At 46.1% G+C, this 68,435-nt stretch overlaps 2 protein-coding genes and 1 pseudogene across 5 annotated transcripts in view; all 3 read right to left on the bottom strand.

The window, feature by feature from the left end:
• CELA1 (chymotrypsin like elastase 1) overlaps window positions 1-275 on the bottom strand; it is a 16,628-nt gene extending 16,353 nt beyond the window's left edge. The window contains exon 1 of the mRNA XM_070410209.1: window positions 184-275. Within this exon, the coding sequence (XP_070266310.1) occupies window positions 184-223 (40 nt within the window). The 5' untranslated portion in view covers window positions 224-275. The remainder of the gene's footprint in view (window positions 1-183) is intronic.
• A 70-nt stretch (window positions 276-345) lies between these two features.
• LOC139007124 (small ribosomal subunit protein eS24 pseudogene) lies at window positions 346-5,938 on the bottom strand (annotated as a pseudogene).
• Window positions 5,939-7,796: 1,858 nt separating this feature from the next.
• Window positions 7,797-40,434, bottom strand: GALNT6 (polypeptide N-acetylgalactosaminyltransferase 6). 4 transcript variants are annotated; one of them, XM_070410207.1, is made up of 13 exons: window positions 39,550-39,562; window positions 39,221-39,286; window positions 32,376-32,498; window positions 28,335-28,926; window positions 26,280-26,452; window positions 19,640-19,789; window positions 18,338-18,572; window positions 14,854-14,971; window positions 13,163-13,363; window positions 12,513-12,644; window positions 11,814-11,915; window positions 10,387-10,539; window positions 7,797-9,490 (listed from the first exon to the last, which is right to left on the bottom strand). In XM_070410207.1, the coding sequence occupies exons 4-13, from the start codon at window positions 28,823-28,825 to the stop codon at window positions 9,377-9,379; spliced, it is 1,869 nt and encodes a 622-aa protein (XP_070266308.1). In that variant the 5' UTR covers window positions 28,826-28,926; window positions 32,376-32,498; window positions 39,221-39,286; window positions 39,550-39,562; the 3' UTR covers window positions 7,797-9,376. The 4 variants fall into 4 exon arrangements, 3 of the variants coding, with proteins under 3 accessions (XP_070266308.1, XP_070266307.1, XP_070266309.1); XM_070410206.1 differs by lacking the exon at window positions 39,221-39,286 and having other exon boundaries at window positions 39,550-40,431; XR_011470830.1 differs by lacking the exons at window positions 7,797-9,490; window positions 39,221-39,286 and adding an exon at window positions 11,236-11,432 and having other exon boundaries at window positions 10,450-10,539; window positions 39,550-40,434.
• Between the last annotated feature and the right edge of the window lie 28,001 nt (window positions 40,435-68,435).

Here is a 68,435-nt window from a genome sequence, read left to right as displayed (position 1 = left end):
GCCTGCACAAGAGTGGCCCCACACTTTTCTATCATGGGCTCCAGGAGAGTAAAATTTTTGCTAGACTTACAGGCAGTGTGTCCTACCTGCTCTGGAGTAGAGAGCAGGTCTAGGCTTAGGGATAGCTTTCTGACCCTCCTGCTCAAATCCCCTCCTAGAACTCAGGCCACATGACCCACTCACCATAAAGGACCAGGGTGGCAAAGACGAGGAAGCTCAGCATGTTGCCAGCGGAGTAGACCACAAGTGGCCCCTTACCACGACCCAAGCCTTTTTATACTCCTCTTATCAGCAGCTTTGCTAACCTTCCTGCCAGTTGGCAGGGCTGCGGGTGGAAGGCAGGGAAAATCACAGGTGACATGGAAATACAAATGAAAAGATTTCTTTTCAAGTAAACTAATTTATCTGTTATTCAAAGACAGAACAAGGCCAGGGCTAAATTAATTATCTACTTTTAGTTGAAAAGCATCCAACAAAGTCTTTTCCAGAAGTAAGATGGAGAACCTGGACTGGTTTTCCCTTCAGGGTGCTCCCCTAGTAGCGTGTCACTGCCTCACTGTCCTCAGTGGCACTGCCAGCAGAGACCTATCCCGTGCACTAGGAGGTGGGGGCAAAAGAGGATTGGAGGAGGGAAGAGTGACTAGCAAGAGGAAGGAAGGGTCAGCAACATCTCAGTGCACAGAGGGAGATGGGACGTGTGCGTATGTCTGTATACCTGCAGACACAGGTGTAATGCAGGGATGCAAAAGCAAAGTAGGTGCATGAGAGAACTCTGTGGAAGAGGGTGCTAGGAAACAGGTTTGGGGAGACTCAGAGAGCTGAAAAGAGAGCTCCCAGAGGACAATGTGGGGGAGTTAGAAGAGGGAGCCCTTGGGATAGCGAGATAATTTGAGGGTTATAAAGGTAGACGCCAGGGGGAGCAGAGTGGAGGAGTGGGCATGTCCTGCAGGAGGTGAAAGGCTCTGCCCATCAGTCAGTAGAAGAGGAAAGAGGGAGATGCAGTATGCCTTGAGGTAGGCAGAGGACTTTGGGTTGGGAGGCCCTAGAGCAGAGGACTATGGGTGTAGTGGTTTTTTAGGCAGAGGGAAGCCAGGAAGCTTGGAAGTCTAGAGAGAAGCAGCGAAGTCACCAGATCCCTAGAACTGCAGAATTCAACTTTTCATGTCTGCAGATACAGGAGAGGCCTGGAAAAGCTGTTAGAAGGAGTCCTATACAAACAGTCACCTTTTTAGGTCCTTGAGCTAGTCAGGGGAATGTACACTATGATGCTCAGGTAACCTGGAGGGCTCCCTCTCCAGTCTAACCCCCAGCATTCTAACACAGAGTAGAGCTTGGGGAGGAGGGCTGAGCTGGGCTGGGGACCAGGGTCTCTTTTGTCATTCTCCCACCTCCTACCTCCTTTGGAGAGTAAGGAGACAGCTCTAGCCTTCGGATGAGGAGTTTAAGAGGAGGCTTTAGGGCCTCCTAAAAGTTACCCTTCAACATCACATACTCTAAAGCAGTGGTTCTCAACCTTCTGGCCCTTTAAATACAGTTCCTCATGTTGTGACCCAACCATAAAATTATTTTCGTTGCTACTTCATAACTGTAATGTTGCTACTGTGGTGAATCGTCATGTAAATATCTGATATGCGGGATGGTCTTGGGCGACCCCTGTGAAAGGGTGGTTCGACCGCCAAAGGGGTCGCGACCCACAGGTTGAGAACCGCTGCTCTAAAGTGTACCTTTAAGCGCAGGGCCAATATCACATCCATCTCTGTATCCGTGGCCTAGCTCAGAGAAGCCCAATCTGTATTTGCTTAAAAACCAAAATCTTTAGGTCCTGACCAGATGGCTCAGTTGGTTGGAGTGTTGTCCCATACACCAAAAAGATTGTGGGTCAGGGCACATATCTGAGTTGTGGGTTGGGTTGCATAGAGGAGGCAACGGATAGATGTTTCTCTTTTTCTCTCTCTCTCAAATCAATAAAAACATATCCTCAGGTGAGGATTATAAAAAAAAAAAAGAAAAGAAAAACTAAACTCTTTAGGACTACATTTAAGACTCTCACAACTAGTGTCAAATCTACATGCCCCGCATCATCTCCTAATGGTAGGCATAGATGGTGACTTTGGCCGCACTTTTTATTTATTTATTTAAAAAATTTGGGGGGGGCGGGGGATTTCTCTTCCTTTTTAAAAAATATATTTTTATTATTGATTTCAGAGAGGAAGGGAGCGGGAGAGAGAGAGATAGAAACATCAATGATGAGAAAGAATCATTCATCAGCTGTCTCCTGCACACCCCACACTGGGGATCAAGCCCACAACCCAGGTATGTGCCCTGACTGGGAATCGAACTGTGACCTCCTGGATCATAGGTCGATGCTCAACCACTGAGCCATGCCAGCCGGGCTTTCTTCTTTTTAATGATGCTGATTGCTTGAGGGCAGAGAGAAAGAGCAGAGGCATCATAAATGCTGAGTCTAAATTCTCAATGTGTGTTCTTCTGCATCACACTGACAAGAAGACGACCCTGGAAATGTCCAGAGGGAGTGACACATTGTTGACAAATCTTATGCACCAACATTGGCCTTCGCAGTCCCCCTGATTTTCTTCATTCTATTCTTGTGTTCCTTTGCTTTCTTGAGGTCTTCTTCTTCTCATATAGGTCATGTCTTGCAAGTCCATGTTTGGGTTCATTTTCCTTTGCACAATCCAGGGAATCATAAATCATGCCAAAGTCAGTTGTCTTGCCATCACCAAAATGGGTTCTGAATCCAAACACAAAGATGACATCGGGTGTGGTCTTATACATTTTGGCTAGTTTTTCCCGAATTTCTGTCTTGGGTACTGTTGCCTTCCCTGGGTGAAGGACGTCAATGATGATTTGTTTCTTCTGAAGTAGTCTGTTGGTCATGAACTTCCTGGTTCAGATAGTTACTGTGTTAGTTATGATAGAAGTTGATCTTCAAGCAACCAGAGAGGAAAGGAGGACCATTCTCCCCTGGCCAATTATATCAACAGAAGGACCCTGGGCAGTGCTGGTGTGCGGGTGTGGCCAGATCAGGAGGCCTACCACACCAATCTCTTCTTCTTTATAAAGAAGACCTTTTAACATTTCTTGTAATACTTCTTCAGCATTTTCTTTTCTGGGAAGCTCTTTATCTATCATTTGATTCTGAATGATAGCTTTGCTGGATAGAGTAATCTTGGTTGCTTTTCATCACTTTTTGTGCCGATATTTTGTGCCAATCCCTTCTGGCCTACAAAATTTCTGTTGAGAAATCAGCTGTCAATCTTATGGGAGCTCCCTTGTAGGTAACTAACTGTTATTTTCTTGCTGTTTTTAAGATTCTCTCTTTGTCTTTAACCTTGGGCATTTTATTGTTATTATTTTTAAAAGACACATTTGCCTGGCCAGTGTGGCTCAGGGGTTGAGGGTCAACCTATAAACCAGGGGATCTCAGTTTGATTCCTGGTCAGGGCACATGCCTGGGTTTCGGGTTTGATCTCCAGGAGGCAGCCGATCAATGATTCTCTCTCATCATTGATGTTTCAATATCTTTCCCTCTCCCTTCCTCTCTGAAATCAATAAAAAGATATTTATTCAGCATCATGATCTAACTATTACATTTAGCAATCAACAGCATGGGTGCAAAAAAATCTATATTAAAATCCTTTGTTAGAATGCTTTACAATTTCCACAGAACATAAACTAAAATAACCTGTTATACAATTAGTCACAAATACAGTCCTTGAGTTTTGTTTATTTTTTAGAACTAATATATACACCGAGTGGCCAGATTATTATGACCACCTGACGTTTGTAGGCAAATTAGCTATAATTTCGCGCTGAAGTTGCTAGAGGGCCAGACCATTATAAATAGGGAAGCAGGTTGTTTACCACGACAGTAGAAGTGATTTTTTTTCGGAAGATATGGGTAAACAATGCGATTTAACAGCCTTTGAACGTGGGATGATTGTTGGCGCTCGGAGCCATGGAGCGAGAATCAGCAAAACAGCCGAAGGCCTGTTCGAACACCTTTGCTGTCTGCAGTTACCAAGATAAAACGTCTCCAATTCGCACAGGAACACAAGGATTGGACAGTCGAGCGTTGGAAAAAAGTCATGTGGCCCGATGAATCACGTTTCCAGTTGCATCATGCAGATGGCAGAGTGAGAATTTGGCGGAAACAGCATGAAAGCATGCACCCCACATGCATGAGTACAACCCTTCAAGCTGGTGGGGGCAGTGTTATGGTTTGGGGCATGTTTTCCTGGCATGATTTGGGCCCTTTAATTCGTGTGGAACAATGCCTGAATGGCACAACATACCTAAGTATCATTGCTGATCAAGTTCATCCTATCATGTTGATGGCGTATCCCAATGGAGATGGCTTCTTCCAACAAGACAATGCACCATGCCACGGTGCTCGTATTGTGCAGGAGTGGTTTCAAGAACATGAGGGAGACTTTACCTTGCTTAGGTGGCCCCCACAATCAGCAGATCTCAATCCAATTGAGCATTTGTGGGATGAAGTTAAAAGAGCCATCAAGCAGCTGGTTCCACAACCATCAAATCTCACAGAACTGGACAGTGGTATTCATCAGGCATGGTGTCAGATTCCTCGCATCACCTTTCAACATCTCGTGGAGTCAATGCCAAGAAGAATCGCCGCAGTATTGAAGGCAAAAGGTGGCCCAACGAAGTACTGATGGGGTGGTCATAATAATCTGGCCACTCAGTGTGTGTGTGTGTGTGTGTGTGTGTGTGTGTGTGTATTTTTTTTTTCTCAGTCCTCACCTGAGGATATTTTTCCATTGATTTTCAGAGAAAGTGGAAGGGAGGGGGAGAGACGGAGAGAGAAACATCGATATGAGAGATATACACACTTCAATTGGTTGCCTCCTACACAAGGCCCTGGGATCAAGCCTGCAACCAAGGTATGTGTCCTTGACTTGAATCAAACCCAGGACCCTTCGGTCCTTGGACCGAGGCTCTATGCACTGAGCCAAACTGGCTAGGGAATCCTCAATGTTTTTGCTCATTCACATGAGTATTGTTTAAAACATATCTTCCTTGTAGCAGCTAGGCCCTGTCACTACTGTGCTTGGCTGAGTTCACAAATCTGTTGTAACCTGTAGCTTTCCTATTACTTTTCTGGCTCTCCTCTTCTGCTAAGCTTTGTTTCCTGGCAATAATTAAAACCTTCTGTCCCTGCCATAACTACTGCTGCTGCTGGAACCATCATAGCTATCTTGGTTTCATGGTTTGGCAAAGTATTGGTTTCCACCATCATAGGGGCCTTCTACCTCCAAAGTTTCTTCCTTTCATAGATTCAGAATTTGAAGATTGATTGTTGTAATTGCCAAAATCAGTGTAGCTTTCACCACCTCCAAAATTGTTTCCATCATTACCAAATCCATTAGAGCCACCCCCACTGCCGCCATATCCACCACCACCACCACCACAGCTGCCACCAAAGCCATCTCGATCACTTAAGTTTTCTCCACAACCAACATTGTCATTCCCACCAAAACTACCTCCACAACCACCTCCAAAGTTTCCAGAAACACTGGAAGGCATACACAGACACAATTTGAAAAGCAAAACTTTGAAGACAGTTAACTACACTGGAGTTTAACATTCACAATTGGACATGGTGGTTCCCATTGAAACACAATTTTTCTAGGATTACCCTCATTTTCAAAGAGACTGCATTAAGTCCAGTTTTAGTTTGGCCTGATTATTTGCACATACACAACAAGAATAGTAATTGATCAAATTGATCACATAGGCTCTTTCAAATCTGCTTTGATGGAAATTTTGCAAGGAATCTTAATAAACTTTCTCTTATAATTTGGAAAAATAAGTAAAAAAAAAAGAATGAATTAGACTTAAATAAACTGACATGAAAAAATGTCGTTCATATAGTAAAGAAATCAAGTTGCAAACAATATGGTACTGTGTATATGTGCATTTATAGATTTACAAAAAAGCAGTTTTAAAGGGCTTTTACCAAGCAATAAAGTTATTATATCTAGAGAATGAATTACTAGGTATAAGAGCATTGTGAGGATAAATTTCACTTTTTAAACTCACATTTTCTGTATTATTTGACTTTTGTACTGAATTACTTTGTAATTAATATATAAGTAGATAATAAATTCTGGGACACTTAGCTCTTCTTGGCAATGGCACCATTACTTTTCAAGTGGGAAATAAATCCCCAAAGGGGACCAGCCATTCAATGCTAAGGTAAGAGGCACAGGGCTGACAGCAAGCTTTTAAGGTTTTAGGTGAGCCCTGAGAGTGGTTAAAGGGGTGGACTTTAAGGAAGAAGGCAGGTATCAGGTTAGGGCAAGACCCACCTTGGCTAAAGAGAGGCAATGAAGCTGGTTTCTTGAGCCTTTCTACCACCCATGTCGGTGCTCTCTCCCTCTTGACTACCGCCCTTCCCTAGTCCCCTCCTCACCCCCAAACCTGGGCCTACTCTATAGGTATGTCATGTGGTCTTTTCTCTCTTGTGCTGCATCTCTCACTTCCTGTTACTCTTATGATTGCCCCTGGGAGAGGCTATGCTGTTTTTGGGTAGGGACAAGGAATCACCTTAGGGCACCTTGGTTGAGCATATATCATAAGATTGGGCTGGAGAGCTGTTAGGTGATGTTATAGACTGTATGAGGGATTTTGGGATAAGTGGCAAATAAGGCCTGATAAATGATTAGATGTTTAATGCAACCAGAGTAGGGCTAGAGTTAGGGACCATGGCTCCCTATGGCTTACCTGACTTATTAGCATGACATCCAAAGCCTTCTCAATTGGGCCCCAACCCCCTGTTCTACAGGGCTGACTTACCCAGTAGGCATAGTAGGCACAGTGCCCAAGGCCCACAATACTTTTAGAGGCTCAAAGAATGTTTAATTTAATTTATTTATTAAATTAAAAAAATACATTTTTATTGATTTCAGAGAGGAAGAGAGAGGGAGAGAGAAACATCAATGATGAGAGAGAATCACTGATTGGCTGCCTCCTGCATGCCCCCTAATGGAGATCAAGCCCACAACCTAGGAATGTGCCCTGACTGGAAATCGAACCATGACTTCCTGGTTCATAAGTTGATGCTCAACCACTGAGCCAGGCTGGCTGGGCTGTTTTTCTTTTAAAACCATAATAAAATGAATACCATCAGCCTGGGTTATATTCATTTTTATACCTAAGCAGTTATAAAACATAATTTTACATATCTTTTTATGAAGGCAAAAGTGCCCATGAAAGTTATGTGGCCCTGATCTTCTAGCTTCTACATCTACTGCTCCCTCACCCTGATGTCCTCTTGGTTTCCCAGATCCACTTGTGCCTTTGTCCCTCTGTATCTCTTCTCATGTAGATCATTTCTTGTATGAGGTCTTTGTTTATTAAGTCCTTCCCACCTGAGGACTCATCCTTTGAGGTCTAAAGTAAAATGTTACCATCTCTGTGAGGCCCTCCCTAATCCCCCTAAAATTTAGGGCCTAAATAGAAGGAATTGTTCTAACTCACCCTGCACATATCTGAACACTCCATGACTTGCTTGCATCTCTGTTTCTTCAGCTAGAGTGTGAGTTCCACAGGGGAAGAGCCTCATCTTATAACTCCTCATGTCTACTTAATGCTTGACACACAGTACGTAGGCCAGAGGATGTTTGGGAACAAGAGCAAGTTGCTGTGATGGACTTTTCAGATGTGTGTAGTTCTTCACAGCCTGAATCAATAGATTCTTCAAAGGGATCAGCGAAGGAACCATGCAGGGGGAGGAGGAATCCAATGCAAACTTCCTTCACCAAAGCCACAAAACCTTTATTTCTACAGGGATCTCATGTCCAATTCTCTTCTCTTTCTAGAAAAGACCTTTCCCACTCAGGCCACATCATGGGAGAGGCTATGCTCTGCCTTCTCCCTTTGGCTGGGCTATCCCAGAATGTTTCCTCTACACTGTAGCGTCCACAGGATCCTGAAGGCTCTTCAGGGACCTAGGAGACCTGCAGTACTGAGTTGCAGGGAAGGAGAGGCAGCTGTGGTCCCTTGGCACCCTCACGTGGTGATGCCTAAGATGACAACCTGCTACTGAAAGTCATAAGGAATTCTGAGTCCAAGTGTGTAGGGTCTGACTTACTCAGGAAAGAGCTGATATGCATGCCAGGTCTGCTCCACATGAGGGCTTCAGCAGGCCAGGCCAGTCATGCAGTCATGTTTGACTATACACTGTCCTTAATTCTTCAGCCTTCCTACGGCTCTTGTTAGCCTTATCTGGGTCCTAGCTTCAGGGTTGCCAGTGCCTTGCTGTGTGGCCTTGGGCAAATTACCTCACTTATTTGCCCTCGGTTTCATAATAGGAAAATGATAAGGTTGGACTAAAATGATGGTTTTCAAATTGTCTTACAGAATTTTAGAAGTTCAGGGGCTAGTGGACATTGCCCCCGTCTATCCTCAATTTCATCCATGGCTACTTTGCCTTTTATTACATTACATATGGGGCACTGAAAAAAAAAAGGGGGTTCTGGGACTTAAACCTGAGAATCGCTGGCTCCATGAACTGTGTGGTTTCCCTCATGGCTACCTGGCTCCATTGTTCTGGGCTTTATAGAGACCAGCCAGCCAGAAATTATCAGAATGCAGGGAAGAGAGAATGGGAATGGCAGTGGCTAGTTGTTTAGTGTTTTTGTGGTGAAGGCGCCCTGGTTCAGTATTCAAGATCAAGCTTCAGTCTTGGCTCCCGCCATCCACTAGCTGTGGGACTACAGACAACCTCCTTTACCCTTCCCTGCCTCAGCTTTCTTATCTGTAAAATGGGCATGCCAGTCCCTGTCCTGTCTTTCTTACAGAGTCATTGTGCAGATGAAGTAAATAAAGGATTCCTGTCAGGGTGTTTTCTGTAAACCATAAACGGCTCTATAAACTCGGCATACTATTTAGCAAGGGAGTTGCTCTCAGACCGCTAACAGAGGGATCTCTGCTAGAATATATTATGTCACTAGATTCTGTATGCCCAGCTCTAGATGATCAGGTAGTCAGGACATGGATGCAGAGGTACTTTTCTTGAATTCAGCATTGCTGCCTTGGTCCCTATCCCAGGAGCTTTCTCTGCTTTGGAAGTCTGTTTCTAGGACAGAGGAAAGCTCTGGGTCAAGTACTATGTGCTCTTACAGTCTCTTCCATCAATGTGGAGAAAGGAAAATGGGCCCAATGTTGTTGCAAGGAGTAGGAAGGTCCTGCCTTGACATCCAAAATTAGGTTTAAACTCCATCTTTAAGGCCTACAGAGAAGCTGATGCTCAGGTTCCCAAACATCAGGTTCCCTAAAATACTGTTTCCTGAGAGGCTTGTGGGAACTTCCACAGGTGATGATCTGGGGCCTAGATGAAGAGCCAGTGCTGGTGGGGGTCGCTGGGATTGCAGGAGGCCATGGCTGGCTTTTTGTCCTCAGACGTCAGGCAGGTACCAGATCCTGAGTTCCTGATGAGGTGATCCTAAAAGATGACATAGCAAAGGGTCAACCTGGGCCTCAGTCCTGTAACAGTGCTATTAGGGGGCAATAAATAGCACTGTTAAAGGTCTGGCAATATGCCAGACACTCTTAGGGGATGCATTCCTGAGTTTCCTCTTGTGTCAATTACCCACCCCAAGCTTTAGCCTGAATGGCTGGAATAGAGGAAGGACCATGGGCTAACTGAAAAAGGCTAGGGCCTGCCTCCTCCAGATGGCCTGGGCCGCTGCTGCCTACCTCCACTTTCTGCCTTGGATCATATTTAGACTCTCCCCTTCCCTGCAGCCCCAAGGTTAGCCTCCTCTTTCCCTAACCCAGGGACAGGACTGGGGTAGAACAGAGTGAGCTAGTTTGTGCTCAGTACTGTAGAAGTTACATTATAGACCCCGAGGCAGTGTGGTCTAATGGAAAGAGCCTGTGCTTTCGAGTCAGACTTATTTGGGTCTGAATCTCAGGCCTGCCATTTACTAGCGATGAATCTTGGGCCAGCCACAAACTTGCCGAGCTTCTTGGGAAGAACCTCTGAAATATTAATCAAACCAATGTATGTGAGTGCATAGTTTTGTGCCTGACACATGGAGGGCAGGCAGGAACCATGAGAGACTCTTCACTTTCATCTACTTAGGTTCAGTCAAAAAATACTTGAGCCATGACACACCTGACCCTATCTTTCTATCAGCCAGACCAACCATCACCAAACATTACTTAAGCCCTGGGAACTCTGCCTGGGACCAAGCGCTCACCCTCCATACTTTCTAGTACTGATCTACTCCATGGTATCTCAGGCATAAGATACAGAAAATAAGGAGTCGGGGGGGGGGGGGGGGGGAGCAGTGGTGGCCTTGGGTTCTTGATGCTGAACTTTCTGGGCTGACTTACCTGGGTCAATTCCCATTCCTCGTCCTTGGGGACTTGGCTGTTTTTGCCAGTGAAGTGACAGCTCCTAAGGCCCAGAGTGCCAGCACTGGCGTGTAGACACAGCTGCTTTGCGATGTTGTGGCGAAGGTCCCTCTGGGTTGTGTACTCAAAGTACTAGAAGTCAAGACAAGAGGAGGTCTGAGAGACGGGCGGAGAGTTTGCCCACCACCTTCCCAAGCCATCTGCCCTAAGATGCCAACCACAGATGGCCTCTTGGGGAGGCAAGTGAGTGAGCAACAAGACTTGAGTAATTCAAGTGTCACCTTCAGGAATTTTTAACCATATCTGGGTTATACTGGAATAATAGTTAATTCATATTTTTTATTTAATTAAAATATTAACCTCGCTTCATGTTAAGCATTATCTGTGAAGTCATGTGTCTGATATTCTAGTTCTTCTTTTGTTAATAGATTACTAGTAAAATAAAAAAGTTCACCAATGGCCGAACCGGTTTGGCTCAGTGGATAGAGCGTCGGCCTGCGGACTCAAGGGTCCCAGGTTCGATTCCGGGCAAGGGCATGTACCTTGGTTTCGGGCACCTTCCCACTGGGGGCGTGCAGGAGGCAGCTGATCGATGTTTCTCTCTCATGGATGTTTCTAACTCTCTATCCCTCTCCCTTCTTCTCTGTAAAAAATCAATAAAATATATTTAAAAAAAAAAAGTTCACCAATGTACCACCTAAAATCATCATGCAGGCCAGTGGTACGGGGAATTGTTTCAGAATGACTATCTTCATATAGACAGTCTGTTCAGTGTCCCAAGCCACTCCTTCCCTTGCTTCAATTATGGTTCAAGTACTTCTTTCTTACCAAACGCTGGGCATTCAGGGTAGATTGAGGAACTCAGGCCAAGAAGGTTACTTGTTATTCCTCAGGAAAGAGCTGGGCCATTGTGGGGCATGGAGTAAATTTTCAGGATGCTAGGTGACTAAGATGTCAGGAGGTGGTTGTTTTGGGGTCATTTTGGGGTGGTAGGATCACAGTGTTTTTTCTGGGCTGAAGAGGCACTGAAGATAGAAGTTGTATGTAGGTGAGGGAAAGTGCTCAGAAATTTCCCACGCTTACCCTAAAACATCACTTAGCAGCTGGCATCCTCCAGCAAGCCTTCTCTGATGAACAATCCTCCCCTCCCCCATCCCTTCCTAGCACCCAGCACTGATGTATGTCCCTAATTCAGACTTCAGACCTTGTCTGTCTCTGTCATGCTTTCTTCCTCAGACTGGGAGTTTTCTGAGGGCAGGGATGGGATCTCCTCATCTCTCTGGATATCCCTCATCCTCGTCCTTCGGAAAGGACTATTTTGAGTGGAGGAAGGGGACCCCTTACGAAAGGAGATGCTCAGAGACAGGCTTCTCTTGGGCCTGCCCCAGAAGGGTTGGGCTACACACCTGGTTGCCACCAAGGCCGTGGCAGGCATACATGATGAGGGGCTTCCCTCCATGGTTCTTCTCACCCACATCCAGGCACTGATTGATACCAAGATTCTTTATCTGCAGAATGGGGAGTAGAGAGGGAAACCGGGACAGCATAGTCAGGAGATTTTTAGTTTGTGGTGTCAGGCCCAATTGGAATAAATTTGCATGACTGGATTTCTCCTCTGCTCATTAACCCAGATGCCTGAAGTTAACAGCAAAGTGAGGTGCACAGCCCAGAGGCGGGGCCAGGGCATGCTGGGCCACCTCTTAGGCTGCTAGGTCTGTGGAGAAGTCCTTAGCACATGGGAATTTCCTCATGAGCAATGGCTCTCAAAGTGTGATTCCCCAGACCATCAGCATCACCCACAAATTTGTTAGAAATGCATATTTTCAGGCTCCACCCCAGTCCCACTGAATCAGCAGTCTGTGTTTTAATACTCCTTCCTGATGATTCTGATGCAGGTGAGCGTTTGAGAGCAAGTCACTGCTTATAGGCTATTTTCCTCATAAGGACTTTAGCTATCTCTAGAAGCTCCAAAGTCCTCCTTCTGGATAAAGAAGTGGAGAATAAAATTCAGTTCTCGATTGTCATCTGTCTGTGGGGAAAGTGGTCTTGAACTTCTCTAGGGGGTTCTGTGATGATGGGCAGGCAAGTTGGTTCTCAGGACTCACAGCTCCATAGAAGGTGGGCTTCAGGTCAGGAATAAACAACTCTGGGTAGATGTTGTGCAGGAACCAGGAAAAGTTACGACAGTGTAGTTGTTCCCTCAGCTGCAGTCGTTCCGAAATGTCACCAAAGGATTTCTGTCAACAAGACAACCCCCTAAGGATCAGTACCACCAGCCTTGACCTTCTTGCCTGGCTTGAAGTAGTCCAGAGTTCTTGGGGTCACTTTTGCCCAGAATGGGTCTCAGGCTCACTCCTGCTCAGGACCTGTCGGAGCTACTGACCCAGCCTCACATCCAATCCCAAACCCCATCTTGGCTTTGGGAACTCCACCCGGATCCCCCTTACTCCCTCATCTCCTGTCACTTCCCAGTTAGTTTCCTCCCAGCCCCATTCTGAGTCTCTCAGAGCAAAGCCAGTCCTCCTGGAAGAGGTTCTTTCTCCAAATCTCTTTGCTCTCCCCTCCTAAAAGACACTGGGGCTCTCTAGGCAGGGACAACAAAGACGCCTCTCCTCATTCTCTAGCTTCCCTGGGCTAGCTCACAGGGTCTAAGGTGGTAGAAATGGGTGGGCCTCTATCATTAAGCTCTTGACAGGGTCTGGGATTCTGTACTTTTCTTCATCCAGGCCCTCCCCGGAGGACCATTTCATCTCACCTCTTGGGCCATCTTTGCTGCCTCCATATTTCTCCGGTAGAAAATCTCCTTGTAGCTATCCATCCAGACCTCAGCCAGGCGCACTTGGTTGCGGGCAATGACATTGGTGCCCTTGGGAAAGGTGTGGGGGCTTTTGGTACGGAACACGTGGCCTACCACAGAGCAGGGGATGATCTCCAGCTGGCCCCCACACTGCCACACCTGCCGTAAGAGGATACAAAATGGGGCCTTTAGGAGCTGGGTGGGGCAATCTCTCCCCAAAGCAGCTCTGTTCCATTCCCAGAGAACCAGACCCCAGGTCCAGGAAGCTCAAGGAAATGCTACTTTCTCTCCTGGAAATAAGGACAATGACTAGGCTTCTTCTTAGGCCATGACCACACACACACAATCCCTAGCTCTCTGATATTGGTTCACTCTGATTTAAGCACATTTGCATGTCTGAATGGGCCTCAGGACCCATTTTAGAGAAAAGACAGTTTGGCTAACTTTGGCTTTTTGAATTGAAAATATGATTTTATCAGCTCACAGAGGTATTACAGTGGGGCCTTGACTTACAAGTGTCCCGACTAAGGAGTATTTTGAGATACCAGCTGTCTCTTTGGCGGATTTTTTGCATTGAGTTGATAGAGTAATTTGAGTTAACGAGCTCCTTAACGGGCTCCTTAACGAGCTCGGTCTCGGAACGAATTAAACTCGTAAGTCAAGGCCCCACTGTACTGGAAACTCAAACTTCCTCAAATCAAGATAGACTTGTGATCCAATCAGAGCATCAGTGCAAGGATAGTCAATGCCAGGTGGCCTGTGGTCGTCACCTGGACCTGTAGCACACTAGTTCCCTAGGACAGAGACTGAAGAGAGGTCAGAAGCTCATGGATGAACCTAGAATCAGAACTCTGGGAGTTATGGGGAATGAGCTGGTGACCCTTCTGTTTAAGCCTTCCCACTTGTATCTCCTCTTTTTAGGTTTTAAATTAGGAGATATGTTGTTCATTTTAGTACAGCAGAAACAGAAATACATAATAACAGCAGGTATTATAGGTGTGCTTAATACGTGCCAGGCACTGTGAGAGGTGACTTTCACAAATGAGCTCATTTACTTACTAATTACCTCTCCACTGGCATGAGGATTTGTATAGATTTCACGAAGAGGCAATCCTTTGTTCCTAACCTAATCCTGATTGCCTTATTCCTGGAACCCCTCAGAGTTCTGGGGTCCACCGAAATTTGGGCACCATCTTCTACAGTATGAAGAGCTTTCTGAACATAGGGCAGGGAAACTCTAAGACTACCAGGGCACATGTCCTCTGACCTGGAAAGGGGAACCTGATTTTTCTAGAAAAAAGTTAGTGACTGCTTACTAACCTTTCCAGGGTCCTCTACCATGATCAGGGTCTAATCCTTTTCTACAGACACCATGAAAAATGTCTGTAGACGTCCAATGCCTATACCACTGTTATCCCTTCTTTCTGAGGAGTTCTGCTCAGTAATTTGTTTCAAGTTGTCTAATCTGATTCCCAAAGTCCCATTGCCAGAGGCAGGGAGGGGAGCGGAGGAAAAGCAGAATCATGCCAGGAAACAGCCACCTTTTAAGTTCAGTTCCAGATGTTATATTTCTGCTGCCTAAGAGACAGGTTCTCAGGCTGTCCCTTGGGATGTTGTTGTTCCCCCCTCGAAGCCCTCTTCGCTCTCACCCGGAAGGACATTTCCACGTTCTCCCCTCCCCAGATCTCCATCTGATTATCATAGGTACCGATGTGCTCAAAGTAGGACTTGGAGATGGAGAAGAGGCCACCAGCAAACGTCGGGGATCTGGAGAGACAGAGGGAGAAGCATGTGCATCTTCTGGGGAGGAAGTGGGAGGAGTGGAAAGCTGGGACTCACCGCTAATGCTTCCTACCCTATTCCCACCCCCTTTCCTGGGATAGACAGCCCCTCTTCCACTAAGTAGTTCATTTAGCAAATGTTTATTGAGCTTTTATTATGTCTCTTTACCTTCTAGGAACTAGGTCAAGGAGAAGTGTAATTATCATTACTCTCTTCTAAAAGGCACCCATTCATCTATTCAACCAAAGATGTATTAAATACCAGCCACCAGGACCTGTGCTACATGTTAGTTAAGAAAGACAGATCTTATTCACTGAGAGCTCAGTCTAGTAGCAGAGGGTAAAGCTACCATTGTTTTTTACTTTTTGGCAGCTAAGTTCCTGGAGCATAGTAGATAGTTGGTTATTAGAAGCAATGTGAAATTGTTTTTGGACATAGGATTCAAACCATGAATGAATGAATATTATGAGTTGAACTGACCCCATTGTCTTTCAGAGTCCCTGGCCCTTGAGGGACTAGAAAGCCACAGTTTTAGTAGGAGTCCAGCCCTGGTACTTAATACTGCATGAGCAACTAGCTTTGGGGAAAATCTGCCAGCTGCTCTGGACAGAGGAAACTCCTGGAAACAGAATAGGAAATGAGATGACATCAAGCTCAACTTACACCGAAAGGAGCATTTGGAGGCTACAAAAAGATTCTGGCTTTCAGACAAAAGCAGGGAGGCACAGACCCATAAGAAGACAAATTAACAAAAACATCTCATTCCTAGAATATAGATACCGAGTGGCTCAGAAGGGGAGCTGGGCTAAGGGTTGAAGGTGGGGGTAGGGGCCAGGGGAGACTAGGATTGACTATCAGATACTTAATCAGGAGGTGTTGGTAGCTGTGCCTGGCCAGGCTCTCTTGGACGTGGCTTTGCTGCCCCCTTCTGTTGCTTCTTCATGTAGCCGAGAACCAATCAAGGTGCTTCACACACAGCAGGGGCTCAATCAGTGTTCATTGGACTGATCTGTTAAGGTGACTACACAAGAGCCTGACCTTGAGTTAACCTTGTGGCTGCTCTTGTTGCCCTGAAGTTGGCTCCTGCAGCTGTTTTCTGGAAGAAATTTTAATTGGGAAACCCACATGCTCATGCAGGCTTTCTGTCACTGGTTCTGACCCAGGAGTTGTAAGCCAGCCCAAGTAAGGCCCAGAAAGGTTCAGAGAGTCCTGGGATTCCAGATTAGCACTTTGGAACTCCTCCCTCCTTTGTTCCCTCCCTTCTTCCTTCCTTCCTTCGTTGCTTCTTGTATGTGCTCTGACCGGGGATCGAACCCACAACCTTGGTGAATCGGGGCAATGCTCTAACCAGCTGAGCTACCTGGCCAGGGCTTAACCTACTTCTTCTTGAGGTTCTTCCTGCCTTGGGCCTGTCCCTTGGCTTTGAAAGGTCTCTGACCCAGAAGCCACTGACAAATAACCTCTGAGGATAAACTCTACACAGGGAAACTCACTGCAGACCCACAGCCTACAGGCAACAGCCTGTGTTTCCTGGCCTACTTCTTAGGATCCTCTGGGTCCCTTATCTCTCCTCTCAGCCTCCTGTTAGCTTTCAGAGTAAAGGGTACTGCCTGCAGGCCTCCTGGTGGGGTACTATGCATAGTGCTGAGGGCAAGCCATGCACACCAGCAGGCAGCAATTTCATTCCTCCAACACTGGAGCTTTATCTTCCAGCTGTATGGTCCTCAGACACTGGAGCCAGGGACATCAGTGATGGGTGGAGGCCAGGTGCCCTGTCCCTGACTGTGTCACTGTGTGCCTGGCCCCCAGCTTGGGGGAGGAGGGCTTTGTTGGTGTGCGCAACAAACAAAAGACATCTATGAAGCAGTCAATAGGGAGTTCTCATTTCTTTTCTCCCTCTTGCCTTCTCTTTTCCCCTCTCTTCTTTCTGTTGTTGCTTCTCCTTCTAATGGAGACAGAGAAGCTGGCTGTTCAGAATCCACGGGATTACTTCCTGTGGCACCCATCTGATCCCTCTCCACTGAGATTCTGGGCAGCATGTGTTAGGACTTGGGCATGTGGAGGGGGAGGAACTCCAACACTCTCTTCCTTTCAAGCCTTCCCTCTTATCTCTACTTATTGTATCTCCTACCTCTGCTTCCCTCCATCCCAGATATATATTCAGTTGACCTTGGAGTTTCCTGGCCAGTATGGGAAAACAATGGCAGATAATCACAGGATACTCTAAAAGCCACTCCCCAACTCAGTTTGGCTAAAGTATCTGTTAAAATAAACTTGTGGTTGCCCTGGTTGGGTGGCTCAGTCAGTTGGAGCATCATCCCTACTCCAAAAGGTTGCCGGTTCGATTCCCGGTCAGGGCACATACCTAGGTTGTGGGTTTGATCCTTGGTCAGGGCATGCACAGGAGGCAACTAATCGATGTTTCTCGTTCTTTCTCTCCCTGCCTCTCTAAAAGTCAATAAAAATATATCCTCGGGTGAGGGTTAAATAAAATAAGCTTGTGGTCTCTAACAACACCAACAGGCAATTGGAGAGGGAAGGACAGGGTAGAGGTATGAGGGGAAGGTAATGGGTAAACTTTCATGCATCCATCCTACAGCTCAGGGGTTGGCAAACTATGGCCTGGGGACCAAACCTGGCCTGGCTTTATATAAGGCTCTGGGTTTATATAAGGATGGTTTTTACATTTTTAAAGGATTGTTTAAAAAGAAACACAAACAAGGAATATTATGCAACAGACTATATGTAACTGACAAACCTGAAATATTTACTATTTGGCTCTTTACCAAAAAGTTCAGGGCAACTGCAACAAACTGCAAACTGCAGAACACTTGCACTATTCTTTTACTACGTTTCCAGTCTTTTCAAAGAGAATGACCTGGGAGCACATGCCACCCGCTCTTATTACAATGGCTACTCAACAATGGCCACTCCCCACTATCTCTCCGCACCTCTGCAAACACCAGTCATGGTCTCCTACAAATAGGGAGGAATAGATGACACAAAGTGTGTAGAGCCCTTAGTCCAGTGCCAGGCACACAGTAAGTGGCAGATAAGAGCAGTCTAGTGCCATGGTTAGGAGGGTAGGCCTGGGTCAGACAGGCCCGGATGGGTATCCCTGTTCCACCTTTTGTTAGCTGTGTAATCTGAGGCCAACTGTTTATCTCTAAGAAACTCAATGTTCTCACTTATTGTACAGGCTAATCATAGGGGATGAGAATTAGGTAAAATATGTCAGGTGCTTGCTTGAGCACTAATAAATGCTGACCTGAGATGGCCCAGGTCCCTAGGACTGGGTGAGTCTGGGACCATGTAGGCCGGGTTCGGGGCTCACCAGGCTGTGGTCCTTACTTGATTGGGTAAGTCTCGTCCTTGCGCCTCTGCTTTTCATGTGGAGGTAGAGTCTCCCAGCCGAAGGTCAGGCTCCAGTCAAAGTTGCCACGGCTATGGACTCTGCCCTTCGGAACGGGCTTGGAGAACTCAAAAGTGTTAAGGTCAATAGTGACGATGTCTGGGCTCACCACCGCTGTCTCATCCTCGGTGATGCGAGCCAGGAGGGGCTCCAGCCAGCCATGGAAGCACTCACCTGCAAGCCCAGACCGGGAGACAACTGTCAGGGTCCTGATCACACCTGAGCCCATGCCCCAGGCCGGCGGGGAGACCCAGGAGGACAAGAGAATTCTCCATCCACTTCCTAGCTATAGGCTGAGAAACACAGGCAAGCTCGCTCACAGCAGTTCAGAACAGAGAGATCTGAGAACCTCCTCCTCTCCCCTCCCCCAAGCTAATGATGCAGGCAGCTTTGGAGGGGAGAGTGGATCTCTCAGGGGACTAACATGGACTCAACTGATCCCAAAGCACAGGAAAGGCCCTGGATGGGTGTCTTCCGATTCCCAGCCTACCCACTGAATCAGCCCTCCCTCCCCAAGCGTGGATTGCAGAAGCAGGTGTCCCCTCTACTGGGAATATCTGCATCTCAAGCTGCAGCTCCAGTTGTAGAATAACAATCTCTTTCATTTGTCTAGCCCTTTGAGATTTTCAGTGAACTATGTATATTACGTTATTTGGCCCTCAGAGTAATAATTCTGTTGGTGAGTAAGGTTGGTATCCTCTTCCCATCTTACAAATGAGGAACCTGAGGCTTTGCTAGAATGCAAACCCGGTCCTCTGGCTTTCTAGGCTTTCCCCAATATGTATCACTGCTTTTAGGAGTTATTTTTCCTGAGAATGGTGGGAGGTGTTTTGGTTTGGGGTGAGAGGGAGGCTTTCCTGGCTCCAGGTGGCCCTACAGGAAAGCTCCACACAGATCAGTTCCCAGCGGTAACAGGAGGCCTCTCTGAGGGGTTGAGTTCAGAACGAGGTACAGATCTGGGGAGAGAGGAATGCCTGGGGCTCCGGAGCACACTCCCAGCAATTGTGGGGTGACCAATTGTTTTAGGGTTGTGTGTGTCTCTTGATAAAACACCCTTGGGATTGGGGTGAGAAAGGAGTAGAAGAAGCTGGAGAGAGTCCCAAGCCTCCTTTGCTCCTAGAACAGAGCAGGAAGGGGCCTGTTGATGCTGTGGTCACAGCTCCTCATTCTGCCAGGGAGGGGTGGGGGATGGGCCAGACTACACCCAGGCCTCCTGGGTGCCAGGCCAGCACTCTACTCACAGTGGGCGTCCAGGAAGGTGAGCACCTCTGCCTGTGCCACGCTGGCTCCCAGCAGCCGGGCAGTGATCAACCCCTTCCGCTTCTCCTGCCGCACCACCCGCACGATCTGCAGCTGCTTCACGTACTGTTCCAGCTGCTCCTTTAAATACTCTGGAAGGGACAGTGTCCTTGAAGTCAGCTCACCGCTTTGTTGAAAACCTAATCCCCTGCGGGCACAGCGCTGGCGCTCTTGGGCCTCCAGCAGGCCCGAGTTTTTAATCCTCCCACACCTACTGCACTAAGCAAGTCCATGGAAGCAGATGGTGGGGAAGGGGGTGGAAGGAGGAAGTCCTGTGTGTGGCCCAGCACCCCTGCCACCCAAGCCCACCTGGCCAGGACGCTGGTTCTGCAGTGTCAGTCCTTTGCCCGTTTACCTAGGCACCTCCTCTGATGTCTGAGACAGGACCTCAGAGTTGTGTTTCTTTGGTCTAAATCAAGTATAAACTTCCAACAAGGGCTTCAGATGCCCCTCTTGGTCTCTGCAGCCTTCCAGCTGCCATCTTTCAGAGCCGTAATTCCATCCTCCTCTCGTTTCTACCCCTAGTGACTGTGACAGTTTTCAGTGTCGGCTTCCCTGTCTTCCAGGCTCCTCAGAATAAGTTTGCCAGGTAGAATATACAGATGTTGATTTCTTACTTGCTGGACCAGCAGCAAGAAGCCTTACTCTAATCTCCTTTATTACCTGCTTTGCCTGTGGAATATTTTAGGAAATGAGAAGGTGAAGAGCCTCTTTTTAATTAAATTAAAAACATGCATCAAGTGCCTGCCATTGGTCAGGCACAGTGGTGAGCCCAGCTACCTAGGGTGATCAGTAACCTGTCAGAGGAAGTACAGGGTTGAGAGCCTGCAGGGGAAAGGGGAGGGGAAGGGGAGAGCAACCATCCTGAATTTGGGGATGAGGAAAGCTTTTTGAAGGGAGGGGTATCTCTGCTTAGATCTTTCATTTTTTTTTCTGAGTGGAGGCTTACTTCATAATCCTGTTATTCAGTCTGGAATCCTTAGAGCATTAAAAATAGCTCTACTCTGAAGCAATCCATCTTGAAACATATTTCAAATCTTTATGTTTTACTAACTGTGATTTTGGTTTCCCATGCTCTTGTTCTGTTCCTGATTGTGCAATGGAGTTTCAGAAGTGGAAGTGGAGGGGAAGGTGTAAGCGATGATTGTGTCCTTTGTGTCCTTTCTCTTTCAAGCTGTGGGAGCAGCCCAGTGCTCAGACCTTGCTCACACAGCGTCCAAATACTTGTACCTACTATGTGCTTTAAAAAAAAAATTGATTTCAGAGAGGAAAGCAAAGATAGAAACATCAATGATGAAAGAGAATCATTGACTGGTGCACACCCCACACTGGGGATTAAGCCTGCAACCCAGGCATGTGCCCTGACCGGGAATCAAACCCTGACCTCCTGGTTCATAGGTTGATGCTCAACCACGGAGCCACGCCAGCCAGGCTGAACTAGGTGCTTTTATGTTGACTTTCTTAATTAATATTCTCTATGAAGATTAAAACACTATGAAATAGGGAGTATTGTCCCCAATGGTTATGAGTCAAAATTAGCCTCATTTGGCAGCTTTGGCCCAGCATTCACTTAGTAAACATCTGCTAATTCACTTTCTAGGTGCCTGACACTACCCTGGTCAGGGAGGGGCCTGGTCTGGGTCCTGCCTTCATGGATCTCCCAGACTCATAATCCAATTACAGCCCCAACTGCTAGTTCTAACAGGAAGCAGGGAGGAACCCCAACCAAGAGCCTCGCCTTCTCACAGGAAATTCATGGTGATGGAGATAACTCAGGGACAGAACATCACAGGAAGTGGGTTTTGTGGTAAGAAACTGCAAAGCACTGAGCTGTGAACCTCAGGGGGCCTGAGCTCTACAAGGCCTTTCTCCCATACCTTCCCCCCGGGCTCAGGTGGCTGGACTGGACCTGTGGATTCTGAGCATGAGTGCAGGCCCTTCTAGGGGAGTGAGTCAACCTCTGACAGTCTTCCGGTCACACCCCTGAACCCACTGGACATGTGCTCCAGAGCATGGAGACACAGACAAGCCTATCCATACTTTCTTATGCCCCCTAGACAATAGCCTCCTAATTTAAGTTTAATACCCCACCACCCCAACCCAGCTTCATGACTCATGACAGAGGCTGTAAGACTCCTGTGACCTCCGGCACACATGCCTTATTCAGTCTCATCAATATGCAGATGGCTCCTAAGTCTTCTTTCCTGGCCTTGCCATCTTCACATGGATGTATAACAGAACCACAAACCAAACACTACCAAAATGGAACTCCAGATTTCCTCCCAAGCTGCACCCCAGGCTCCCCCTTGTCAGTATATGGTACCTGCATCCCTTCAGCTGCTCTAACCTAGGCGTCGTGCTGGATTCTACCCTTTCCTCATCCTTGACAATGAGTCCATCAGCAAGTACTGCCAGTTCTTTCTCTTGGTCCTCACTGTCACCTCAGGAATAATGTCTTTTTTAAAAATATATTTTTTAAATTGATGTCAAAGAGGAAAGGAGAAGGGAGATAGAAACATCAATGATGAGAGATAATCATTGGCTGCCTCTTGCATGTCCCCCACTGGTGATCGAGCCCACAACCCGGGCATGTGCCCTGACTGGGAATTGAACCGTGACCTCTTGATTCATGGCTCAACCACTGAGCCATGCCGGGCAGCAGCAATAATGTCTTAACTGGTTTCCTGGCCTCTATTCTTCACAATCTATTCTTGACATAGCAGCCACAGTGGACATCAGTTATCTTACAAAACTAAATCAGATCATGTCAGTACAGTGGTTTGAAACTGCACTTAAAAACAAAATCCAGTCCTGGCTGGGTGGATCAGTTGCTTGGTATGTCCTTTGTACACCAAAAGGTTGTGGGGTTGATCCCCAGGGGCGTATGTACAGGAGGCAACCGATCGGTGTTTCTCTCTCTCTAAAATAAAGAAAAATATATCCTCAGGTGAGGATTTTAAAAAACAAACAAACAAAAAACAACAAGAAAAAAATCCAAATCCAAACAGTAATGGTGGCTCCTCAAAAAATTAAACATACAATTACCACATGGTCAAGCGATTCCACTTCTGGGTATATACCCCAAAGAAATGAAAGCAGGGATTCAAACAAATATTTGTACACTGATGTTGATGGCAGCATTATTCACAATAGCCCAAATGTGGAAATAACCCCAATGTCTATGGATAGATGAATGAATGAATAAACAAATCCAGTTTATACAAACAATAAAATACTCAGCTAACCCAAAGTGCTCCCCAAGTGTCTCCTCCCCCGAGTTTCACACAGTGCATTTCCAGACTTCAGGGCTGCCCCTTCTTTCCTTTCCTTCACCTGCTGATCCCTCTACCTTCCCTTCCTACAGCGCCTCTTCCTGGCCAACCCAACCTCCGTGCTCCTCCCCTCTCCATGAGGAACTGACTCACTGAGGGGCTGTTCACTTCCCAACTCTCCAGGTCCTGGGTCTGTGTCTGATTTCCTCCCATCCATCTAGCAAATTCCCGCAGGAGGGAGGCTTAGGCTCAGTCTTCCCCAGGGGCAGGGCAGGGCTTTGACATGGGAATGACCTGTGTGGGGCACAACAGACTGATGAGCCCGAGGGGCCAGTTTTCATAAGCCTGTGAGTGTGCCAGACCAGGAGCACATCTGGCATCTGACCTGGCCACACAAGAATAAAATCTGTGCCCAGGGTTTAGACTCTGAGGTAGGTAAGAAAAAGTTCCCCAGCCTGCCACCGGGCCTCCTTCCCCTGCTCCAGCATCAAACGTCTTGTGTACTTGTGGTCACAGAGCACTGCCAAGAACCAGGATAGGAGGACAGAGAGCATGGACATTGTATTTCAGCAGAGACACAGCTCTTCTCTGTGTGTGTGTAATGAGAGCCAGTTAATCTGATCAAATGGTCAAATGTGTGGAAAATTTTATCCTGCTGTGGACAGCAGAGACTTCTGACCATGGATTCGTTTGTCCTCTCCCCCAGCCCACTCAGCTGAACATTTCTGAGAGCATCTCAAGAGTCCGAAAGCCCTCACGGTGGGGGTATTTTTCCTAGGGTCCACAAACTCCCTGGAATTACATGCAGAACTGGGGGTGTGTGCACAGTGTTGTAGCAATTCTGCACTATTCTAGGGAGTGGGGTAAAGCTTTTTACAGATTCTCAAAGGAGCCAGGACCCAGAAAGCTAAGAATGACGCGTTTAGGATTTTCAGGCAGATGATTCTCAGATGCTGGCATTGGCCCTAAGAGAGAGTCCAGGAGACAACCAGAGAGAATGCCCTCTAGGAGCAGGCACTTTGGAGGGGCTATAGTGGCCATTGTAAAGTCCACCCTACTAGGCACAGGCTACTGTGCCCTTTAGATGCTGCCTGTGCCAGCCTGGCATTGTCACTTTTCTAGCCTGGTCAGAAGAGTTGTACCTTATGGACTAAAAGGATTCTGGGTGACAAGTACAGTTTAGAACTTCCACCCTCTGTGAGTCAAGGGAAGAAGCATCTGAGGGATGGCTAGCATACGTATCGGGGAGAAGGGTTACCAGAGAGCCCAGTTTGAGAGGAAAGGCAGCTGGATTGATACACTCGCTCCCCATTCCATACAGCCATTCTATGGCTGCTAAGGGGCCACTCCCATCTCTGCCAAACTCTTTGCCCCTCCCTTTCCAGAAGCCTAATCTGATGCTTCTTGCCCACCAGACTCTCTCACTGCATCCCTGATACTTGCTTGCCTTTGCTTTTTTTAAAAAATATTTTTTATTGATTTCAGCGAGGAAGGGAAAGGGAAAGAGAGATAGAAACATCAGTGATGAGAGAGAATCACTGATGGGCTGCTTCCTGCACACCCCTTACTGGTGATCAAGCCTGCCACTCAGGCATGAACCCTTGACTGGAATTGAACCTGGGACCCTTCAGTCCACAGGCTGATGCTCTATCCACTGAGCCAAACAGGCTAGGGCTGCCTTTGCTCTGTAAGTGCTGCTAGGTGTCTGTCCTCCAATGAAATGGACTTACCAGTACTCACTTCAGCTTCTCCTCCCACTGCCTTCCCCCGCCTTATTCCACGTTTTAGCATCACCTCTAATCTAGAAGGCAGGCGGGAGGCTGGAGCGGTCAGGAGGAGCCACAGCTCTACTGAGTGGCCCCAGGATACTCTGGGAAGTGTGGTGTCCGTTTCTGCACTCGATATAGGAGCATGGGCACAGGAGGCCAACCTGAGAGCCTTAGACACCATGTGCCACCCAGGAGGAGGGCTCAGCTCCTGGAGACGCGTAGCCTAACGATGTATCAGTTCCTCAGCCCCTTTCCGAGGTCTGGTCCTATCATCAGCTCTCAGGTGGTTGTAAGAATTTCCTCTCCTGACTTGGGGTCCTCTGCCTCTCTTTACCCTCCCCCAAACTGAGGCAAGGCCACTGTCCACCTTAAACACCTTCAATGACTCCTAATTATTTTTCTAAATACTTTCATCTTGGCACAAATTTCAATTCAACATCGTTTTAGTGTCATTTCCTAAAACAAACCTAAGTTTCAGCCACATCAAATCTCTCAATGTTTCACAAATACACCTATGCCTCTAGGACTATGTGTATGCCATTTTCTCTTCTGGGAATGCCCTTCAATGCCTCTTCTTTCCCTAGACACTCATGCTTTAAGGCTCCAATCTGGCCTCCAGTGTGGACGGCCCCAACCATGCCACGCAGAAATAACGTCTCCTGACTACACACTCCCAGAGTGCACTGTTCCCATACAAAGACTAAACTGAAATCAATGGAGCACCTTACTCCATCTAACTACTCTGTCACATGAATTATCTCATTTAGCATCGATCTCTGATCCCTCGTTTACCCTGTGAGGGAGCCAAGTGTCTTCATTTTTAGCAGAGGCAACTGAGGTTCAGAGAGGTTAAGTATCTTGCCCAAGGTCACAGTTAGGAAGAGGCACAATTGGGATTTGAATTCCTGGATGTTGGCCTCTAAGGTCCACATCCTTTCACTTCTATTAAGGGTGTGTTACAGGCCACACTGCTGTGGTTGGTGGTGTAAGGGGCCACCTGACCCATGAGGTTTGTTAGCTTTCTCAGGGCAAGATCCATCTCATTTGCTATTTGTCACGGTATCCCCCTTGCCTAGTTCGGTGTCAGACACAGAATACTCTGCAGATGTGTGTGGAGTTACTTTAAAAGGTGTGGGTGGAAGTTTGGTGAGCAACGTCACTTGCCTATTACCAACTACAGCAGAGGGCTTTTGAGGTGGAATCTTTGAGGTAGAGGGAAGGCCCATCCCCACCCTCTGCCCTGCCCACGCCCAGCATTTCTGACTTGGGTTGGACTTGGCAGCTCTAAGGGAGCCTGAAAAGCAAAAACTTCTAAGCTTTTGGAGCTCTTTGGGTGAAGTGGGAATGAAGTCCAGGCTCAAGGAACGTGGTCTCCCTGCCTGCTGTCCCCTACCTCCTATTCCTCACGTGCCTTCTCCCTGCTCTTGGCCCTTAGGATGAGCTGTGAAGCCAGGCAGCTGGCAGTGAGGGTGCCTGCTCCCCTGAGAGAACCTGCCCTCCTCCTCGGGATACCCGCTCCTCGGGGCCACCGCTAGCCTCACCCTCAGTGCTGGCATCATCCACCAGTATGATCTCCTTCAGCAGGATGGCAGGGCTGGTGTGCAGGACACTGTACACTGTTCGCAACAGCGTGGACCAGGCCTCGTTGTGAAACACAATGATGACGCTGGTAGTGGGCAGTGGCGGGCAGCGCCGAAACTTCTGGTCGACACATCTGGAAGGATGAAAGTGGACATATAGCTCTCCAGGTCCCTCAGAGATCCGGGGTAAGGAGGGCTCTGTGCACAGATTACCATAACCACCCACTGCTCTTTGGAACCACCAGCCTGCATTCTCTGTCACAGCTGGGAATAGCTGCTCCCCGTTCCCAGCTTAGGCTGTATTTGCCTCCTACTCTGAGCCTCTGCACAGGTCCTAGCCAACTTACTCCAAAACCCGTTTTCCCCGGAGCTGGCTCAGTGCCACAGCTGTGGTGCCGAGGGCTCCTCCCTGCTCCCCTCCTCACTTCTCTCATCTGCTCTCGGAGTTCCCAGGGCTGACTCTCTTCCGCAGTCACATGTGTGCTGCATAAAGTGTAATCCAATCCAGAGGCCCCAAAGGGGAAGTAGTAAAGGGCAAATGTGACATCTGAGAAAAGCAACTACAATTTTCATACTCTTCTTGTTACACTTCACAGTTCTTCACTAATCCATTTCCTCATTAATTCCCTGTCATCTGACACTACTATCACAGTCAATTTCCTGTGACCTTTTCTCTATCCTCATCCACTCCAACCACTCTGCGGCACTTGGTCATGCTGCTACCCTCTTGACATTCCATCTCAGGTGGGAGTGGGAATGTGTGAACCCTGCATCTCAAGGAATCATGTGGCTCAACATCCTTTTGTTTTCCTTTTTTTTTTTTAATTGTTAATCCTCACCTGAGGGTATTTTTCCATTGATTTTTTTAGAGAGTATGGAGGGGGTGGCAGGGGCAGGGGAGAGACATCCATGTGAGAGAGATAATCAATTGGTTGCCTCCCGCTCCTGCCCCAACCAGGGCTGGGGATAGAACCTGCAACCTAGGTACATGCCCTTGACCAGGAATTGAACACTCAACTCTTCAGTCCATGGGCGAACAATCTAACCACTGAGAGACACCTGCCGGGGCTAACACCCTTTCTTATCCCCTCTGCTGGTCAGAAAGATTTTAAACTTCCTCTTCTGGCTTCCCTTACGGCCCAATACGCTTCCCTGCTGAGAAGCTCATGACAATTCCAAGTGGCTCCAACTTCTAGGACTAGAGTACTTGGTCAATTCTGAGGAACCCCAGCTTCACAGCCCTAGAGAATCATGAATGTGGGGATGGGGGCTGCCACGTGACAAAAGGCCAAAAAGGGTATAACTCTTGAGTCAGTAAAGACAAGTCTAAATGAGAAAGACACAAAATCTTTGACTTGAGGTCAGTGTAAATTACAGCCACGATCACATAAGAGTGAGGTGGCTTAAGGCTCAAAGATCTAAGTGCTGGTTCATTGCCCAGGATTAAAATTATAAACGGCTTCAAATAAAGGTTGGAATGGATTCATGGTCCCGTGCGCCTTCACTGGAAGAAGGAAATCAGGAGGTGGGGATAGTCCTGACACTAGGGCCGCTGTCAGGAAACGTCCCTCTCCTGCAGCTCAGCAGCAGTGTCCCATCATTTCTGGGGCAGGCTGTTCCCAGGAGGGCTTTAGCTCAGCTCAGGTATAGAACCCAGGGTGGCAGAGGGCAAGGCCACCAAATCAGTGGCCTGGAATCAGTCCCTCTCAGTCACCCCTAGGCCAGGTCCTGGTCCCAGACCTTGAGTTCTTTTTTCTGTACACTGTCACCTTCATAATTGTGTTTTACTCTCATAGGAACTCCCTAGGCCTCTGGCCTGACCAGAATATTCTTGAACCCCAACCCCTGGGATAAGGGCAACTGGTCAGGAAAAGGGGTGAGGGAGTAGAGGCAATCCCTGTCCATATTCTAAAATCCCCATCAGCTCTTTACCGGGCACTTGGCCCAAGGCCACGGCCATACCAGCCACACCTGTGGCAGAGCCCTGGCCTCACCCAATGACTCTGGGCTACTTACTCAGGGGGTCGAGTGTCTGGCCCCAGGGCCCTCTGCAGGGAGATCCGGTCACTGGCAAAGGCATTGAAGCAGTGCTTCTTATAGCCCTCTTCCTTTTCCTGGGTCTCCAGGGGAGTCCACTTGTCCTTCTGAAAAGCTTTCCCATCTGCCCCAGGGCCGTTGGGGTCCTGTGGTGGCCGTTCCCAGAAGGGCTTCAGCTCAGCTGGGGTATAGAACCCAGGGGGGCAGAACTTGTTCGTGGAGACCAGTGTCTCCTGGGGCTCTGGAGCCCTGATCTGGAGCTTGGGCATCGAGTCCTTCAGGTTGTTCATGGCCCCCATCATGAGGTCCAGGACATGATCCTTCTGGCTGACCAGGGACTTCAGCCATGGCTTCTCTGTGGCCTGTTCCCTGCTGCTGACATCCCTCTGCAGGATGAAGAGGAAGAGCACAAAGGCGCTGCCCACGATGGCCAGGCGCAAGGGCATGTGACGTCTGCGGAGGAGCCTCATCCTCTGGAACCAAAGGGGACCCCGGCTGAGTCAGCTCCAGTGCTGGGCCGATCCTGAAAATAGCTTGATATGTCCGGGTGGCCACACCTTGGGGCCTCAGCCTGGGAAGGGAAAGAAATAAGACAAGGCAGGGGTGGAGAGGGAGTCAGGGGGTTGGGGCTCCAATCTAGGCTCTGTTGCTGAATAGTGACATCACCTTATCCAATCACTTAACTTGCTTCTAAATTTCCTCCACCCATAAAATGAGGAGAACCAGAATCAGCATTCTTTTTTTCCTGCCCTAAGAATCTGACATTAGTGGATCTAGAATAATCAGAACACTAAAACTCTAAATGCAGAGATTTAACAGAAATAACCACTTTGGGAGACAATCTGGCATTATAAAGTAAAATTTAAAACGTACACACCCTATGATGCCGCAGTTCCACTCCTAGTTTTATATTCCATTCAAACTCCAGTACACATGAGCCAGGAGGCATGTACCAGAATGTTTCTAGTAGCACTAAATAAAATGGCAAAAATAGCAACCACCCAATTGTCCATCAGCAGTAGAATGTGAATAGAGTATGAAATATATCCATATTACGGAGTACTCTACAGCAGTGACAAAGAATGAACTATTTCTACATGCAACATCACAGATATAACATTGATTGAAAACAAGTTTCAGAAGAATAAGTATAATATGATTCCATTTATAGAAAACTGTAAAGCATGTGAAACTAAACAATGTATTATTTGTGGAAACAAAAATGAGTACATAATATTGTTCATGAATACAAAATGAATATGTGGTAAAGCTATAAAGAAAACTAAAGGAACGATGAAACAAGTTTCTGAAGAAGGACGAAAGATATGAGAAGAGAGGCACATGGGGACTTCAAAGTAAAGTGTTTTTTCTTAAAGTGGATGGTGGCCATTACTGGTACTGTTATTCCTTATACCAGTGATGGCGAACCTGACACGCGAGTCAGAGGTGACACGCGAACTCATTTTTTTGATTGGTTTTTCTTTGTTAAATGGCATTTAAATATATAAAATAAATATCAAAAATATAAGTCTTTGTTTTACTATGGTTGCAAATATCAAAAAATTTCTATATGTGACACGGCACCAGAGTTAAGTTAGGGTTTTTCAAAATGCTGACACGCCAAGCTCAAAAGGTTCACCATCACTGCCTAAACATATTTTATAAATATTCCTCTGTATCTACTCATGTTTAATAAAAAATATCTAAGATTCCAGGCAGGATTGAGCTTCGGTGTTCATCAGCTTACACCCTGGGGCACAGACATGATCCCACGGCTCAGAGGATGAATGTTTGCAACACCTTCTGTGGAAAGCTCTGAAAACACCAGGGTCCCTTGTAAAGCACCAGATGTCCATGGCACAGACCTGTGCGCAAAGCCCAGTTCTGCCCCTTCTAGTAATAATAGCACCTACCTCCTAGGGTTGTTAGAAGGATTAACAAGTTCAATAAATAATCATGGCAAACGCTTAGTAGTCGCTGCACACAGTAAATTCTGAAAAAGTATTAGTTTTTATCATTGGTGGCTGTGTGACCCTTGGGCAAATTACTTAATCTCTCTAAGCCTCAATCTCCTCATCTAGAAAGTGGGGGGTAACTAATACCCAACTCACAGGGATGTGAGGATTAAATCAGAGATAATGTATGTAAAATCCTCGGCAGAGTACCTGGCAAATAATAAGCCCTCAATAAATGGTTATCAATTATTTCCACTATTATAATTAATAAATCCTTACTCAGCTTTCCAGCAATTTTCCTCAAGCACCTGGTCCTCGGCCAACGCCACACTCATTGCCCCATGGCATGCCATGCTACTTAATGCTGTTACTTAAACACTCAAGTTCCTGCCTGTGGAGAAGCCTGGCATCTGGAGTCACTTGGATCCGGGGAATATGATCTCAGCGGGAGCATGGGTCACTCTGGGCTGGGGGAGACGGGTGGTTTTCTTTTATAACATCAGACTCAGCAGCAGCATCAAAAATCAAGTAAAATGAAGTCTCTGTCTATTTTGTGTTAGATGTCTACGAAATGGGAGAGGAGATTGGTTCATTCTGCCAGTATTGATGGAGTATCTGCTATATGCCAGATGTGGGAGATACAGAGATGAGCAAGCCCAACCTTCAAGGAACGTACAGTTAACTGGGGGAGTCAGATTTTAAACAGAGATCATCCAGTGAGAAGATGGCATAAGAGAGGAACCTTGGGCCCTAGCCGGTTTGGCTCACTGGATAGAGTGTCGGCCTGGGGACCATAGGGTCCCAGGTTCGATTTTGGTCAAGGGCATGTACCTTGGTTGCGGGCACATCCCCACTGGGGGGCGTGCAGAAGGCAGCTGGTCAATGCTTCTCTCTCAACGATGTTTCTAACTCTCTATCCCTCTCCCTTCCTCTCTGTAAAAAATCAATAAAATATATTTTTTTAAAAAAAGAGAGGACCCTTGGGTCCTGAGGAAGAGAGGATACAGGAAACTCAGCAAGTGGGAGAAGGTGACATTTGTGAAGCGGTTCCGAGGGGGAGGAGTTTGGGCTGAGCACTAACCCACCCGTAGGAGTTGGCCAGATAAAGTGAGCACACAGGCCTAGAGGCAGGAGACAGCATAGCCAATCAGAGAACAGCAATTAAATTGGGATAGTGGGAGTATGAAGTCTGATCCAAGTAGTAGAGGATGGGCCTGGAGAGGCAGGGGCCACCAAGTCATCATGCCAAGGAGTTTGCTGTTGACCTGAGACATGAGGAGCAATACAGGATTACTGGGGAGCCCAGTACTATAGGAAGAACAATATGATAGCTGGTGGAGGGTATCTAGGAGACGGACCTGATTGGCAGCTGGATGGCCAATTAAAAGGGGTTGGGGATCTGATCCAAGATAGTATCGGCGCTGATGGAGGAGGGAGAATGTGGTGCTAGAAAATCCTTGAGTGACCAATGGGCCAGTTCACTCCAGCTGGGGCACACACGTATGAGACAACTGCTTTCCCCATGAGATTTTGGAATCTAGTTGGAGAATAAGAACTGGTACCGTTGGGTGCAGCTAACACCTGTCTAGGGAGGGGACAGGAGCAGAGAAAAGATCTTTCACTGAATACCTGTTTGTACTTTGAACCTGACTATATTACCTATTCGAAAATTAATAAAATGAAAACAATAGTCCAGGCAGTAAGTGCCAAGTTGAAAAGGTAGAGTTGTCTGTGGGCTTGAAGAAGGCGTCAAGGAGGAAATGGGGATTCGGTGTAGAGGCAGCTTCCTGCACTCAGCTGGGGTTGAGCTATGTCTGCTGGGCCAGCATAAGGAGTTCTGCTTGAGCTAGACACCTCATAAATCCTAGAACTGCCCCTGCTAAGCATAGAGTCCCACAGAATGCAGAAGTGTTTGCCATGACAGTGTTAAACTATGCTACAGGTCGAATTTCCCTGATATTTTCTGTCTACCTACCCACAACAGCAAGAAAAGAGGGGGCACAATTAGAAACAAAGGTGTGGTAATAGGTTAGTTACCAGCTGCTGCCAAGTGCTCAAGACTCACCTTCTCCAGGAAGACCTCCCTGACCGACTCCCTCAGAATCACGCAGGTCACTTCAGCTCCCTCTTCCTGGCATTGCGTTGTGGTCCCTTGAAGTGGGGTTGGCCTTTATTACTTTTATTCCCCCTGAAGAAAGAGACCTAGGGTTAAATTGAGCCCTTCCCAGGCATCTCTTCTCTCAATCCAACCCGGCAGTTTACGGCTTTCTCCCTGGAGCCTGCAATTGCCCCAGGTACTACCCACATCCTGAAGTGAAAGGAGACACCTGTGATTAACCCTGGCAGTAAGGGACTCAACCTCTAGTTTGTTTGCTCAGCATGCAGGCAACAGGAAAGAATCACTTGGAAGAGACACACACTAGTCATCTGATGGAAGGCAGAAGACTGGGATTAAGGATTCCTGCTCACTGCGTAGATGACTCCCGAAGTGCGGTTAGCAAGGTCAGGTCACCGTTTTACCAGCTTTGGAAAGGAATAGCTCCCTCCTGCATGCAGTACTGTACTTTGTCAAGTGCAGAGCCTCACAGGATCCTCCCCCAGTGTCTTGTGTAGCTCCCTCACCTTTGGGTTCCCACAGTATGGCCACCAGACCAGGTGCATTGGCAAGTGTGCCTACAGTCGTCATCCACTCATTCCCCTTCTGCTGCTGCTGAGCGTTCATTCCCAATCCTTTTTCCTCCAGCCACTCTTGGGATCTCAACACGTGGGACCATCTTGGTTTCAGTACTGAGATGATGCCAGAACACAAATTCGCCTTCTCTCACTGGTCTAAGGGAACTGAGCCTTCACCCAGCTCAGTGTCTATCACACTGCTGACTACAACCCACTATAGGATTGTGAAATAAACTTAAACTGTTGCAAACCAGCATAAAAAAATTCTTTAAAAAAGATTAGAATGGAATAGAACTAAAAAGTACCAAAGTATGTCACATGTAATATAGGCATTGCTTTATTAAAATTTCATTGCAGTTATTATACACTAGAGGCCCGGTGCACGGATTCGTGCACCAGTGGGGTCCCTCGGCCTGGCCTGCGCCCTCTCGCAATCCGGGACCCCTCGGGGGATGCTGGACTGCCGGTTTTGGCCCAATCCCGCAGGCCAGGCTGAGGGACTTTAGTATGCATATAAGATCTTTGGTTAATCTCTTCCTGCTCTCCCCCCCCCCCCCTTCCCTCTGAGATTCATCAGTCTGTTCCATGTTCCCATGCCTGTGCATCGAGCGTCTGCCCCCTGGTGGTCATTGTGCGTCATAGCTACCAGTCAAAAGGTCGAATGGTCGCTTAGGCTTTTACATACTAGTATATAGATATGTATAGAGTGTTTCAAAAGTCTTAGAGCAGTTTTAAGCTTTAATAACTTCAGAAACAGAAATGCTACAGACTTTTAAAGAACATCATTTGAAAGTTTTTATTTAAATTTATTTTATCTTTTTCAGTTTTATGAATTTTGAATAAGTTTTTATTTTGATGTTTGTCTCAATCCACTGATGATAGACACTTCCCAATACAAACTTAAATTGAAAATTTGGTATTAAAAATTCATAAAGGTAAAAAAATGGAAACTATTACATTTTCAAGTTGTGTTTTTTTGGTTAGTTTGTAGAGTTCGTATCTCTGATGTGATTTAAGTGTAAAATTGCCCCTAAGACTTTTGAGATACCCTATCACATGTTAAGTGGGTATGAAGTTTTGTTGTAAAATGTTTTTCTTATGTTGGTCCAGTCATAGAAATCTGAAAGCCACTGACACCATCCAATTACAGCCTAGGCTCCCCCACGAGGCCTTTTTAGATCTCTCCCATCGTGCCCCTCAGCACCCCGCCCCATCACAGCCTTCCCTGTGTGGGAGGAGCCTGTTCTCTCTCACACCTCTGTGAACTCCTGGACGAGATGCCAGGTTGTTTTCACCTCTTTATCACTTGCAAAATCCCACACCAGTTTAGTATGTAGGAAATAGTCCATAAACTCCTGTTAAATGAGATGAGGACAGACAGGTTAAAGCTACACGGGTAAGCACTGTCTTCACCAAGTGATGTTTTGGATGCACTTATTCTAACAAGCATGGAGTTACATGATATTCTGTTGTTAAGCCTTAGTGTGCCACATTGACTAGATCTGTCTGTGAGTCTAGCACCCTCATTTCACAGGGGAGGACTTCTCTTATGGTGTCACACGGCCTGTGGCTCCCAGAAGCACATGGCAATCTCCTAACTCCCAGGCCACGGCTCTGTTCCCACATCTTACTTACCCCTTGGAGGTCCCCTGGGAAGTTTGGGGGCTGGGTTTGGCTCTCCTGAGCCTGGGGCAGGGCTGTTGTCATGAGCATCCCAATTTCACTCTCTCAGAACCACCACCTCCCCGACCCCCACCCCCACCTCCCACTCCAGGCTACAAAGATGCCAAAACTGGAAGTCCCAAGCAAACTTTCAGCTTTTATGAAAGCCAGGGTAAACAAGGCAGAACACACCCTTGCTGGCCAGGTGGCCTCTTTGTAACAAAGTTTCTTTCTGTTTATCAGCGGAGCTGCTCACCTCCGGGAGACGTGGCAGCCAGGAAGTAAGACACCACCACAGGGATGTTTGTTCAAGTTAGTCAGACTAAGGCCCGATTACAGGGTTTCTTCGAAAAGAGATGACTGCCGCCACTCTCACCCAGGGCACAGGTGTGTGGAGCTGGACATCGTGTTGGGAGAGGGGACAGGTCAATTTCAAGCTACTGGCGGGGGAGGGGGGGGGGGGGGGGAGGGGGCCCAGAGGCTGCTTTGGTTACATGACCATCCCTTTCTTCCTTGCCATCAAACACAGCACTCATTTCACTTCCTCTGTTCTCAGGCTGTGCACAAAGTAGCAAATGATCCCCTTCAAGCCCCTCCTCCCAGCGCTGACCCTTCTGATTACAGAATGCGGGGAGGTTTTCACTTTTCTCCATAATTACACCTTTAAGACACTCCAGCTGCTGTGGCTTATTTTCCCAGAGAGACACGCTGGAAGTTATTTCTGTAGCTCGTCTATCAAGTTCTTCCCCCACCATATCTAGGTTCATTTTATGTTTGCATAACATTTTAAGCTTATAATCCAAACACAGATTTTTCAATTGAAATAACCTACCCAACTTTGCTCACACTATATACCTAGAACAGTGCTTGACACTCAGCAAATATTTGTTGATTTTTATTACAAATTTGTAAAAGCCCTTGAAAAATCAAACGAATATGTAATCCAAGAGGAAGTTTAAGAGCTAGCTCACAACATCTCACTGGAGTTGCTTCCAGGCCCTGACAGGTGGGGCAGGGATGTGCAACTGTACTCAAACTGAGCGCTGAGACTGTTGGCTCCTAGGAATCCAGGGATGAAAAGAGGAACCTTCAGGTGGGTGTGAGGTGGGATTTTTCTAAACTCTGGTAACAGGCTGGGTTTGAGAGAAGGCAAAAAAAAAAAAAAAAGGAACTTGAATTGAATTTTAACATCTGTCAGCTGGGGCAGTGGAGAGAGGGAGTGTTAAGAGAGGTATTTCTGAAGGCTTAGACTGGCCTCCAGATTGGGGTGGGGGTTATAGGAGAGGACAGGACTGAAGTTTTTCCTTCTCTCCTCACCCCACAGTCTGCTCCTGGCTGTAGGCCTTTTCCTCAGGTCCACCAGATACTCAACATGCCAGACCCTGAACTCGGGGTCTGTGCCCTACCCCCTAACCTAGCCAGCGTTCCCAGTTTCCCCACTGCCGCCAGTAGCATCGAAATCCTACGAACAGCCTCTGCTCCTGCCCCACTCCCAGGTGTGTAGTTTGAATCCCTTCCCAATTTCAGGTTTACCCCGCGCCCACTGCCGAATTCTGCTGATTCATTCCCTGCCTCCTGGATTCTCCTCTTCCTCTCTACTCAAAACTCATCTGAGAATGGCCCTTATCACCCAGCATCTGTAGGATAAGCAGAAGCTGCTTGCCCTCCGCCTTCGCCTCAGGCCTCTCTCCCTTTCACAACCCGAACAGCCATACGTATATTTCTTTGGCCCCATCTGATTGCATGTTTCTACATGGCCTGGGCAATCTACTTCCTGTTTGCTACTCACCCTCACTGGTTATCTTTTCCTCCTCAGAGACTCCCCCTTGTGTTTTCGCTAAGCAAGCCGCTTTTCTTTTTCAAATTCCTACTTGAAACTGCCCTCCTCCAAGAAGGCTTCTTAGGCTAAGGTGCATCTCACTGCCCCCGTATCAAGGTGTATTTGTTTCCAAGTTTCACTACCCACGTTTCTCCATGTGGGACTTCCCCACAAGATTTATGGGGACAACCAACAGGCTTAGACACTAGGCCACTTAGATCCTATTTTCTTTCTCCTTCCCAGTCCTTAAATCCTGGTCCCAATCTTCTGCCTCTGGCATGCGATCCACCTAGCCTTCCAGCCCCTGTGGTAGCCCTCTGCCCCGAGGTTTTTGGTTATGCTCTTCCACTGCTCTCATCTGCCCGCCTTTTGTTCTCTGTTATAGTCAGATGGAGAGCTGAGAGTGAGGTTTGGGTTTCTTCCTTCTTCCAATCTCTCTGTAGGGCTCAGGACCAGATTGCACAGAGTACAGGAGAATAATCTGACCCCACAGAACTTGTAGGTGCCACAAAGGAGTCTTCTAACAGTCCTTTTCCTCCCCAGACTGAACCCATCCTTGTTCACTGTGCAAGCCGTTTACATGGCACAATTACAGCATTGAGCTCCACACAGAGACAGTCACTGCCCTGTACTTGACCTCTCCTTTATTCAAACCCTCAGTCTCATTCCCATCAAATGAGAACGGACATTCTGGGCTTTCCCAGAGAGGAGCAGAGGGCCGTATGAAGAGCTAAGTTCACCCACGTCTTCGGCACAGCCATTCACTGGGCCCTCTGGTGTGCGGACACCTACTCTGGTCCTCAGCTTCACTTCTAGGGCTGGAGATGTCAGAATATGTCTGACAACCAGAGTTAGTTTAAATTACTACTTACCACGTCAAGTCGGGTAACAGTTACCTTCTCCATTTTTACACAGAAGGAAACTGAAGCACAGGGAGATAAAGTAACTTGATCAAAGCCACACAACGAGGAAGTAGCAGAGGCAGGATTTGCACCCAGACCCCACGTGTCTCCAAAGCCCACTCACTGCCTTAGCCGTGACACCACACCGCCTTGCATTAGGCTGGTGCTTGGAGCTTTGCCAAAGCACTTTCCCTCCACCTTCTCATTTGCTCTCCACCCAGGGAGTGTTTATGTGCTTTGGCCAAGATTAGACAGCGAAATTAGCGACAGGGCTGAAACAGCTGCCTGCCTCCTTATGCCACTGCCTTCTCAAACTGAGAGGCCTTGGGAGTCAGGGTTAACTGCTCCTCTTGACTTCTGTGCTAGGCGATGGCTACCTGGACTAAGCCCAAGGTCCTATTTCCTGTCCAGCTTTCTCCCTCCTGAGCGTGGGCTGAGATGTTTCTGATCTCACAGGGCATCTGACAGGTACCAGGACCTCCCTTCACATGCCTGAGTGCTTCTATGCTGCTACCGGTGGGAGTCAGCTGTCCCGCCAACTGTGGGCAATGACTACCCAGGATGAGGCCATCTTGGGCAGTCCAGTATCCTTCATGGTTCCTTCCTACCAGCTCCAGACCACCTCTTCCATTTGACAGTCCTGCCCTGTGCCCCTTAAAGTGTTACCTCTGGGTACCTAGAGTGAATGGCATTCCTGAGGAACAGGAGCTAGGGTAGTACTTGCAATGATACTGACTTCTGCTGGATAATGTGAAGCAAAGTATATTTTAAACCCCTCCCCTTAGAGCAGCGGTTCTCAACCTGGGGGTCGAACGACCCTTTCATAGGGGTCGCCTAAGACCATCGGGAAACACATATATAATTACATATTGTTTTTGTGATTAATCACTATGCTTTAATTATGTTCAATTTGTAACAATGAAAATACATCCTGCATATCAGATATTTACATGACGATTCATAACAGTAGCAAAATTACAGTTATGAAGTAGCAACGAAAATAATTTTATGGTTGGGGGTCACCACAGCATGAGGAACTGTATTAAAGGGTCGCTGTATTAGGAAGGTTGAGAACCACTGCCTTAAGAATGTATTACTCATCACATGAATTTGCCCGGCTCATCCTTTTTACCCTTCCTGTGACGGGCAGGGATACCGCTGATCTCTCTGAGAGAACAGGGCCTGGGTAGTGTACACACATCTCTGGTTAAATGAACACAGCCCCAGGGTCTTTGGTGTGTCGAGTTGTTAGCCAACCTCTGTGGGTCTGGGGTGTGCTGAGAGCATAGCATCAAAACCCTCCCTGGGACTGTTGCTACGAGTTGTTGGCCAATAGAGAGGGTCTGTTCTAAGCTTTGATGGCAAACTGAACCCACTCCTGGTCCCCCCCCCCCCCCCCCCCCCACACACACACACACAGGAGAGCTCTGTCCTACCCTCTGCTGAGGTCGGGGTCTAGGACAACTGGCTCTGGGAGTAAATCACAGTTTCTCCTTGGGGTTAGCCCCGGCTTGGAACACATGACGGGGAAATGGGGAAGTTGGTGACAGTCACAGTCATGAACGCACATCAGACTCCCTCCCACAATACCACACGGCTCCCGTCTGCACAAGGGGGAGGCCCTCCCGGATGGCCCACCAGGAGGCTTCTCTCGCTGGCTTCTCCTGCTCAGGGGGACTGGCCCTGGGGAGGGAGCCTGTCTGAGAGACTCTCTGTAGCGGGGCACATAGGGTAGCGCAGCCTGACAGCCGGCACACAGGAGTGGGGCGGCAGCATGGGTGGGTGCAGGGAAGAGGTGCAGAGCCCTGGAGGGAGTGCTATGGCTTGTCCCTCCCGCACCCCACCCTCCCTTACCAGCCACAGAGGTCCGAGCGTTCCTTCCATCCATCCTTTCAGGAAGGCACACAGGTGGAGGGGGTCCTACCGAGGGAGAAGCTAGAGGCCACCACGACGGATGAGGGCCAGTCTGGCCCACCCTCTTCCTTTTATTGTGGGGGAAGGGGGGGGGGGGGGAGAGGAGGAGGAGAAGGTCGGCAGAGAGCAAAGACTAAGCAGAAGCCAGAGACTAGAGGGAAGTCCCGAGAAGGGGGACAGCTCTGGGTTCCGGGTCAGGGGGAGGGTCGCAGGGCTGGGAGAGGGTCACGGGGGGCCTGTGAGGGTCGTGGGCAGCTTCTGCCGCTTACCTGTCGCGCCGAGGCAGAGCCGCAGCCGCGCCGCCGTGCAGTTCACGGGTTTTCCGACGGGACGTCCTCGAGGGCGGGGCCGGGGCAGGGCCTGCGAGCTACCCGGGCGCGTTCTACACGCCCCTTCCAGGCCAGGTGCCGGCGGCCACCCGCGGGGCCCCGGATCGCCGCCGCTGGCCGCGCCACTCCCGGCGGCTCCCAGGGACAGAACATTCTCCCTCCTCCTCCTGGCCGCTGCTCGGAGCCCGGCTTCCCCAGATCTCAGCCCAGCCCAGGGTGCAGTCTCCACATTCCCTCTTCCGTTTGACAGCCCTGGCTCTCCGCGCCGAAGAAGATCAGAGGGTCCTCGCCACCCCAGAGACGACGGGCAGCAGCGGCGCAGCCCGTGGCGCGGACGGCGAGCGCGGGGAACCGCCTGCTGGTGGCGGCGAGGCTGGAGCGCGGAGCCCGGGGCAGCGGGGCAGCGCTGGAGAGTGCAAACGCCGCCAGGCAGAGAGGAGCCAGGGGCGCCGTCCCAGGTTTGCTTCTCCTTGTCCGGGTGTCTTGGGCAAAGGACTCCTTCCTTCCATGGAACAGCGAGAGCAGCTATTCACGTGCGCCACGCACAATGCTGAGGGCTCCCTATGCCAGGTCGTAGGGAAACCCCAGCCCTGACAAATACCTGCAATGATTGTCCAGAAATCCTGGGCAGGTGGCTGGTCACACAGCCACGGTGATGCTCAAAGTGTGGTGTCCTGGGCCAGCAGCATCAGCAGCACCAGACAATTTGTGAGAAATGTAGATTCTTAGGTCCCACCCCAGCCAGACCTAAATAATTCGAATCTCTGGGGATGTGGCCCAGAGATGTGTGTTTTTAAAAGCCTCCCAGGTGATTCTGGTGTACACTCCGTTCTGAGAACCATGGAACATATACTGGCAGGGCTGGTTTTAGAATCCAGGTCAATTCAATTCCTAAACTCATGCTCTGAATCACCCATCCCTCCAGGGCTGCTCACTGGTCTTGTCCAGCTCTAAGGTTCTGGGATATTATCTTTGGGTCCTTATCTCAGGAATAGAGAAGTAGCATAGCTGACTCCAAATAGCTAATAATGTGGAAATTTTCTATGGTAGAATCGTAGACTACCAATTTTGTCTTTCTTTTGTTTTGATATTTAGATGATTTGTATTTCTTTTTTAAAGTATGTTTTTGTTGATTTCAGAGAAGAAGGGAGAGAGAGAGAGAGAGAGAAACATCAATGATGAGAGAGAATCATCGGTGGGCTGCCTCCTTCATGCCCCTGACCAGGAACTGAGCCCACAACCCAGGCAGGTGCCCTGACCTGGAATTGGATCATGACCTTCTGGTTCATAGGTCGACGCTCAATCACTGAACCACACCAGCTGGGCTAAATGATTTGTATTTCTAAGTCCATAGGACCTGTGAGCAGGGGTCTGGGTGAGAAGATCTGAGCAAGAAGACAGTCCTGACATGAACTGGGACAGGCAGGGAAGCCCCTTGGGGATTAACAGCTGGAAGAAGAAGTAATCTTGTTTTCTAATCTGGGACCCCGTGGGAGGAGGCCAGCGGTTTTCCAGTGATGGAGTCTGGAGAGATCGGATCAGTGGAGCAGGGAGATCTTGCCTGGCTACACTAGGTCAGGGGAATGGTGAAAGATGGACATTCCCAAAGGAGTAGAAAAGGAGGTGTCCGCACTCTCTCAGCATGGTCATCTAGCTCCCCTGACTAATCCTCTAACCCCCAACTCCCTTTCTTTCACACGAGAGACTTTCTGGGGTTTAAATTCCTAAATAAAGACTTTCTGTAGCATTTACCTTGATCATCCATTTTAGCCCTTTTACAGACACTCAGGGCTCATTTTCACTCCCATTGCTCCCCTTGCTACCATTCTTGTCATTGGCCTTATTTGACACCTATCTTTCTCCGAATAAGGACATTCTCTATCAAAGATTGTGGGACGCTGCCCCGCATTTCTCTCTCTGTGGGGACTGGACACTTCTGTGTGGGTCTGGCCCTACTATCTTTGCTCTAGCCTTCCCCTAACTCTGCTCTTTGACCCCATGGGCCACGTGGTTCTGACCTGGCCCTGGAGCCTTAGTCAGGACCCAGCCTGACCTGAGGGTGTTGGGCTAGGCTGGATTCACAGCCTCTGTTCTCCCCAGGACAGTCATGACCGCCAACCGCATCCCGGCGTCCAGGTTCCCAAGGAGTGCTCCACTTTCCAGAAGCAGATTACTCATCCAATGTTGCTTCAGCTGACTCTGATTTTAAACGTGACTTTGAGTCGTCAGAATCATTAGTCGTCTAATTTGCAGGCACATGCAGTCTACAGGATGTGGGACCCACCCCTCATGTGTCATGCACTGGGCTGTTCTCTCCTAGCAGGGAGGACGGTTAGCGCTCCCAGGCCTCTGCTCCAGGAAGGTCTGGAGATGAGCCACCGCAGAATAATGACTGTGATCTCAGCCTGCCACTGGTGGCAGGCCACTTTTAGAAAGTGTTTTGTGTTTTTTTGTTTGTTTTTTTAATTGAAAAACTTATATAGGCACATAGTTACAAAAAAAAATCAAGCACTATAAAAAGGTATACAATGAAAGATACAGTTCCTGCCTCCCTAGACCTTCGGTCCTTCTCGCCAGAAATCATCTATGCACGTTTATGACAAACTCTTCCTATCATCAAGCATTTCTGCAGGACATGTCTGAATTCCCTGCTCCTCAGGAAGTCCTGTGAATTTCATTTTTTTCCTCACCATCTTATTTTTATTTCTGGGCCATTTTAGGATTTGTTTTTGGGTGTTCTGAGTTTCGTTTTTCACATCAGTGTGCTTCAGGGGGTTCCCCCACCATGCAGCAGGAAATGTGGTAGGGAGCAGATCAGTGGGAGCAAGTGAGACAAGAGTAACGCTGAGGCTCCTGACATCAGCTTTGGCCCTTATCTTCCTTCTACATGCAGTTCTTGGTAAGGAGACACCCACCTCCGTGTGGGCAGAATGAAGGAGATTGGCCCCTCAGGTGGAGTGCTGCCGGCTTCACTTAGCCGGGAAAGTTTGTAGAGAAGCTGACCCGAGCTTGCCTGGGAGGTTAGGAGGTGGGCAGCCGGCCTGCTGACAACCTGTCCACCCTGCTCATGACTTACTCCCCCACTCCGGAGGCTGGCTAACCACACACGGAACCAAGCAAGTCCCTTTATCTTTCTTGCATCTCAGTTTGTTATTTGTCAAGTGGGGTTAATGATGCCTAGGGTTGTTAGGAAACTCAGGCAGATCACTGAGGTGAAAGTGTGACCGTTTAGTTCTCCTACTACATCTGTTCCCCCTTCCTTCTCATCTCATTCCCATGCCCAGAAGAGAAACCATCAAAGCGAAAAACCTAAGCAGAGCTGTTTCAAGTTCTGTCATCATCATTTATGCATACAGTTCACTCACCTCTGTTTGCCTCAATTTCCTCATCTGTAAAATAAGTATAATATTAATTTTATTATTGAGTTGTCAGATTAAAATAAATGAAATGTTTAACCCACTGCCTAGTATACAATAAGCATTCAGTAAAGGTCAGAATGTTAGTCATTATCATTAGCTGTTTTCCTTCTTCCTTTCTTTTTTTTTATATATATATTTTTATTGATTTCAGAGAGGGAGAGGGAGAGAGAGAAAAACATCAGTGATGAGAGAGAATCATTGATTGGCTGCCTCCTGCCTGCCCCGCACTGGAGATCAAGCCCACAGCACGGGCAGGTGCCCTGACCGAGAATCAAACAGTGACCTCCTGGTTCATAGGTCGATGCTCAACCACTGAGCCATGCCAGGTGGGTCCTTCTTCCTTTTCTACCTCCAACAAAATGATGTTGAAGCCCACCGTGGGTAGCTTCTGTGCTAGGCATTGGGTAGGACACAGAGATACAAAGGTAAATAAACCACATCTTTTTTCACAGGACATCTGTAGTCTAGGAAAGGAAGTTGATAAATGTAAAAAGGAGTATGACTGGTGTAGAGCTAGGACTATGCTAAGGTGAGTGAGGCACTTGCTTTGGATGCAAAATTGAAGGGGGCACCCCAAAACTCAATGATCAAGTAATATTTAATGAAATGTTTTTTAAAAATCAAAATTAATGCAAAAAAACTCGTGACAAAGAAAATATCAACAATCTACACTAATAAAAGAGAAACATGGTAATTAGCATATGACCGCTACCCTTTTCATTGGCTAATCAGTGAGTATATGCAAATTAACTGTCAGCCAAGATGGCGGCCGGCAGCCAGGCAGCTGGAAGCGAACATGAGGCTTGCTTGCTCCAGTGACTGCGGACTCCAACGTTCCCCGCCGGCCTTGCCAGCCTCTGAGTTGCAACTCTAAGCAGCTGTGTACTATGTTGCAAATAAGAAGCTAAACAAAACACCAGAAACCGGCTTTCATCCAGCCGGGCTTTAGCAACATTGTATCGATGTTTTCAGCGGCGAGGCCTCAGAGCTAAAGCTGGCCCAGAATAAAAAAAAAAAAAAAAGAAAAGGAGCGGTTGGAAGCTTCAGTCATTCGCTTCCGGAAAACAGCCCTCGGCCCCTCACCCAGACTGGCCAGGCACCCCAGTGGGGACCCCCACCCTGATCCAGGACACCCTTCAGGGCAAACCAGCCAGCCCCCACCCATGCACCAGGCCTCTATTCTATATAGTAAAAGGGTAATATGCCTCCTGGCACTGGGATCAGCGGAGCAGCAAGGCTCCCGGCACCGCACCGGGATCAGCGTGACAGGGGGCAGCGCCCAAACCCCTGATCGCCCTGCTGCTCTGTGTGTGACAGGGGGCGGGGCCACAACCTCCCTATCTGCCCTGCTCTGTGCCTGATAGGGGGGAGCTCCCCCCCAATTGCCCTGAGGCTCTGTGTTTGACAGGGTGCAGTGCACCAACCCCCTGATCGGCCCTGCTCTGTGTGTGACAGGGTAGAGCCATAACCTCTCCATCGGCCCTGCCTTAAGTGTGACAGTGGCGGCGCCCCAACCCCCTGATCAGCCCTGTTCTGTGGGTGATAGAGGGTGGCGCCCCAACCCCCCTCCACAGGCCTTGCTCTGTGTGTGACAGGGTAGAGCCATAACCTCCCCATTGGCCCTGCCCTGAGTGTGACAGGGTGCAGTGCCCCAACCCCCTGATCTGCCCTGCTCTGTGTGTGATAGGGGGCGGTGCCCCAACTCCCCTATTGGCCTTACTCTGTGAGTGACAGCGGGGAGCTCCTCAACACCCCTGATGGGCCCTGCTCTGTTCGTGACAGGGGGCAGCGCCCCAACCCCCTGATCTGCCCTGCTCTGTGCGTGACAGGGGGTGGCGCCGCAACCTCCCCATCGACCCTGCCTTGAGTGTGACAGGGGGTGGTGCCCCAACCCCCCAATCGGCCCTACCATGAGCATGACTGAGGGTGACATCACAACCTCCCGATCCGCCCTGCTCTGTGCATGACAGGGGGCGGCGCCCCAACTCCCCAATTGGCCCTGCTCTGAGCCTGACCAGGGGCTACACCTAGGAATTGGGCCTGCCCTCTGCCACCCGGAAGCAGGCCTAAGCCAGCAGGTCGTTATCTCCCGAGGGGTTCCAGACTGCGAGAGGGTACAGGCCAGCTGGGCCCCCCCCCCCCCTGCAGTGCACAAATTTTTGTGCACCGGGCCTCTAGTCTATAATAATAAAAGCATAATATGCTAATTAGACCAGACATCCTTCTGGACGTCCTTCCCAGGCTGCTGCTGCAAGGGCTGGGGCAGCAGCAGGGCTGCTGCCTCGGCCCTCGGAGCCCCTTGCACGAATTTCAGGCCTCTAGCTCAAAATAAAGAATAGTGTTCTGCTGAGCCATATTGGAGCTTGAGGCAAAATTTAAAAAAATGTGTACCCCATATTCATGTTTTTCTGTATATTTTAAATAGTTATTTTTCTAATAGTTGTTGTTGAAGAAATATTAAAAAATTTAAAAAGTAGGTGTATTAAAACTCCCAACATTCATTTAAGTTTAAATATTTTATTTATACCCAAACAGAATTTACTGATTTTACTTCAGTTTAAGTTAATTAAAATTTATTTAAGATCATTTCTTGGTCAAGCGAAATTTTCAAACATGGCAGTTTCTCAACTGAAAATGAAATAAGCAAAGAATTAGATTTTGAAAGTATCATTGGTGAGTTTACTTGCATTAAAGCCAATTTTCTTTTTCCTCAGGCTCCAATATAGCTCAGCAGGGCATTGGATTGGGGTCTGGACAAAGAACCTGGAGAAAATGGAGGGGGAAATAAGAGAAAGGGAGAGGGTTTGAAGAGTTGGAGGGTGGGTCATACAGTATTTACTGTTTTTATTACTTACGCAAATATATGTTTAGAAAGCACACACACACAAAGAAACACAAAGAAGAAAATAAACTACCTATAATTATTGTACTTAGAGGTAACCCCTGTTACTATTGTGGTATAATACATTCTATTTTTTCTAATCATATATAATTAACATACACATGTATTCCATCAATTCTAAGATGCATTTTTTTTGTTTTTTAACATTTCTGAAATCAGAATGTATCTTAAATTGTTGGTATCATAATTTAATTAGCAGTGTTTTTCCTTACTGATATCCTATATAATAAAAGCCTAATATGCTAAGTGTTCGGTCGACTGGTTGGCCGTTCAACCAATCAAAGCATAATATGCTAATGATATGCTAAGGCCACTCAACTGCTGGCTATGATGTGCACTGACCACCAGGGGGCAGTCACTCCGACCGGTAGGTGAGCTTGCTGCTGCGGTCTGGCCAATCAGGACTGAGGGAGACGGGCTGGACATGCCCTGGAGCCTTACTGAGGTCCTTCCCTGTCTGGCCAACCTCCCACATCCCTCTGCCTGGCCTGCACCCTCTTGCAATCCAAGACCCCTTGGGGGATGTCGGAGAGCCGGCTTCAGCCTGATCCTGCAGGCCAGGCCCGAGGGACCCCACTGGTGCATGAATTTGTGCACCGGGCCTCTAGTATAAAATAATGATTTGTCTTTAATCTATGTTAGATGACTATATGTATAGTCATGAAATTATATGTATACATATATATGAAATTACATAGGTATGTACTTACTATGTATATTACAAAATTGGAATCATATCAAATATACTGTTTTATGACCTGACTTTTTAAATTTACTATATTATATATTTTTCAAGGTGATGAAATCTTATATAAGATCATGAATCACTTTATGTAGATAAATCTTTTTTTTTTTAATTTAACCAATCATTCATTACAGGACATTAGGTTGTTTTCTTTTTTTTTTTTTTCTGTTATATGTAGCTGGCTGTCCCACTAGAGCAGGGATGGGCAAACTTTTTGACTCGAGGGCCACAATGGGTTCTTAAACTGGACCTGAGGGCCGGAACAAAAGCATGGATGGAGTGTTTGTGTGAACTAATATAAATTCAAAGTAAACATCATTACATAAAAGGGTACGGTCTTTTTTTTTAAGCTTTATTCATTTCAAACGGGCCGGAACCGCCCCCGGGCCATAGTTTGCCACGGCTGCACTAGAGGTTAAGTCCATGTACAGGTTTTTCTTTCCCTCTCTGTCCCACCTCAAGTGAGAGAGGAGTCAGAAAGTCACTTACATTGGCATTTATAAGATAAATCAGCTTGAGTTCCTGACGTAGTTCCTTTCCCCCCCCAAGATATAGCATGTGCACACGTGTGTGTGTGTGTGTGTGTGTGTGTGTTTGTGTGTGTGTTAGCTAGCCTGGGAAGCACTGAGGGGACCACTAAAGGTAGTCACAGAGCCTACAGGAAAGAGGTTTTTATCAGTCTCTTTGTGTTAGGAGGATCTAAAGGGAGAAATGCTAACTAATCCCGTGGAGGTGAATAAGGAAAAGAAATATAGTTTGAGAGAGTGGTGGGTCAAGGAGGCCCTTTATAGCTGGGAGGTGGCTGTGTTGGTTAATTTTATGTCATCTTAACTAGGTTATGGTGCCCAGTTGTTTGGTCAAACACTAGTGTAGAGGTTGCTTAAAAGGCATTTGTGAATGTCCTTAACATATACAATCAGTTGGCTTTAAGTAAAGCAGATTACCCTCCACAATGTGAGTGGACTTCATCCAATCAGTTCCAGGCCTTACGGGCAAAGCCTGAGGTTTGGAGGGTAGAATGGGGGTGGGGAGAGAGAATCAATTCAGCCTCAAGATTGCAACATAGAAACCCTATCTGAGTTTTCAGCCTGCTGGTCTGCCCCACAAATTTCAGACTTGCTAGCACCCTTGGTCATGTGAGTCAATTCTTTAAAATAAATCTATGTTCTGTTTCTCCAGAGAACCATGGCTAATACAGTGACCATGCATGAGATAAGACTGTGGACATTGGACAAGAACTCATAGCAGAGATTCCACTTGAAAACACAGCTTTTCACAAGTTTAGGCCCAGTTGTCTTGGCCTCAACCCCTTTTGCTGCAGAAAATGCTGGCATCTTTATCCATTATGAAACCTGGTATGACATAGACAGCATCACAGGAAACAATACCCCTTCTCTAGGAAGGAGTAGAAAAATGGGTACTATGAATATCCCACCCCCCGTTTTTTTTGTTTGTTTGTTTGTTTTTTCCCAAGCGAGCAGTATATAAGCACAGCAGGTCCCTGTGACCCCAGGCTCTAACTCTTCGCCACTACTTTCTGCAAATCCCTTCATTTACTTGAATCCTTAGTTTATGATCTGCAGAACATTTTCTGGTGCTCTCCCTCCCCAATCTGCACAGTTCTTATTGGCATTACTCCTCAGTATTTTATATTTTGGTTCCTATTGTAAATATTATATTTTCTGGGAGACTATTGGTCCATTTTCAAAAATATAACAGAAGTCTCCTTATGTCATACAATGAATACTTTTTCCTTTCTTGGGAAACATGTGGGATTGGCAAATTGTGACTATGCACTTTTCTACTTAAATAACACAAGATTTTCTCCTTAAAAGTACTCAAGATGTCCAGGATCTGTGTGTACCTTTTGCAAAAAAAGACATTTAATAATCGTGAAGAATAAAACACATAAATGTTGCAAGGTTTTGTTGTGAGAACTCCTTCTTCCTAAAATTATGATATCTGATTGCTTAATAGCTCTCTTTAAAGAAATGGTATGCACACTGAACCTTCTGAAACAGAGGTAATTGGATCTCAACCTAACAATTATTTTGCTCAAAGGGAAATAATAAAAGGAGTAATAAACTATCCCCCAGAGCAAACCACGAACCAGCTAACAGCAAAACCTGTTATCTATCCCTGAAAAATAAGAAAGGAAATTCCTATCTTCTTAGTGTTTGAAAAAACAGTGAATTTCGTTAGAAACGGTTGCAGTCTATCTGATAGCATCTGAATGTTGTTCAGTATTGTTTTGAATTAAAAGCAAAGGAGAGACCCGTGCCTATATGGTCAATTAATATTTGACAAAGGAGGCAAGAACATAAATATGGTAAATACAGTCTATTCAATAAATGGAGTTGGGAAAATCGGACAGGTACATGCAAAAAATGAAACTAGGCTACCTTCTTATACCATATGCAAGGATACATTCAAAATGGATTAAAGACATTAATGTAAGACTCAAAGCAATAAAACTCCTAGTAGAAAACATAGGCAGTAAAATCTCAGACATTTCTTTTAGCAACATTTTTTCTCTTTGGGCAAGGGAAACAAAAAATAAATAGGACTACATCAAACTAAAAACTTTTTGCACAGCAAAGGAAACCATTAACAAAATGAAAAGACAGTCTACTGAATGGAAGAAGATATTCACCAATGAAACATCCCATAATATGCAAAATTTATAAAGAACTCATACAACTCAACACAAAAAGACAAACAAACAAAACAAAACACACCAATCAACCAGTTAAAAAATGGGTAAAGGACATGACTAGACACTTCTCCAAAGAGGACATACAGATGGACAATAGACAGATGAAAAGATGCTCAAAGTCACTAATCATCAGAGAAATACAAATTAAAACCACAATGGTAGCTCAGTTGTTTAGAGCATTGTCTTGATATGCCCAGGTTGTGGGTTCGATCTCTGGTGAGGGTACATACAAGAAGCAACCAATGAACACATAAATAAGTGGAACACAATTGATGTTTCAGTCTCTCCTTCTCCCTCTTCCTTCCTCTCTCTCTCTAAAAACCAATAAGTAAATTTAAAAAAATTAAAAACACCATAATGACATATCACCTCACACCTGTCAGAATGGCTGTCATTAATAAATCAACCAACAAAAAGTGTTGGCAAGGTTGTGGAGAAAAGGGAATCCTACGCTGTTGGTGGGAATGCAGATCGGTGCAGCTACTATAGAAAATAGTGTGGAGGCCTGGCTGGTGTGGCTTAGTTGGTTGAGTGTCGTCCCATCACCCAGAGGAAACCGGTTTGATTCCCAGTCAGGGCATATGCCCACGTTGTGGGCTTGATTCTCAGTAGGGGGGCATGCAGGAGGCAGCTGATCAATGATTCTCTCTCATACTTGATGCTTCTATCTCTCTTTCCATCTTCCTTACTCTCTCTGAAATCAATAAAAACATTATTTAAAAAACAGCAACAACAACAGTGTGAAGGTTCCTAAAAAAATTTAAAATGGAACTGCCTTATGACCCAGTGATTCCACTTCTGGGTATATATGCTAAGAAACCAAAACACTAATTTGAAAGGATATATGCACCCCCATGTTCATTGCAGCATTATTTATAACTAGAGGCCCGGTGCACGAATTCGTGCACCAGTGGGGTCCCTCGGCCTGGCCTGTGGGATTGAGCTGAAACTGGCTCTCTGACATCACTCAAGAGGTCTCGGATTGCAAGAGGGCACAGGACAGGCAGCAGGACCCACTGGTGCACAATTGGTGCTGGGGAGAGATGTGGGAGGTTGACCAGCTGGGTTGGTGGGGGGACCAAGGAAGGGCTCCAGGGCATGTCAGGCCCATCTCACTCAGTCCCAATTGGCCAGACCCCAGCAGCAAGCTAACCTACTGGTCGGAGCGTCTACCCCTTCGTGGTCAGTGCACGTCATAGTGAGTGGTTGAGCAGCCTTAGCATATCATTAGCATATTACACTTTGGTTGAACACCCAACTGGTCGACCAGACACTTAGCATATTAAGTTTTTATTATATAGGATAGCCAAGATATGGAAGCAACCCAAGTGCTCATCAATTGATAAGTGGATAAAAAAGTGGTGGTGCAGCTCTGGCCAGAGTATCATCCTGTATACACTGAAGGGTTGTGGGGGGTTTGATTTCTGGCAGGGCACATACTTAGGTTTCAGGTTTGATCTCTGGTCAGGTCACATAGGGGAGGCAACCAGTTAATGTGTCTCTCTCATTGATGTTTCTCTCTCAAATCAATAAACATATCCACATATCCTCAGGTGAGGATAAAAAAATAAATAAAATTAAAGTATATATATCTTAACATTTCAACAGCATGGATGAACCTAGAGGTATTGTGTTAAGAAATAAATCAATCAGAGAAAGATAAATACCATAGATTTCACTTATATGTGGAATTTAACAAACAATATAAAAGAACAAACAAAACAGAAACAGACTCATAGATACGGAAAACAAACTGATGGTTGCCAGAGGAGAGGGAGGATTAGGTAAAAAGGTGAAGGGATTGAGAAGTACAGATTGGTAGTTAGAAAATAGTTATGGGGATATAAAGGACAGCATCTATACTATAGAGGAATATGCAAATTGTCTGGGATGCCGTCACAGTAACAGTAACAATGAAACAGCAGGCTGCGTGGGGCGACCAGGCTGCCAGGGGGGGCAGTTGGGGGCAACCAGGCTGGCGGTGGGGGGGACAGTTAGGGGCAACCAGGCCAGCAGGGTGGCAGTTGGGGGCAATCAGGCCAGCAGGCAGAGGCGGTTAGTGGTGATCAGGCTGGCAGGGGGGTAGTTAGGGGCGATCAAGCAGGCAGGCAGTTGAGCAGTTAGGAGCCAGTGGTCCCGGATCATGAGAGGGTCCCAGATTGGAGAGGGTACAGGCTGGGCTGAGGCACCCCCCCCACAGTGCACGAATTTTGTGCACTAGGCCTCTAGTATTGTAATAACTATGTATGGTGCCAGGTGGGTACTGGAAATATCAGGGGAACACTTTGTAAAGTATATGATTGTGGAACCACTATGCTGTACACCTGAAACTAATGCAAAATAATAATTGAAAAAAAATAATTAAAAAAAAAGAAGGTAAAGGAGAGGTAATAGAACTCAATACCTATTCTAATGTCCTGATGTCTGATGTCTTCTTCTTTATTTTTTTTTAAATGTTTTTATTGATTTCAAAGAGAAGAAGGGAGATGGAGAGATAGAAACATAAATGATGAGAGAGAATCATTGATCGACTGCCTCCTGCAGGCCCCCTACTGGGGATTGAGCCCACAATCTGGGCATGTGCCCTGACCAGGAATTGAATCAGCCCTGTTACATGGGACAACACTCTAATGTTCTGAAATTTTTGCCATACTACTTATTAATTCCCGTACAGCCTTATTTATTTATTTTCTATAGGTAATGTGCATATGGCACAAGAATGAAAAGTTCAAAAGTCTTGTGAAGTGTAAGTCTCCTTTCTACTACCCCTGGTGACCCAGTTTTCCTCCCAGAGGCAGCTATTGTTACTCCCCAGAGAATGTGTCATGCTGATTTTATTAAGTACTTTAAATAGTAACTTTTTTCTTGATATTGTCTGAAATGGTTAAATTTATTTTAAAAGCAGTCAACTTACTGAGCTCTCTTTGTGGCTCTGATGGATTTCTAGTTGGTTCTCTTGGGTGTATAAGTAGACAAACACATCAACAGCGTATAGTTTTGACAAAGTGAAAATAGTTTTGAAGCGAGACCTGAGCCGAATCCTGGCTCTTCCAGTTACCTGCTATCTAATTTTAAATCCAGCCTTTATAAAATATTGGCACTCTCCAAAGGCAGCATGTAGGTACAAAGTGGTCCTTCCCCCAGGTGTGGTGGGTAGAGTGGGCAGAGGCTACACAAAGCCAAGCACTGTCCCTCTGTACTCTCCTGGATTTGTTCCACCTGGATCTGTGTGTGGATAAAGCCGGAGGGCTTTGATCTCAGGGATTTCTAAGGACCCAGAGATCAGGAGAAGAGACTAAAAAGAAAGCCCTAAAAAAAAATAATCTTTTCTTTATTAATGAATGGAATGTGAGTTAAGTTGGCTGAGAGCAGATTAAAATAGATTTTGTTTGAAATCAAGGATTTATAGAAACTTTTTGAAGAGGTACTGATTATCAGCGAGGTCCTGTAACCCCCAGCGCTAAATAGCCCTACACAATGGAGATGTTTGTAGGTTTTCTCAGAGTTGGGACCCACTGCCAGAGAGCGAGTTGGTGATATTTGGCGAGGAGTGAAACTAAGAAAAACCTTTGGTTAGTGAGGGGAAGAAATAAAATTCTTACTTGTCCATGGAGTTTTATCAATTTGAAGGGATGCCCCAAATCATTTGATCCCTTCAACCACTCCATGAAAAGCGGGATTGGGGATGTGGATTATCCAGTTTGTTTACATGACATAATTTTTTTCAGCAGGACCTTAGAGGAGCATGAATATACTCCTCCATATCTCATTCTGTCCAGAGAAGACAGACCAAGTGGTGCTTTAAAATATGCCCATTCCGCCAGACCAGAGTAACATGTGACAGGCATATATTTTCACAACAAGGATGAGCTCAAACTTAAAAAAAAATGGCTCTGCTCCTTAATTATCAAGACAAAATATTGGGGGGTCAACTGTGATAAGAGAATTATGGGAAATTATTGCAGGCTTGCCAAACCACTGAGTGACTTAACAGGCATAAAACAAGGATGCCTCAAGAACAGAAGCAGCAGCAGCCCCACTGTTCAGAGCTGGAGATGGACTCTCACGCCCTGATGGGCTCTGTAATGTACTTTCCACACCTGGCATTCAATAACCTGATGAACCCACAGGCGCTAAATTTGAAGGTTATAGTGGTCAGGGCATTTGACCTCCTGGCATTTATTGGTTCCTTGGTCATTAATCCAAGCTCAATATGGCGATCATGCTCCTTGCCAGTGATGGGCAAAGAAGAATGTCTGCTGGAAGCCTCTGGGAAAGCTTTTATTTCTTTGGGAAAAAACAACAACAAACAGAGACAAGAATAAGACAGTCCGTCTGGCTATGGCCCCTCCGAGGTTTGCAGAGGTTGCCGGGACAGAGAGGCAGAGCCCCTGGGGACGGACTGAGAGCGGCCATAACTGCTCCCTCCCCCCGCCCTGTGGATCCCGCCCCGCCCAAGCCCTGCGCACAACCATTTGCCGATAGCCTCAGGCAAGGGCTGGACTAGCGCCTCCCCAGAAGACAGACGCTTTCCAAACAGCTGATTCCTACAGCCAGTCGGCCTGGTGGTCAAATCCCTCTAGTGTTAACTACAACAATTAAGGCTTGGCTAGAACAAGACTGCGCACAGAGACCACAAGGGGGTGCACCAAGAAAGCATAAAAGATGCGGAGACAAAAAAACATGACAGAAATGGAGGATATGGAGCTAAGAATCGCAATTTTGAGGGCTTGCCATAAATTTGTGCAGAGCCTCACGAAAACTAATGAGACCCTCGATGCTACGATAAAGAAATTAGAAAGTAAGCATACACGGACTGAAATAAAGAATATACCCAATAGCAGACCAGAGGAGCACAAGAATCAAACCAAAGATTCGACAAAAAACACCCAATTGGAAAAGCAAAATGAAAAAAGAATCCGAAAGTGTGAAGATAGTGTAAGGAGCCTCAGGGACAGCTTTAAGGGGTCTAATATCAGAGTCATTGGAGTGCCAGAAGATGAGAGACAGCAAGATATTGAAAACCTATTTCAAGAAATAATGGCAGAAAACTTCCCCCATCTGGAGAAAGAAATGGACTTACAGGTCCAAGAAGCGCAGAGAACCCCAAACAAAAGGAATCCAAAGAGGACCACACCAAGACACATCATCATTAAAATGCCAAGAGCAAAAGACAAAGAGAAAATCTTAAAAGCAGCAAGAGAAAGAGGCTCAATTACCTACAAGGGAATACCCATACGACTGTCAGCTGATTTCTCAACAGAAACTTTGCAGGCCAGAAGGGAATGGCAAGAAATATTCAAAGTGCTGAATACCAAGAACCTACAACCAAGATTACTTTATCCAGCAAAGCTATCATTCAGAATTGAAGGTCAGATAAAGAGCTTCACAGATAAGGAAAAGCTAAAGGAGTTCATCACCGCCAAACCAGTATTATATGAAATGCTGAAAGGTATCCTTTAAGAAGAGGAAGAAGAAGAAAAAGGTAAAGATACAAATTATGAACAACAAACATGCATCTATCAACAAATGAATCTAAGAATCAAGTGAATAAATAACCTGATGTACAGAATGAACTGGTGATTATAATAGAATCAGGGACATAGAAAGGGAATAGACTGACTATTCTTGGGGGGAAAAGGGGTGTGGGAGATGCGGGAAGTGACTGGACAAAAATCATGCACCTATGGATGAACACAGTGGGTGGGGAGTGAGGGTGGAGGGTGGGGTGGGAGCTGGAAGGAGGGGAGTTATGGGGGGAAAAAAGAGGAACAAATGTAATAATCTGAACAATAAAGATTAAAAAAAAAAAAAAAGAATAAGACAGTCCATCAGAAGCCTCCTTGAGGACAACACCCACATAGTGACAGGGTGAAGCAGAGGGATGATGGAACTGGGGCTCCTGTTGACACTATTGAGCTGGAGCTTAGGCTGCTCTTGGTGTCCACCCCACCTTGATGTCTGTTATGTGGGAGAACTCAGTGGACTGTTCTTGAGCCAAGGGAGAGAGCAAAGGGAAAATAGGGGTACTAGCCCAAAGGCACCCAGACTTCCTCCAAGGGCATTAAGATTTTGCTTTGAGTCTACCAAAACCAGGATCTTCTACAGAACCTGGGATGTGACAATCCTACCTAGGAAACCAGAGAACCTTACTGCCAGTGTGAATCTAATGATTTAACTTAAAAAGCTGAGAAAGCCATGTCTGAATGGGAATCTAGCCTGCTGCATATGTGAGCAGCTTCTCTGAGACCTCATAGAGGAGTGAAGTCCTGATGCCGGGACTCATGTACTTCTTGCCTTTGGAACCAGAAGTGCCAGGTCACTTCACCCATTCTTCACAGGCCTGATGCTATGGGGGAGGCACATTTCAGTGTATGGGGCTGGGAGGCCCTGCTAGGATTCCTCCCAACAAAGGAGAGACTCTCAGAGTGGAGGCATGAAGTCCCTTAGTTAGCTGGCACTAATTGTTGGCAAGTTGTTAAACCTCCGTTTTCTCTTATTAAAAAGAGGACGTTGATATGAATCTATTTTGAAATTTAGATGAGACAATGCAGGTAAATCACTCAGAATATAAGGTTCCAAAGTTTAGCAATAGCAACATAGGCACCGGAGCCACTTCTCTGCGCTGACAGGAGAGCCATTGAACTTTACTACATGCACTGGGGACCCTCAAACCTGAAGACAAATGTCAGTGGAGGCAACACGTGACTTTCTTAGTATGTGCCTGTGACTCTACCCGAAAGCTTTACTTACTTGTTTTCTAATTCGGGTAGAGATCATTCATGAGTTTGGCTGATCCATGAAGTTTGGTCTGGATTTGAAGGTAGGCAAGAATGACCACTTGGATCCTGCTCAAAGTTCTTTCATTTTGGTTTACTCCCAAAGCAAATGAAAGCAGCGCAAGGAATGGACATGAGACAAGGGTACATCTGGTGGCGGTTGCTGTTCCCCTTGGCCTCTTGTGTCAATTCACAGAGAGGCATCCCCCACAGTGTGGTGGTGGTGGCAGCGGCGGGGAGGAATGCAGGTCTGGCAGGGAGGAAGCAGAGAGAAACTACCAAGAAAGACATAGGAAATGATGCTTCAGACTCTCTAAAGAGCAGAGAAAGAGAGTTGAGTGGTGCCTCCCAGTGGGGCGGTGGGGACATATCACAGCAGGGATTGAGAAGGATGGCCCTCCCATTCTTCTAGGCTTTATCCTATAAGAGGCCCTTGCACCAGGCAATTTCCCAGGCAGGACTGGGAGATACGTGAGAAACCAGGGGAACTAAGGACTTCCCCTTTGGAGAGGAAGTGACCCCAAGACTAGAGGCAAGAGGCTGGTCCAGTGCCTGGTCCATCTCCCAGCTCCCCAGAGCAAGCTGTATCTCACCCTCCGTTAGTGCTGGGTGAGCCTGGGAGATCACCATTTCTTCATTTCATTACAACCTTAGACTCAGGCCTGTTGATGTCCTGTGGCCAACCACATCCTTCGTGTTTGTTTTGGAGAGATCGCACCAAATTCCCCAATGAAGTCTCCCCTGTTACATATAAATAGTGCTGCTGTAAAGTCCGATTTTCCCAGGGTAAAACTTCTAGAAGTGGAACTTGCTGGATCAAAGGCTATGAACATTATTAAGGTTTTTGATTCTTATTCCAGGAGGAAATATTATCCATTACTAGAAAAAGAGATGTAAAAAGTTCCTGCCCTTGTCAACTTGGAGAGAGCTGATGGCCAAATAACTAATCTAAGAGGTGGCCTGTTTTTCTGAAAAAAACAGACATGCCACAATGTCTATAATAAATTAAATTAAGACCATAAAATGTGGTCTGGGTGCAGCAGATCACATGGTATTAAACAAATTGGACTGCCTGGAGATTCATGAGACAGAAAACACCAGAGCGACAGAATGGGGTTATCAGATGTCTCCTTGAAAATAGGAAGTGTGGTGGCGGCAGCAGCTGCAGTTGCATTTACTAAGGGCAACTTCCGTGTAAATGGGGTTAGGACGAGAGGAGTGCAAAGAACCAGCATGTCCCTCTCAGGGAACTCTATACAATGAGGGAGATCACCAGCTACAAATAAACTTATTCCAGGAGAGAGATTTTCTTCCTGGGATCAGCAAGGACATTCTACTATTCTGTCCACAGTTGGAAAGGTTAATGTATATGAAAGCTCTGTGGAAGCCATAAAGTGTTATCGGTGTGGGGTACAGTGCTAGGTAGTAGGGAGTCAGAGATGAAAGACTAGTCTCTATCTCCCAGTCTCCTGAACCATTTCTCTAGAGTGTGATAAGAGCCGTATCAGAGAAATGTATGTGGGAGGCCCAGGAGGGATTGATTAGTTTACCTGCTGGAGGAAGAGATGACATGACCAGATTTGTGAAGAATGAGTAAAAATTTGCCTGGTGGGTTTAAGTGGGAGAGATGCAGGTATAGCGAGGGGCACAATATGACCCGGGTGGCCCCCATAATTTGGACTACAAGTGACATGCCTCGTCTGTCTCCAGAAGTTAGTGTTCCAGGCCCCACATGCAGCGGTATCAGATCCAGAAGTCGGTCTGGGGCCCTCTGAGGCTCCATGCTGTCCCCAGGATCCTAGGGGTTACTAGTGTATGTAACAACAGAGCCAGCTTGGTCTTGGCTAGTGGGCTCATTGCGGCAGGAGGCTGCACTTAATGAGGGGGAGCCAGCCCAGGCCAGTAAGTCCTCAAGGTGGAGGCTGCACAAAGTTAGGAGGCATGTGAAAGCCATGTCTTGCCCCCAGGGTATGTCTCCCAAACGTGAGATCCTTGCACTTCTAGCTTGGACAGTCAGAATTTCCTTTTATTTTTTAAAATATATTTTTATTGATTTCAGGGAGGGAGAGAGAGATAGAAGCATCAATGATGAGAGAGAATCATTGATCGGTTGCCTCCTGCAAGCTCCCTACAAGGGATCAAGCCCCCAACCCAGGCGTGTGCCCTGACTGGGAATTGAACTGTGACTGCCTGGTGCCTAGGTGGACACTCAACCACTCAGCCATGTTGGCTGGGTCAGAATTTCCTTGTAAAACTATTGACAACTTCCACCAGGTGCTCAGCTGCCTGCCTTCTTAATTTCTGACTGTAGACATCTTAATTTCCTAGAGCTTCTGTGACAAAGTACCACTAATTGTGTGGCTTAAAACAGAAATTTATTGTCTCACCGTTCTGGAGAAATCTGCAGAGCCATGCTCCATCTAAAACCTATAGTATAGAGGAACCCTTCTATGCTTCTTCCTGACAATCATTTTTTTAATTAAAAAAAATTGTATTTACTTAGAAGCATTCAGAATGTCAACAAAACAGCTGCAATTTTTGATTTTGCAATTACAGAGTGGTATTCAGTTAACAGAACACGAATTATTTTGTATAAGTTGCATCAGAGACAACTGAAGATGAAAAAACTACCATCCTCATATATTACTAATTTGTACTGTGCACCAAGAACCGGCTTTAAGTTTCCATGCCAATCTACAGCCCCCATACTGTACCAGGCAAGGTTAGTGATCATTGAAAATACCACCAGGACAGGGCTATCTAGACACATTTGGCACTGCCCAGTGTTGCTCAGTGGTTGGAGCTTCAGCCCAGGCACCAAAGAATTGTGGGTTCAAATCCAGTCAAGGACACATAACTGGGTTGCAGGTTCATCCCAGGCCCCTAAATGGGGCACGTGAGAGGCAACCAGTGGATGTGTCTCTCTCACATTGATGTTTCTCTTTCCCTCCTTCCTTCCCTTCCATTCTCTCTGAAAAGCAATGGAAAAAATATCCTCAGGTGAGGATTAACGACAGTAAACAAACAAATAAGTACACATTCAAAAAAGCACCGTACAGTTTAAAAACATCTTATACAGATTACATTTTAGTTTTTTTTTTCTTTAAAAGCAATGAGTTGTGTACAGGGCTGTTAAATGCTTTATAGACAAGGGAAAAAAACTGTGCCAGAACCAACTTATTCAGCATCATCATCTTCTTCATCTCCTTCCTCCTCATCATCCTCTTCATCTTCCTTGTCTTCCTCCTCTTCCTTCTTTTTCTTCCTTTATAAGGACACCAATTATATTGGACTAGAGGCCCGGTGCATGAAAATTCATGCACTGGAGGCGGGGTGGGGGGGGGTCCTTCAGCCCGGCTTGCTCCCTCTCACAGTCCGGGAGCCCTCAGAGGTGGGAGGCGACCCAGCGATCAGGGGAAGGCGATGCCCCATCACACCTCTGCTGCTGCCACTGCCGGCAGCGCAAGCCTCAGCTCGCCCTGGTTACCTGAGCCTCGGGTAACCCTGGGAGGCTGGGCAGCCGCCACCCAAGGCTTGCCTGCACCTGGGGCTGGCCCTGGGTGCCTGGGGGGCTGAGGGGACTGAGGGATTCCAGAGACAGGTGTGTGGAGTGGCTGGACCCGCCTGGGGGCAGGCCTGGCTGTGCTGTGTGCCTGCTGCCCTGGTGGGGCTAAGGGGACTGGGCGCTGCCATCTTGTGGCTGTGGGCACCACCATCTTTGAAGGTGTGACAGTCAATTAGCATATCCCCTCTTTATTGGCTGTGGGTGCTGCCATCTTGTGAGGGCATGATGGTCAATTAGCATATTCCCTTTTTGTTAGATAGGATTAGGGGCCTACTCCAATATGACTTTATCTTAATTAATTACATCTTCAATGACCCTATCCTATATAATAAAAGCCTAATGTGCTAAGTGTCCAGTTGTCTGGTCATCTGTCCAACCAATCAAAGCGTAATATGCTAATGACAGCTAAGGCCACTCAACCGCTTGCTATGACGTGCACTGACCACCAGGGGGCAAACAGTTGACCAGTTGACCAGTTACTATGATGTGCACTAACCACCAAAGGGCAGACGCTCCAACCAGTAGGTTAGCTTGCTGCTGGGTCCGACCAATTGGGACTGAGGGAGATGGGCTGGACACACCCTGGATCCCTCCTGATCATGTGCTTTGTTTTATAGGAAAAGTATTGATTTTTTTGCATAATAATCTTGTGTCCAGCCACTTTTCTGAATTGTCTTATTGTTTGCAATAGTTTTCAGTTGATTCCAGGTTTGCTTTGTTATAATTTAATCTTTCTTTCTGATGTTTCATATATTTTATTATTTTATGTTGTCAAGTTCCATTGGCTAACCCCTCTCTACACATTAAGTAATAATGATGATTGTGATAATTCTTTTTTTAAAAATTTTATTATATACTTTACATTGAGTACTTCAGAAATGAAGATAATTACAATAATTTCAAAATGCAGCCCCTGGATTAAATAAATATTCTTTATAACTATACTCAGTCAATATCTAGAAATGTATGTAGACACTAAGTCAGCTAACAAATAATAAAATAACTATGTAAACTAGAAAACTCAGGGATGAGGAATATACATGATCAATTAAGTCACTTTGCCACCATGTATTTTAAAAAACACGATTCACATTTGTTTCAATCACATATACATCCACTCCAAGAGTTAAATTAGACAGCTGATGCTAACAACTTAACACTATGATCTCTGTTACCTTAAAAGGCAATTTAATTTAATACAGAAAAAATCAAGAAGAAAATTTCAGGACCCTTGATCAGAAGCTTTCAATACTTGTGGTACTACTCTGATGTTCATGAAGGTTCAAGTAAGGGTAAGAAGAGTGCTTCCTTCCACTGAGAACATGATCAAAGAAATAGATGGGCTAAGCATTCCAAACACTAGCTAGTCATCAAGAAGTTACCAATAAAGGACTCATGTTAGTAACTAACCATGTGAAAAAGCCTTAGCCAATGTTACAAAAATAAAACTTTTAGAGTGATATTTACGAATGCAAGCATAATTGGTGTTTTGCCTTTTATACATAATCATCTTTGAAATGCTAAAAGTGAGATTCAACTGTGGTTCCTTTGAGAAGCTGTTGGTGCACATGGGATGATCTACCGACTTACCTTCTCAAAGTATTCTTTGGAAGCAGATGTGGCTTGGAAGCACATGTGGAGAAGCCAGTGTCCAGTTTGTGGAATTCTCTTGTCTTTTTGATAATAGCCATTCTAATAGGTGTGATGTGATATCTCACTTAGTTTTGCTTTGCATTTTCCTGATGATCAGTGAGCATCTTTTCATGTACTTCTTAGCTATTTGCATGTCTTCTTTAGGAAAATGTCTATTCAGGTCCTTTGCCCATTTAAAAATTGAATTATTTGGGGTTTTTTTGCTGTTGAGTTGTATGAGTACCTTATAATTTTTTTATTTTTATTAATGGGTATGTGGAGTAGAGAGTGAGAATGTGATGGATGGCACCAGCTGGCCGTCTGGTGTCCTCCAGGTGTGGTCAGTTTTGGGACAGACCAGAGTAACATTTCATGCTACATGACCATTGGGCAGCACAGCTTCTATGAACACTCTCAGTTGGGAGCGCCCTTCCTTCTCCAGCATGTGGCTGCCTTTGTCATCAGCAGAGAGGACTGCAGGCCCCTGGGGCTTTGCTGTAACCCAGTCGTAGCAGCAGGTGCAGTTGTTCATCTCAGATTGGTTCCCAAATTCATCCATCACCTTGGATTGAATAGTCCAGCCTTCCCAAAGGGAACACCAGCAGCTGCATGACCTTCACCCCACAGTCATAGCTATGCCTATGAGAAGAGCTTATTTTACCTCTCTCAGTCTGTGACAGAGCAAGACAAAAAGTAAAGACACCAGGCTTGGGGTGTGGCTGCTGACCCAGCCCCAGAGTGGCCAGCAGTAGCAGCAGCAGCAGCAGCAGCAGCAGCAGGGCCACACAGTGATCCCAGGCCACGGCCAAAGCTCCTGCCATCAGAGACCTGGACCCCACGATAGCCCCTCCCAGATCCTTCTACATTTTGGATATTATCATGGACCAGATATATGGTTTGCAGATATTTTCCTACATTGCCATAGGTTCTATTTTTAATTTTTGAGGAAAAATGTATCCCATAGGATGCCTTTTCATTTTGTCAATTGTTTCTTTTGCTGTGCAGAAACTTTTTCGTTTGATGTAGTCCCACTTATCTGTTTTTGCTTTTGCACCATGTGCTTTTGGTGTGATACCCCCAAAAAATCATTGCCAAGACCAATGTCAAGGAGCTTTTTCTCTCTGTTTTCTTCTAGGAATTTTATGGTTTCAGGTCTTATATCTAAGTCTTTAACCAATTTTGAGCTAATTTTTGTGAGTGGTGTAAGATAAGGGTCCAATTTCATTCTTTTGCATGTGAATATCCAGTTTTAAAAATTGAATTATTTGTGGGTTTTTTTTGCTGTTGAGTTGTATGAGTACCTTATAATTTTTTTATTTTTATTAATGGGTATGTGGAGTAGAGAGTGAGAATGTGATGGATGGCACTATTTATTGAATACACTATTCAATAAATTGAATACACTATTTATTGAATACACTATTGAATACACTATTATTTTCCCCATTGAGTATCCTTGGCTCTGTTGTTAAGTATTAGTTGACCAAATATGCATGGATTTATTTCTGGGTTCTAGATTCTGTTGCATTGGTTCATGGTCTGTTTTTATGCCAGTACCATACTATTTTGATGACTATAGCTTTGTAATTTAATTTGAAATATTCTTGAATATGTTTATAAGCTCTTTTGTTTTTCTTTTTTCTCATTTAATAATTTTTTTTGAAAGTTTTTAGTTTTTCTGTGGCTCTCTAACTTCTTGAGTTGGGTGCTTAATTCATTTTTTCATTTTCATATTTATATGTGTAATTATTTAAAGCTATAAAATATTTTTGGTCTCAGTCTTATGCAGTGTCAATTTTAACTTTTTTTTGCTTATGAATTAATTACTTAAGATTTTTAAAAAATCCATTTACTAGAGTTTAAAAAATTCTGTTACTGATTTAAAGTTTTATTACATTATGATAATAGAATATCTTTTACTCTACAGAATTTATTATTTTTCTTTTGGTCCAATAGTAAATTTTGGTGAATAGTTCATAAGCCCTTGAAAAGATATATTCCTTATTTTCAAAATATTGTGTTTAATATATATACCAATCATATCAATTATGTCCCTCAAGTATATATCTTTACTTATTGTTTGTCTTGCTCTGTCACAGATTGAGAGAGGTAAAATAAGCTCTTCTCATAATACTATGTGTGTCAATTCTTCCTTGTATATTTATTATTATGTTATTTGATATTTGTTAGATCTTTATTGTAAAGTAAACGTTTATTGTTATAAAGTGCCTATACTTTTATCTTGAAGTCAGTATTACCAGAAGGACAGACTTTAGGTCAGTGATTCCCAAAGTGGGCACTACCGCCCCCCGGTGGGCGCTGCAGCGATCCAGGGGGGTGGTGATGGCCACAGGTGCATTTGAGGGCGATGAGTAACTGCTATTAAAATTTAAAAAAAATTAATTTCCAGGGGCTGAGTAATATTTTTTCTGGAAAGGGGGCGGTAGGCCAAATAAGTTTGGGAACCACTGCTTTAGGTCATAACTTCCCTTTTCCCTCCTTCCTCCTTTCTCCTTCCTCTTTCCTCCTTCCTTTTGCCCCTCTCCTCTCTCCCCTCTCCCCTCTTCCTTCTCCCTTCTCCCCTCTCCCCTCTCCCTTTACAAACCTTTGCACATTCTTTGTCATTTAAACTGTCTGAGTGTCTTGCTTTAGGCATGACTCTTAATAGTTTGAGGATAATCTGTACTTTGGGCATTTGGCCAGCTTGGGGCAGGAGGTATTCTGAAGTAGTGCTCACTGGCCTGAGAATTTGTTGGATGGAGGTCTCTGTTTGTGTGATGATTTGTGTTTTTGAAAATATCTTTATTTCTCTTTAATCCCCCACTTCTATTTCCAAAATCTTAGTTATGAAAAATTTCAAACATAGAGAGAAGATGTAAAACAAGGTAATCAAACAGTGTAGTTTTACCTCTCTCAATCTGTGACAGAGAAATGAACATCTGTAAAGCCTCCACTAGATTCCACAATTGTTAACATCTTTCCATATTTACTTTCTATTTCTCTCTCTTTTTATCTCTACCTAGGCATATCCATCTATTCCTATATCTATATTGCTATAATATTTGAAAATAAGTAGTATGCATCATGATACACTACTCCTAAACACTACAGTGTGCAGCTGCTAAGATTAATCACAACCATTATTACATACGAAAACAAACATAGTGGAATCTTTTTAAATTCTGTATGTCATTGCTGGAAGTTCTCCCAGTGGTCTAGAATCACAGGGGGCTTGCTGGAGACAGTAATCCCATCCTGATCATGGCCTCTCAGGAAGACAAGAACAAGGGAGGGTATCCTAACTGGCTGTACTATTTGAAGGGCCGCCATGTGGAAGAGTGAGCAGATTTTTCTCTTTGGATCTACAGAGGGGAGTGTTTGGAATATAAAGAGTGGAAGTTTCAAGGAGACAGACTGAACCAGGAATGTGGCTACTGGCCTATAATCAGCAGTGAGCTCCCGGTCACTGGAAATACCCAGGAAAACTGGATGGCCCCTTCTCAGCGATGCTGTGGAGAGAAATTGTGTTGAATAGAAAGCTGGTCTATAGGACTTTTAAGGAGACAGGGACAAGAAATTCTGGAGAGGCCCAAACTGATCGTTAGGTTTCAATCCAATTGTAATGGCTCTTGTTCATTTTGTCTACCCAGCAAAGCCGATTGTGTCTATTTCTGTCTTGAGGCTGGATTTGTTTTCCCTTTGATATTTATTGGCTGACCATCTCATAGCCTGGGTAGTTCTTAGTAAACCTAGCATATATTCTTTCTTTTATAAGAAAGTACAGTGCCCTAACCAGTTTGGCTCAGTGGATAGAGCGTCGGCCTGCGGACTGAAGGGTCCCAGGTTCGATTCCAGCCAAGGGCATGTACCTTGGTTGTGGGCAAATCCCCAGTGGGGGGTGTGCAGGAGGCAGCTGATCGATGTTTCTCTCCCATCGATGTTTCTAACTCTCTATCCCTCTCCCTTTCTCTCTTAAAAAATCAATGAAATATATTTTTTTTTAAAAAAAGAAAGTACAGAGAAATTTTGCCTTCTTTAAAGAGGAGGCTGGCCTTTTCAATTTGATAGTAGGAGTTAAAAAAACAAACAAAACAACCACTAAACAAAGCAAACAGAGATAAAACAGTGAAATACCTTCAAATTCTATACCTATTCTTTCTTGCCCCAGCTCAAATGTCTGAATGGATCTCTTTTCTTTTTCATTAACTGCAAAATAAAAGGCCTCAAGGGATGTTTCATGGGTAATAAGAGTAGCTTGGACTGAATTTATATCTAAGTCAGATATGTGCTTCCTGAGATAAAAAGCAGTAATAGTTATTTTCAGAACTTCATGATTTTGTTAAGTAAACTAATGAATGGGTATCACTGACAAGCTTTCCAAAGTGAAAATTATATGAAACTGTCATCTGATAGGAAAGAGTAACAGAGAAGAAACCCTGAGTTTTTGCGATGGGGAGTTCATGTCAATTCTAAAAGAAATTCGTATTTTCACTATTCCATTGAAACCAATTCAATTTTATGCAAGAAGTGGCTGAATGGCATTGTATTTCTAGGAAGCTACTCAATAAAGTGGAAAGCATCGTAGTTCTTCTCTTTTTCTTTTTAAGAAGGCCTGAGATTTGCTTTATTTTATTTTTAAAATATATTTTTATTGATTTCAGAGAGGAAGGGAGAGGGAGAGAAACATCAATGATGAAAGAGAATCATTGATCAGCTGCCTCCTGCACGCCCCACACTGGGGATCGAGCCTGCAACCTGGGTATGTACCCTGACCAGGTATCAAACTGTGACCTCCTGGTTCATAGGTCAACATTCAACCACTGAGCCACATGGCTGGGCAGCATCCGTAGTTCTTGACCCAGCTCTGCTATTAACTGACCTGGGCAAGTCCCTATTCTAGTCACATTGCAGCTTCCTAGTCCAGGAAATGTTCTGTGTACATTTGCAGACGCATTGAAGGGAAATGAGATAAGGTGATAAAGAAGTTAAGAGTAATATAGAATTATACAAATATGAGGTATTGAATTTGCTGCCGCCCTGAGGATATTCCAGGTCTATTGGCTAAAAGTAGGAAGTTTTCTATTCCTACTTGTATAACAAGCTCAGGAGGCCTTATCCCCAGGTAGATAAAATGTAGGGTGAAACTACTGTACACAGACCTGATTTCTAGGCAGGGCTTGGTTGGGTTAGAAGCGGATAAGATAGATGTATTTAATTAATATAAGTGTGTTCAGATCTGACATCAAGGGCTTGGCAAGTGGTCCCTGGTTAACACTTGGTTCTCCCAAATTCTGGAACTACTTCCCATACGGGTCTGGAAGTCCCATGACATGTTACATCCAAGGCCTGCTTTTCTATTTTGTCTGCCCCTTCTAGTGGTCCTTCCCACCACCTCTGCCTCTGCCCAGAGATTCTCATGATTCCAGAGAAGGCAGAATGTAGGTTTTTGCTATTTTACTTGTGTTTGGTCTCACTTAGTTTGGAGCAAGATGTGAGTGAGTACAATACAGGGAATTTCTATGAATAATGTTGGTGATGACAAACGGAGGGGGACTGATTTCCCCAGTCAAGAGTCCGTTTTTGTGGTGCTTCATTGTTCTTCCCTGGGATGTGCCGTGTTCCAGGCTGGCAGCGTGCCGTGAACAAAGAGACTTGTGTTCTGGAGTCTCTGGCTGTGCTGTGACTTGGCAAGGGCTGAAGGCAAACTGTGCACCTGCATAACCTCTTTAGCTTGGTGAAGAATGGTATCTCTTTCCCACTTCCCCTCCCTTCACAGGAAATTCTCCCAGACGACAGCACAAACAAGCCCTAATTAAGTCTTTCCTTGAATCTCCACATTTTTTCCACCAGCCTTTTCTTGGGTTTAGATGTGTAATTAAGAGGAAGCGGGAGAAAGTAAGTCAGGTATGAGATGCAGCTGGGAACTGGGAGCACTTAATGGCAAGTAAAGACTAGAACCTCTGCCCTGGTGGCCCTTTGGACAGTGTAAATAGGGCAAGAGACATGGTATATTGATGGAGGAATTAAGATGCTTTGGAAGGAAGAGTTCGTTGCAATTACATGAGCACATTTTCTTAGACCTTTTGAGTTTCTTGTGGTTTTGCCTCTGAATAAGAGAATTTCAATGTTTCTCAGCCAATATTTAAAGATAATACATGGAAGGTGCCTACTGCTTCCCTGGAAAGGCTGTGAACACAGCCTTATAATTATATACAAAATTTGGGGTTTTCGTGTACTTATCTGAAAGGAGAGTCCCATATATTTTACAGGGGGTTTAAGACCTACTTTCCCTCCTACCCCCCACCACTGGTATTAAAGAAGGATCTAGAGATACAGATCTGGAAGGACAGCCACATTTGGAAGCCATGGAGGGAGGTTGGAGCCTATAGAAGTTAGAGAAGGACGGAGGCCCCAGGCAGCCCCATGAGAGGCGGTAGGTGGTTAAGCATGTGCACTTACATCAGACACATCTGATCTCAGAGCCCAGCGTCTCCATTTATTAACTGTGCCAGCTGTGTGATCTGGGCAATCTACACCTTTAAGCTGCAGTCTTCAGTTTTCTCATATGGGATGATAGAACATATCTCATAGAATCAGTGCAAGGATTAATTAAAGTTATCCATGTAGCATGCCTCCTTGCTTCCCTGTTGATGTATGCAGTCTATCTCTATGTGTATTTTGAATTGTATGCCTCTTTCCAGGCCAAGCATCCTGCGCAGGCCTCAGAAGGCCGAGGTATGTTCTGCTATTTGGTTGTCTTCTTCCTGCTCTCTTTAGAAAAGTAAGAGCGTGAGGCGGTGTCCTTGACTGAATGTCCTTCTTCCAGCTCCCCCAGCTTGCTGGCTGGGCTGAGAGCAGCATAGTTGCATTTTTCCAAGTAGTGTAGCGAGCAATAAAAGCTAGAAACCTGGAGCCTGGAGCCCAGGGTCTCTCAGGGAACGAGACCAAATTAGTCAGGGGGTGGGGTTTGGGGGGCAGGGCCTATAGGCTGCAACGCCCCAGGTGGCAGCCGCCTCAGGCAGCCTCAGAAGCCAACTCTGTGGCCTAGTTCCTTTTGTAATTTTCACA

This window comes from Myotis yumanensis, unplaced genomic scaffold (assembly GCF_028538775.1).
Source record: "Myotis yumanensis isolate MYYU_CA2020_CCGP unplaced genomic scaffold, mMyoYum1.0.hap1 SCAF_3, whole genome shotgun sequence".
Taxonomy (NCBI): domain Eukaryota; kingdom Metazoa; phylum Chordata; class Mammalia; order Chiroptera; family Vespertilionidae; genus Myotis; species Myotis yumanensis.
This window is presented reverse-complemented; position numbering and strand designations above follow the sequence as displayed.

Excerpts from the sequence above, each read along its gene's own strand:
- GALNT6 (XM_070410206.1), bottom strand. The coding sequence starts at position 28,825 with ATGAGGCTCCTCCGCAGACGTCACATGCCCTTGCGCCTGGCCATCGTG. Across the intron at positions 14,972-18,337 it reads GACGAGACTTACCCAATCAA|ATCCCCGACGTTTGCTGGTG; the intron begins GTAAGGACCACA and ends CTGTCTCTCCAG. Across the intron at positions 12,645-13,162 it reads CAGCAAAGATGGCCCAAGAG|AAATCCTTTGGTGACATTTC; the intron begins GTGAGATGAAAT and ends TCTTGTTGACAG.